The sequence below is a fragment of the Arachis hypogaea genome, chromosome 11, assembly GCF_003086295.3.
Source record: "Arachis hypogaea cultivar Tifrunner chromosome 11, arahy.Tifrunner.gnm2.J5K5, whole genome shotgun sequence".
In the NCBI taxonomy this organism is placed as follows: domain Eukaryota; kingdom Viridiplantae; phylum Streptophyta; class Magnoliopsida; order Fabales; family Fabaceae; genus Arachis; species Arachis hypogaea.
In genome coordinates, this window is record NC_092046.1 from 3,542,866 (window position 1) to 3,614,954 (window position 72,089).

General features: G+C 32.5%; 3 protein-coding genes and 2 long non-coding RNA genes across 6 annotated transcripts; 3 read left to right on the forward strand and 2 right to left on the reverse strand.

Annotated features, from left to right (window-relative positions):
* The first annotated feature begins 1,920 nt into the window (after window positions 1-1,920).
* On the forward strand, window positions 1,921-4,606 carry LOC112723743 (uncharacterized). 2 transcript variants are annotated; one of them, XR_003163147.2, is made up of 3 exons: window positions 1,931-2,259; window positions 2,363-2,506; window positions 4,214-4,606. It is a non-coding gene; the product is annotated as an uncharacterized lncRNA (long non-coding RNA). The 2 variants fall into 2 exon arrangements; XR_011867180.1 differs by lacking the exon at window positions 4,214-4,606 and having other exon boundaries at window positions 1,921-2,259; window positions 2,363-2,689.
* A 20,239-nt stretch (window positions 4,607-24,845) lies between these two features.
* LOC112724011 (sugar carrier protein C-like) lies at window positions 24,846-26,025 on the forward strand. The gene is made up of 2 exons (XM_025775324.2): window positions 24,846-24,868; window positions 25,329-26,025. The coding sequence occupies exons 1-2, from the start codon at window positions 24,846-24,848 to the stop codon at window positions 26,023-26,025; spliced, it is 720 nt and encodes a 239-aa protein (XP_025631109.2).
* Window positions 26,026-29,590: 3,565 nt separating this feature from the next.
* On the forward strand, window positions 29,591-30,762 carry LOC112723744 (uncharacterized). Its single transcript, XR_003163148.2, has 3 exons — window positions 29,591-29,881; window positions 30,302-30,371; window positions 30,736-30,762. It is a non-coding gene; the product is annotated as an uncharacterized lncRNA (long non-coding RNA).
* Window positions 30,763-37,024: 6,262 nt separating this feature from the next.
* On the reverse strand, window positions 37,025-37,922 carry LOC112719925 (uncharacterized). Its single transcript, XM_025770665.3, has one exon. The coding sequence runs from the start codon at window positions 37,713-37,715 to the stop codon at window positions 37,227-37,229; it is 489 nt and encodes a 162-aa protein (XP_025626450.1). The 5' UTR covers window positions 37,716-37,922; the 3' UTR covers window positions 37,025-37,226.
* Window positions 37,923-38,282: 360 nt separating this feature from the next.
* On the reverse strand, window positions 38,283-45,146 carry LOC112724013 (uncharacterized). Its single transcript, XM_025775325.1, has 4 exons — window positions 45,120-45,146; window positions 44,903-45,038; window positions 44,143-44,809; window positions 38,283-38,295 (listed from the first exon to the last, which is right to left on the reverse strand). The coding sequence occupies exons 1-4, from the start codon at window positions 45,144-45,146 to the stop codon at window positions 38,283-38,285; spliced, it is 843 nt and encodes a 280-aa protein (XP_025631110.1).
* Between the last annotated feature and the right edge of the window lie 26,943 nt (window positions 45,147-72,089).

Sequence of the window (72,089 nt, forward strand, 5' to 3'; positions counted from 1 at the left end):
AAATTAGTAAATTTGTTATTTGGCCGAAGTTCTTGATTGAGTTTAAGACTACAATACCCATTTATTAGTTGGCAATGTTAATATTATTACTAAGCAATAAATCATTTAGTTTTTATGAATTTGAGACAATTACTTGTTCATTATAATCATTATAATCAGTCTTGTGTTTATCCTTATCAATCTTTGTTCATTTTTGTGCTAACAATCTTGTTAAAATTATATATAAATTATGTCTGTCTTAATAATATAACGAGTATTTACTTTTGGTTCAAAGATCTATCAAAACCTTCACTTGCCCTTCCGTACGTTTGTCTATTCTTGTATATATAAGAAAAAAGTTTGGTAAATAAAAAATTTTCAGCCATACTTAACCAAAACTTTTTATAATTTACTTCATTTATATAACTTAATAATATTTTTATTTTTTATCTCACTCTCTTATCAATCTACTTATCATATTCTTATCAGTCCCATTTATTAATGATATTAATTATAATATTATATTTCTAACTATTAGACATTCTTGTAATCACTATTTAATATTTCCTTTTATAATTTGAATGTTATAATGTCATATGATTCTCTCTCCCATGCTTAATAAATAGACACAGAAGGAATGACATCTTTGGAGAGAGGTTCAAATCTTAAATTTAAGAATACAATAATGACTAATAACAATTAAGAACAATAATAATATTCATTAAATGATTTTAATTGTAATTGATTTTTATTTCCTTTAATTCATTTATTATTATTGCAAACGTTGAAAAATGTCAAAGCTTGGTTTAATAGGTTTTTCATTATTAATCTAGATCATGAAGGTTGTTTATTCTCTCCAGCTAAAATTCACAACTTTATTTCAATTACAAGTACAATTAGAATAAGCCAAGAAAATTTATCAGAAGGAGTTGAAGAAGTTATTGCATAAGTAACTATCAAATTAACACAGATGTTATAATTGAATCTGAAAAAATATCAAATTCTTAAATTAATTTATTCAATTGATAAATTTACTCATAACATCCATAAATTCATACGCATAATATTGATAATTTTATATTAATAACATCCATAATTTTGTACTCATAATATTCATAATTTCATACGTATGATGTCTATAATTAATAAATTTTTATAATTAATATTACCAAATTTTAAACTATGCATCTTATTGTATTTTTCAAATTATTTTATATGTGTACTAATAGGTCATGATTTTAATTATTTTAATATTTTTTATTTAATATTCATATGTATGCTTATTTATTCATTTTAATATGACGAGTTAATAATTATTTTTAAAAATTTATTTTTTAATTTTTGTTTATATCTTATTTTTTATGTTTTATTTTCTAATAGTTTATATGTAAAATATGAGTTGTACAGTAGAAGTTGTTAAAATTTTTAAATTTAACCTCCATAATTTCTACAAAAAAATTGCATTTTAATGGGTAATAATGTGATTGAGGAATTTAGGGATTTAATTTGGAAGAAACTGAAATTGATTTTGGAAAGAACATTAATAACTCAAAGCACGTAGAAAAACAGTAGATGATAAGGAGAATAAGTGATAAGAAGGTGTATATCACTTACTTATCAAGAGAATGAGAATTTTTATATGACATTTTTATATTGTAATTAATCTTTGACTACCTAGCATCACTTATATACTAATAATTTATGTTTATGTTTTTTATGTTTATGTCTTTGTGTTTCTGTTTCTGTCACTGTAACCACCCTACCCCATGAGGCCTGTGATTTCTGATTCCTTACAGCGTTCGCTGGCGGGGTTAGATATATAAAAATATAAAGCGTAGATAATGAATTAGTTGAGAAATTAGCCTAAAAGCGTTACCAACCATTAACTCGGTTTTTCCTTCCTCTTTTTCAAAAGCACGGTTTTCTTTTCCTTTTCCCAGTTCAACTGAACCAAACTTTTCCTACTCAAATCTAACCCTGATCACTTCTCCTCTCAGCGCCGTTTGGAACCATGGTCACACCTCCTCAAGCATGCATTGATGCTGTGTTGAGGTGAAGAGAAGCCACGAAGCCTTATGCACCGCCTCACCCACTTCCTTTTCTTCTATCTCTTGTTAATAGTGCTTCTCATTTTTTTTGAACCAAAAACATGCATAAACGAAGGAAAAGAATAGAGAAGGGAAGCAAAACGAAACTGAAGAGGAAGGAAGAAGCCATCCGCAGCAAGAAGGAAGGCACCCCACCTCTCATCACTCTGAATCTTCGAAGCTTCTTTGTTAGGTGAGAACTAACAACTCTCCTTCTTTCTCTTTTTCAGATTCAAATTTTGTTCTTCCCTTTTATTCCACCTCTGCCATTCTAATTCCAATTCTTGATAGAATAGTAGTGACCGTAGACAAGAACTCTTCCCTTGCTTGAGGTAAGGTCGGCCATTCATTCTTGAAAGAGAGGCCAAAGCTCCAATTCCATACGGTTAGGGTTCTGATTCCGGAAAGAAGTAAAAATAGAATTTCTAACTTCAAAAGAGGTAAGGATTAGAATTATGGGTAATGGGTAATTGTTAGATGCAATTTCTAGTTGAAGGTGATGAGTTAGTAAGGTTGATGTTGCTGAAATTCTATTGATTGGTTGGTTTATTATTGTTAGAAGAAGTGTATAATTTTAATGCTTTAAAGTGTGCTTGTATGATATAAATCATGGTAATTTCTGATAGGTACATGGAACTGAAATTTTGGAGTAGGGTTATGATATAATTAAAGTAGATATGGTGATGAATGAGAGGAATAGGGGATTAGTATAAGTTGGAAACCCAGAGGACTAAATTTGGTTAGTGAAATTGAGAAGTCTTGCTGCAGAAATTCCTAATCTGTTTGGACAGCAACTTAAAACGAAAACTATGAATAATCTGGACATGATTTTCAAACTAATCTATTTTTTTAACAAATTTTTATAAGTCAAGATTATTGCAGAAAAATTTCAGGGAATTTGGCCAAGTGATTTAGAAGATATAATTTTTTGAAGTTTAGTGGTTGCTGCAGATTTTTCTGGTTTCCTGATTCTGCAGTACCAACTTCCAGACGCTATAACTTCAGATTTAAACCAAATTTTGAGTTGCTCCCAAAAGGAATTTAAATATTTATTAGTATATTTTAAGTGAGAATAAGTTTCAGGTCAATATATATTTTGTATACTTAGATAAGTCATTTGGAAGATGGGTTGTTTGCTGAAAATTCTAAACTGATTCATAAAAATAGGGCACCTCTTCCAATTGATAATTAATTACTCAAATGAAGTGATATGAACCTGAAACTTGTGGATTTTTAAACTTGGGAATGTTTACTATAATTTCACCAAAATTTAGAGGCAACGGATTAGAATTGAAATTATTGTAAAATTTATAAAAATACTGCTGCTGTCTGTTTTTCTAGAATTTTGTAAATGCAATAGCAGAATTCTAAATCTTGTAAAAAATTCAATTCTAATCCAAGTTCAGCAAAACCTAACTTAAATTGAAGATTATGATCTCTAGAGTTACCTTACCAAGAAAAATAGGTCGTGCATAAGTATTTACAACACAAGAAGTTTTAGATTAAACAAGCTTAGGAAATGAAAAGAGATGTAAGTTACCCCTAAGAAGGGTTAAAGTTAAAGACAATGATATTGAGAGATAAAGAGAAGAAAGAAGAATGAGGAACAAGGAATGAAATAAAAATTGAGAATTATATTGAATGGGCCTTGTGGCGAACTGCTAATGCGAAAGTACCCGCCTAACGGATAGCCTGAGATTGCTAATGCGGAAATGTTCGCCTAATTGATAGTACAGTTCCTTACTGTGATACACATTGAACTGTTATTATAATGAGGCCTAATTGACATGGATAACTGTGATGCCAAGCTGTCTAATTGACACAGTAAAGGAACCATATTCGGGGTTCACTCCGAGTAACGTCGGGTTGCGGGTAGACAACTGACGCATGAGCTCATGGCTTGCACTAGGAACAGGCATGCATCATCTTGTTTGTGCATATGTACTTCTTGTGAATTATTTACTGCTATTTCTTTTTTGTTTATGCTATCTACTTATTATATGTATGTTTGTGCCTTGAATCTCTGTGTATGTTATTTTTTTTTCTGTTTCGCGACAACTTAGAGACAAGGACCCTAGGTTCCCTTTTTACTTTGCTGAGAACTCTAGGTTCTCACCCTTCCTCCCTTTCTTTTCCCCCCTCCCCAGACGGGTCCGGCAGAGGAGCTCTTTGAGTTTCGTTCTATCCTGAGCTATGAGGATCCAGCGCGCGACGGAGTCTTCATATGGAGCACGCTTGGGACCACTTTCTTGGACGATGTTCGGAGATCACTCTAGAGTTAGTCGCAGTGGATATTCCGCTCCTTTTTGGTGAACTTAGTATTACTTTCTCCTCGCTTTTGTAGTACTTTTAGAGGGGTAGGACATCTTAGTAGTTCGGTTCCAGTTTAGAAAATCTGTGTGAGGATTGAGACTATTTTTCTTTAATTTTGTCTCTGTAAATATAACTTGGTGCAGTACTCGTTATTTTAATACTTGGCATGTATCTTCAAACTTAACTTATGTTTATATATATATATATATATATATACTCTGTTATCATGTGCTTTTCGATAATATGACTTTAAGTATTATCCTTACAAGTAACTATATGACATTTTACGAGAAATAGTTTATTCACGATTAAATCGATAAAGGCTGTTATTAATTTTTGTTTCGAAATTCTGAGTCTAGAGTTAAGTAGGTCCTCACGATAAGTAACTCCTGAACAGTTGACATTAGTCATGACGTGTCAAAAGTTGGGATGTTACAGTCTCAAGATATACATAAACCAAATACTGTAATCGAATTATCCAAACATCTTTTTATGAGCACAATGTCTAATAAGATAATACCTATCCTATTTATTTGAGTTAAATAAATTAATTGAACCGAAATCAATGTATATATATATATATATATATATATATATATATATATATCCTATTTATTTGAGTTAAATAAATTAATTGAACCGAAATCAATGTCTATATATATATATATATATAAAATAAACCAGTTTTTAGACAAATAGGATGATGAACTAATATATACTTTTAAGTCAATATTTTGGATTAGTTCTATTGGATTTTTTTTAAATTGGACATTTTTTTTAATTAGATTATTTTGGTTCAAATAATTAAAATATGATAATACACTTTAACTTATTTTAAGATTAGAAAAATTAGTATTTATGTGCATGCTATATAAGTTTATATTTAATTGTTCCAATAAGTTATGCTCATTTTTATATCTAATATTCACATAATAATTTAAAATTATATTGTCTATTTTATTATTTTATTTTATATATGATTTGATTTTATAAATATCACATACGTATTTAATTGTATGTATTAGAAATATGTTAAATCATGCTATTATTATTGATAAAAGTAGAAAGTATAAACATTATTTGTATTTGTTTACATAATTTACATTTTAAATAGATTTAAATATTTTTTTCAAAGTATAGAGAAGAAGAAAAAAATATATAGGAGTGGCATGACAAGCTCTAAAATTGACTTTTTTTGTTGACAAAAGTCGACCGAAAATTTTACATTAATTATAAATTATTCCGTGAGAGACTTTAACAACATAACATATGATGCTCGTCATGGATTTTTGTGTTGAGCAAAAGTTGAGGAAAAGACACTATAGAAAAAATCCAAGGACGAGGTAGTGGCGGATGAAAGGTGAGGAACAAAGAAGCTTCCCAAGACGGATAGGAGAAGAGGCAAAGTGGGAAGGGGATGGAAACGCGAAGGAGATGTGGAGGGAGATGGCAGAAGTTATTAGAAGAACAGTGAAAGAAAATTTTTGTGAATCTAGAGGGATAGGACCAAGGGACAAGGAGTCCTGGTGGTGGAATGCGGGTATATAAGAAAAGATAAAGGTAAAAAGGGAGTGCTTTAAAGAGTGATCTTTGTGTCGCAATGCAGATAATTAGAAAAAATATAAAGCGGCTAAGAAAGGGACAAAAGTGTCTGTAAGTGAAGCAAGAACAACAGTATATGAGGGTCTCTACCAGTCTTTAAGTATGAAAGAAGGAGAAAAAGGTATATATCGAATCGCAAAGAGGCGTGAAAGAAAAATGAGATATTTGGATCAGGTTAAGTGCATAAAGCATAAAGACGGAGAGATTTTGGCTCAAGATGAAAAGATCAATGAAAGGTGGAAGAACTACTTCTACAAGTTATTTAATGAATGACAGAAGACTCTTCCGAATCTTGATCAGTTATGTATGAGGAAAGAAGATCAAAATTTTAACTACTATCGAATGATTCGATACTTCGAGGTAAAAGAAGTTCTAAAGTGGATGAAAAATGGCAAGGCAGTAAGACCCGATAAATATCCCGATTGAAGTTTAGAAATGCCTTAGAGAGAAAGGTATCAGTTGATTAACCAAGTTTTTTAATGAGATTTTAAGGTTAAAGAAGACGTCAGATGAGTGGAGAAAGAGCACATTAGTACCTATCTACAAGAATAAGGGGGATATACAGAGTTGCATAAACTATAGAGGGATCAAACTCATAAGCCACACCCTGAAGTTTTGGAAAAGAGTGATAGAATGAATATTGAGACAAGAGACACAAGTAACATAGAACTAATTTGATTTTATGCCAAGCAGATCCACCATTGAAGCTACATACTTGTTAATAAGGATGATAGATAGGTATCGTAGTAATAAAGAATCTACATATGGTGTTTATTGATTTGGAAAAAGCATACGATAGTGTGCCAAGAGAGGTCTTATGGAAGGTTTTGGAAAGGAAGAGAGTAAGTATAATATCGCATATATTCTTGCAATTAAAGAAATGTATGATGGGGTTACAACTAGTGTGAAGACTTAAGATTGTCTGACAGAGAAATTTTCTATTAGTATAGGATTACACTAGGGATCATCCTTAAGTCCATACCTTTTCACATTAGTCTTGAAAATACTCATAGAGCATATCCAAGAGTCTGTGCCATGGTGCATATTTTTTGTCGATGATATTTTCCTTTTGGGAGAGTCAAGGGAAGACCTAAATAGAAGTTAGATTTATAGAGAGAAGCTCTAGAAGTGTATGGTCTGCGCATAAGCCGTAGCAAGACGGAATATATAGAATGTAAGTTCAGCCGCAGAAGAAAACATCCTACGAAAAGTTAAAAGTTTTAAGTATATTGGATGAATCATACAGGATAATGGAGAGATTGAATAGGATGTAAATCATAGGATTAAGCAGATTAGTCAAAATGGCAGAGTGCGTCTGGTTTTATATGTGACAAAAAAGTGTCTTTAAAACTTAAAGGTGAATTCTTCGCACTACTATCAAACCGGCTATGTTTTATGGTATAGAGTGTTGAGCGGCCAAAAGAGAACATGAACATAAGTTAAGTGTGATAGAGATGAAGATGTTGGGATTGATGAGTGGTCATACGCGATTAGATAGAATAAAGAACGAAGATATAAGAGAGAGTTCGTTGGAGTAGCACTTATTGCGAAAAAAGATGGTAGAATCGCGTCTCAGGTGGTTTGGACATGTGAGAAGAAGACTGACAGAGCACCCAGTCAGAAAGGTGGATGAGATCGAAGATGGACAAATGTTGAAAGGCAGAAGAAGACCTAAGAAGACCATTCATAAAGTAGTCAAACGAGATCTACATATAAACGATCTCTTTATAGACATGATACATGATAGAGGTCGATGACATCATTTGATCTATGTAATCGACCCCATTTAGTGGGATAAGACTTTGTTGTTATTGTTGTATAGAGAAAAAAATAAGAACCGAAAACACTAAATAACAGATGAATAAAAATTAAAAAGAAGAAGAATAGGATAAAAGAAACTAAAAGAGAGAAAAATAGTAAATTTATCTAACTAAAAGAATAAAAATAGGAATTGAAATTGTTAATTTTTATCTAATTTATTTTTTATAATAAATTTTAAATATTTAAAAATAATTTATTTTTATTTTTTTAAAAGTAAATATTAATTTTTAACTTATTTTAATAAGTTAAGTATTATTTTTAGGTACTATATTAATCTGTTATATTATTTTTTAAAATTTTTATTTTTTAATTTTATTGTTTCTTCCTTTTTTTTTTCCTAATTCTTGTACTCTTAAAATAATTTAAGGCGTATTATCATATTTTAACAATTTGAATTAAAATAATCTAACTAAAAAAATATCCAATTCTGAAAAGAAACTCAGTTGAACTGCCCCGTATAACTAGTCCAAAATATTGGCTTAAAGTATAAATTAACTCATTATTTTATAAGTTTAATTTTAATGTACTAACAGTATAAAATATTTTTTAAAGTTATATAATTACAATCGTTTTTTAGATGACTATTTATGTATTTAATATAAAAAATAATTATTTTTATTAATATAGCGTTGTGCGCTTAAATGCACGAATAAAACAATTTTACATTAACTATACATCAAAATTAAATTCTTATTTTATTTTTCTAAAAATCGGTTTATTATATATATATGTGTGTGTGGGCGCGCATTAATTTTGGTTCAATTAATATATTTAACTCAAATAAATAGAATACATGCTATTTTATTAAGCATCGTCGTGACAAAAAGACATTTTTACTATCTGAATGTGAGTCGTCCTCAATAAAAAAAAGTCCTGGTTCAACTCTTAGAGTTAGTAAAATATGCTTTTAATAGAAGATATTATGAGAAAGAAAATTTATGTATATCAATTAATTTTTATATCCTCATTATTATATATAGTATATAGTATATATATGAACTAATAATTGTGTTTGAAAACTTACACATAATTAATATTTCTAGTGCTAGTCGTACTTAAGTTCAACTATTTTTTTTATTTACACAAAAGAAACTAACTTTTATTCAAAATATTTTCGTTCTATTTGGAAAAAATAGTTATTAAATAGAACCTAAATAAATTTATACATAAAAAACCCTCAATATATCTTAGAAGTGTATACTCATAATGACAAATAATGCTAGGGAATTGAAAAAAAAAAATACAGATGAATGAACCAAAATGAAAAGGATGTGTCTATGACTGAAAATGAAGCCGTGAACTTAGCGAATTGATATTCTTTGTTCTAACTTCTAACCACATGCCGCGTGAGGCTCAGTACCACTGACTCCCTCACACTACTTTTGTAATTTCTCTAACTATTAGTATTCTGATCAAGTATTTCTTCATTATGTGTACCATACCAAACACGCGTATTAAGGTTTTTAAAACATAGCTTTGGAGTTTATGGATCTTTCGCTTATAATAAGTATATATAATGATTAGGTCTTAATTATTATTAAAGACTTAAATCATAAAAGATCTTTGTCTCCTCCTTCACTTTGTTTGCATTGGGTTCCACCTCTAGTTCATTTTGTTAAATTGAATTGTGATGTTAGTTGTTTTGTTCCTTTTGGTTATGCTGGTTTTGGTTGTATCATTCGCAATCCTGATGAATGTTGGTTGAAAGGTTGCACTGAAAAAGTCAAAATGTGCAGTGTTCTTTTTGCAGAATTATATGCAATTTGGAGAGGTTTACTTCTTGTTTGAGAGAATAGATTTCGTGAGGTAGTTATTTGTGAAACAGACTGTTTAAAAGCTCTTTTCTTGGTAAACCAAAGAATACTTGGTAAAGATATTTCGGAATGGGATTTGGCAAAGCATATACAGCAGGTTATGAATTGGAATTGGAGAGTCTCTATTCTTTTAATTCAGAGGAATGCAAATAGTGTTGCAGATTGTATAGCTAAAGCAGCTGTTTCTGGCGCGGACATTCACTCAAATTGGAGCCAACTATGGAGTGAGCTTCAACATCTAATAGATTTAAATATGAACCTAGCTAATTAATTTAATTTTGTCTCTTTTTTTTTTCTTTTTTTTTCTATTTTTTTCTATACCAAATAAAATCATAAAAGATCTTATACCGTTATTTTATTTTATCTTATTACACTAATCATTGAATTTTAAGATCCAATAATACATAGTAACATTTAAAATTTTAAATAAATAACTTAATCACTTTATAGACTTTCAGACCTAAATATTCAACCCGTTTCGTAAAGTAAAAACTAACAATCAATAGTCATAAAATACATGTGTAATTACCCGTACCATGTATGTGCGATGCACGTGCTATGTACGTGATAAGATCGAATAAAATATCAAACTGATAATTAAATAAAAATAGAAAAATAGTATCACAAAATTTATAAAAAACAATAATAAACTTCTAATAAAATTTTCATTAAAAATTAAATTATAAACAAATTAAAAAATTGAAATCACAAGAGCATGTGCTCAACTACTTCTTCGTAAATATCAAAGGTGGATGGGGATGGAGGCTTAGCTTTGGTGGCGCAATAGTCTCTGCACTCATCATCACAATCGGATCATTGGTCCTTCCAGACACACCCAACTCCATGATCGAGCGTAGAGAGCACGAAAAGGCTACGCAACAACTGAGGAAGGTTCCCGACGTGGAAGACATTGATGAAGAGTTGTAGTTGCAGAGAAATTACATTCACAACTGACAATTAGAAAATTTTGCACATTGTAGAAATTCTTGACTAGTAATTTTGACACATTGTATGAATCCTTGAATAGTGCCATTATAATTAAAGTGGGGTGATTCAATTAACTGATCATATAGTTAGAAAATTTCGACACTTCAGAGTCAAATACATTATAATTAAAACGCGTGATACATTCAATTAGTTTATCATAATTGAAAAATTTTGACATTTATTAAGATATTTGACTAGTGTAATTTTTAACGAAAACGGTAATACATCTAATTGACTATAAAATAATTATTCACGTGATTGTGATTATATAGGTACATGCCACCAAATATAGGTACACAGTTTAGTAATCTCTCCGCTATATCAATAGATAAATTTAGAAATATGAATTTCTTTTTTTGACTTCTGATGGATCTCAATAATTCTTTGAATCACAAATTATACACAATATTAATTTAATTTATTTAAAGTAGTAATTTAATTTAGATATTATAATGAAATGTTATATTATTATTATTATTATTATTATTATTATTATTAACAAAACAAGTGTAATTACCCGTGCCATGTACGTGATAAGATCGAATAAAATAACAAACTGATAATTAAATAAAAATAGAAAAATAGTATTACAAAATTTATAAAAAACAATAATAAACCTCTAATAAAATTTTCATTAAAAATTAAATTATAAACAAATTAAAAAATTGGAATCACAGGAGCTTTGAACAATAGGTTCCAATTGTCCATCACAGTTGGGATCCTAGTGGCGAATGTGCTCAACTACTTCTTCGCAAATATCAAAGGTGGATGGGAATGGAGGCTTAGCTTTGGTGGCGCAATGGTCTCTGCACTCATCATCACAATCGGATCATTGGTCCTTCCAGACACACCCAACTCCATGATCGAGTGTGGAGAGCACGAAAAGGCTACGCAACAACTGAGGAAGGTTCCCGACATGGAAGACATTGATGAAGAGTTGTAGTTGCAGAGAAATTACATCCACAACTGACAATTAGAAAATTTTGCACATTGTAGAAATTCTTGACTAGTAATTTTGACAAATTTGTATGAATCCTTGAATAGTGCCATTATAATTAAAGTGGGGTGATTCAATTAACTAATCATATAGTTGGAAAATTTCGACACTTCAGAGTACCTGCCAAATACATTATAATTAAAACGCGTGATACATTCAATTAGTTTATCATAATTGGAAAATTTTGACATTTATTAAGATATTTGACTAGTGTAATTTTTAACTAAAACGGTAATACATCTAATTGACTATAAAATAATTATTCACGTGTTTGTGATTATATAGGTACATGCCACCAAATATAGGTACACAGTTTAGTAATTTCTCCGCTATATCAATAGATAAATTTAGAAATATGAATTTCTTTTTTTGACTTCTGATGGATCTCATCAATTCTTCGAATCACAAATATACACAATATTAATTTAATTTATTTAAAGTAGTAATTTAATTTAGATATTATAATGAAATGTTATATTATTATTATTATTATTATTATTTTTTATTATTATTATTATTATTACGATGGGTAACCGGAGATTGTTGGGCTAGACTCGCTGGGTTGGCCCAATCGTCTGAGGAAGGAAGCCTTCGAGCGGGTCTGCGCCTTGGGGGCCTCCGTCCGACTTGTGAGTATGAACGAATGGGGGTGGTACCTGCAAAGACACTCCGATGCCTAAGTCAGCAAGGGTGTGAGCAGGCCTAGAGAGTATTGGGACTTAGTGATACCTGAGGGATGTCAGTGTACTTATAGTGGTGAACCAATAACCACCGTTGAAATAGTGCCACTTTTTTAGGGTGTTAACCATCCCTTTATCTCAAGGAGATTAAGATATGGTTCTTGGAAGTGGTTAGAGAGATTCTAGGGGCAGTTACTCATTCAAACGAATGTTGATCTGCCAGCTAACTCTCGTCCCCGACTTCTTTAGGGTAAGTCGTGGTAAGAACCGACTTCGCAGGAGGAAGGTCTATGCTAGGTGAGGCTCAACCCTTCGGATTGGGCCTTTTATCTGTACCTGGGCCTTATCGTTGGGCCAGAGTATGAACAGTGCCCCTACTCGAGCCCAATTTCTTTGAAGATTTGGGTTCGAGTATTCTACTCGGGAATGTAGCCGACTTGGGAGGGAACCGACGTGTTTGTTTGGAACCGACGTGACTTTCGTGACTTTTGATTTTTCACAGTTACGTCTAATCAAACGTCGCGTCTGTTAGAGGTTCGCGTAGGTATTAATTACCTTGATAACGGTGCACCCATTAATGACTGCCCCGTTTTTACCATTATACCCCTAACGTGTTTATAAATACTTTCCCTCTCTTTCATTGTTTTGTTTCTGCGATTTTTCAAATTTCACCTGTTCGTGCAGCATTCTTGTGTTTGAAGGCTTTCATTTCCTCCAACCTTTTTCAGATAAAGGTTAGATTTTTCTTCTTCTCCTTTTGCAACATGCTTTCGGTTTGCATGCTTTTATTTTTCGGATGGATAGGTTGATTCGTAGGTTTCTGTTTGATTCCGTACTTTCCCCTTAGAGACCATATTTTTTTATTTTCTTTTCTTTTTCCTTTGTAGGTTTTACCAACCCCTTTTTTAAAAGAAAGAAAATGTCTTCTGTTGAAAGTCTTGCTCAGTGGGTTGATGTTACGGTCCTGGGGGAGGAACCTTTGGTTGACACCGAATTTATCACCAACCTTCACACTCATCACCGAATTTGTACTTTCAAGGAGGATGAGCCGAAGTATGAGTTTGTGGTCCCGGGTCCGGAAGACCGGGTTTGCTTCGGGAGGGCCACTGAGGCGGCCCCTCATTTCTTCTTTATGTATGAGAGCATGGTTACCCGTTTGGGTGTCTTTCTTCCATTTTCTGATTTTGAGATGTTGGTGTTGCGTCACTGCCGAATTGCTCCTACTCAACTTCACCCAAATTCCTGGGGTTTTTTGAAAATCTACCAGTTTATCAGCCATGCTTTAGACTTTCCGACTTCTTTAAGAATTTTCTTTCATCTCTTCCATATGACCAAGCCCTTCAGTGGGTAAAATAATAAGCAACAATGGGTGTCTTTCCGGGCTATACAAGGTCGGAGAGTTTTCACCCTTTTTGACAAATCCTTTCATGACTTCAAAAATTATTTTTTCAAAGTTCAAGGCATAGAGGGTCACCACCCCTTTTTCTTGGATGAGAATTCTTCCCCTCGCTTTCCCTTGTACTGGTTAGAGGCTTCCCCCTGTGAGAAATATGGTTTGGAGGATCTGGATGAGGTGGAGGCAGCCATTGTGGGGTTCCTTCGAGAAGTATGGGGGAGGGCCCCATATCTGGATACCAAAAAATTTCTCCAGGGGTCGTCGTCTTTTGTCCAGACACAACTAGGTAGCCTTTATCTACTTTGTTTTCGACTTGTTTCTACTGACTTGAAGTTTACCGACTTATTTTACTAATTGTTTTCTTTTACAGAGATGGCAAGGAAGAATTCAAATGAGTCTTACCAGAGAGTCCAGGAGGCCAGGGCGAGGTCTCGCGCCAAAACCGGTGGTGCCAGGGTAACTAGCTCTCCTCTTCCTCTTCCTCCCCCTTCTTCCTGAAATTTGGGGACTCCTTCTCAACCCATTGTTATTCCTGCTTCGGCTTCTTCTCAACCGTCCCCTCCTCCCCGACCTTCTCCTGAGCCAGAGAAGAAGAAGCGCAAGGCTTTAACGTCTGGCTCTTCTTTTGAAGGTGAGGCTAAGGTGGATGCTCCTGCATTTATCCGAAAGGTCATCTATCCCCATACCCATATAGGTATGGATGATGTTTCTATTTGGAACCACCTCACTATTCTGGCTGAGGAGAGCATCAGGGCGGCGGGGATTTGTGCCAAGTTCTTTGATATTTTTGAGAAGACTTCTCTTAGCTCTCTGGGTTCAACCTCTAAGGTTGAGGAGTTGGAGGGAAGGCTTTTCATATATCAGGAACATGAGAAGGAGTTGAAGAAGGAGGTCGCCAAATTGAAGGAGGAGAGTGATGGCCTCCGAGAGAAGGAGAGCAAGTTACAAGCCCTATGTAACATGGAGGAGGGCTTGAGAAAGAAGGCGCATGAGAGTTATCAGAGCTTATTTGAGGACCTTGTGGCTGTAAGGAGGGATTTGTTGAACTCTCGGACTGCCTATGCCGAGTTGGAGGACTCTATCGCTGAGGGGGCGAAGGAGGCCTGGAGGATTTTTAAGGAGCAGGTCGGAGTCCTTGATCCCGACCTGGATCTCTCTCCTTTGGATCCTGACAAGGTCGTTATTGATGGTGCCATAGTTTATCCCCCTGCTCCCGAGGTCGTCACCGAGTCAGATTTGAAGACTCGGGGGCAGAGAATCATTGAGTCCCCTCCTCGTCAAAAGGATGTTCCGAGTTCCTCCCGACCTCTCGGCACCTCTTCTCCGACTCCTATGGACACTTCTCTCCCTGGTCCTGATGGCGCTCCGACTTCTCTTCCCGACTCTGGTGGTGATGCTCTTTTAAAATTTGTTGGCTATATAAGGGCCCGGCCTGTGGGTCCCCCCTTTTTTAAACTCTTTATATTTGTGGTGGTGGTATGTTGACATTTGCCTTGGCCTTTTATGGCTGTAAACAAAAATATTTATAATTGCCCTTTTTTGGATAAGGGTTTTATTTAACAAAAATACCCTTTTTGGTATAAGGGTTTCAGCTACCTTTTTGTGTGCATGCTTTCTGACTTTGATTTTTCGAAGTCCCTTTAATCTTTTCTGAAAACCTTTTGCTTGTCTGTCCTTCTAAGCCTTTAAGGACTTTAGGACATTCTTTAAGCTTTTTCCTAGGTTTTTCGATCTCTTTCTTGTTATTCCTTGTGCTCAACTTTGTTTTATTGAGTTCTATGACTTAGGTTATTTTTTGCAATGCATTTTTTCTACTCGGTTTTTCATTTCGACTTATGAGTCGGAATGTCTCCGAGTTTCTCACGATCAACTTTTATAACCTCTTTACACCAACTTGTACCTCGTCGTTTTATCCTAACGACCATCTAGGTCGGTTCATGGGATTTTCACGTTTTGTCGAGCTTAAGTCGGCGCGTTTCGTAGGAAGAAAAATAAATGAGAAGGAATTTATAAGAGATATTGTAAAAGATCTTTATTAATTTGGGGAGGTACTTTACTGCTACTAAGGGTTTTTAATAATCTTTTCCCCCTTAGCCTCTACTATGATGCCTCATTAAAAACCATTCTTCAGAAAAAACCCTTTAATGTTTGGGAAAAAATTGTGAAGTTGGGAAAAGAGTACATCAGGGAGTAGAGTTCGCTTTTAACTATAATACCTTTTCATATTACAGGCATGCCACGATCTTGGTAACTCGGCGCCGCTTAAGTCGGTCACCTTATAATAACCTTTTCCTAAGACCTCGCTAACTTTGTAGGGTTCTTTCCAATTGGCAGCGAGTTTTCCTTCCCCCGATTTGTTGACTCCTATGTCGTTTCTGATTAAGACCAGATCGCTTAGTGTGAAACTTCTTTGAATGACCTTCTTGTTGTATCTGGTAGCCATCCTTTGCTTCAGCGCTGCTTCTCTTATCTGGGCTTGTTCTCGGACTTCGGGGAGCAACTCTAGCTCCTCTTTGTGCCCCTGTATGTTTCCGATTTCATCATGGAGAATCACTCTTGGGCTTTGCTCGCTGATTTCTACTGGTATCATAGCTTCTACCCCATAGACAAGTCGGAAAGGTGTTTCTCCAGTAGCAGATTGTGGCGTCGTCCGATAAGTCCACAACACTTGTGGGAGCTCTTCTGTCCAGGCTCCCTTTGCTTCTTGTAGTCTTTTCTTTAGCCCTGCCAGTATGACTTTGTTGGCTGCCTCGGCTTGTCCATTGGCTTGTGGATGTTCCACCGAGGTGAACTGGTGTTTGATTTTCATATTGGCCACCAGGCTTCTGAAGGTAGAGTCGGTGAATTGGGTTCCATTATCTGTAGTGATGGAATAAGGTATTCCATACCTTGTGATGATATTTTTGTAGAGGAACCTCCGACTTCTTTGAGCTGTGATGGTAGTTAGTGGTTCTGCTTCTATCCTCTTTGTGAAGTAGTCTATCCCCACAATTAAATATTTGACTTATCCTGGCGCCTGGGAAAAATGACCTAGCAAATCCATTCCCCATTTTGCGAAGGGCCATGGAGAAGTTATACTGATGAGTTCTTCGGGGGGAGCTACGTGGAAATTTGCATGCATCTGGCATGGCTGGCACTTTTTCACAAACTCGGTGGCATCTTTTTGCAAGGTCGGCCAGTAGAATCCAGCTCGGATGACCTTCCTGGCTAGCGACCTTGCTCCGAGATGATTTCCACAGATCCCATTATAAACTTCCTCTAGTACCTCGGTGGTTCTCGAAGTCGGTATGCACTTCAACAATGGTGTTGATATTCTCCTTTTATAGAGGATATTTTTCACCAGAGTGTAATGTTGTGCTTCCCTCCGGATTTTCTTAGCCTCTTTTTCCTCTTTGGGGAGGATGTCGAATTTCAGGTATTCGACCAAGGGGTTCATCCATCCAAGGTTTAGCCCGGATACCTCGAGGATCACTTGCCTTTCTTCTGTTTTTACCACGGAAGGTTCTTGGAGAGTTTCCTGGATCAAGCTTCTATTATTCCCCCCTGGCTTGGTACTTGCTAACTTGGAGAGGGCGTCTGCTCTGCTATTGAGATCCCGAGTTATGTGTTTGACCTCGGCTTCCGCAAAGCGCCCGAGGTACTCCAAAGTTTTTTCCAAGTATCTCTTCATATTTGGATCTTTTGCCTGATACTCTCCGTTTATCTGGGAAGTCACCACTTGGGAGTCGCTATATATCATCACTTTTGTTGCACCGACTTCTTCTGCCAGCTTTAATCCAGCAATCAGGGCTTCGTATTCTGCCTGATTATTTGAAGCTGGGAATTCAAATTTGAGGGAAACCTCTATTTGGGTTCCCCTTTCATCGACCAATATTATGCATGTGCCGCTCCCTGTCTTGTTTGAGGATCCATCTACATAGAGTTCCCATGTAGTTGGCTTTCCCTCTTGGTCTCCCGCGTACTCAGCTATGAAGTCGGTGAGGCATTGAACTTTGATTGCTGTCCGAGTTTCGTACTTCAAATCGAACTCGAAGAGCTCTATTGCCCATTGAACCATTCTCCCCACAACATCCATTTTTTGGAAGATTTGCTTCATGGGTTGGTTCGTGCGGACTCTTATTGTATGCGCTTGAAAGTAAGGTCGTAGCCTTCGTGAGGCTATTACTAAGGAGTAGGCAAACTTCTCTAGTTTGTGGTACCTTAGCTCGGGGCCTTGTAGAACTTTGCTGATGAAGTACACTGGATGTTGTCCGACCTCGTCTTCTCTTATCAGAGCTGACGCGACAGCTTTGTCTGCTATAGACAAATATAGGACGAGGTCTTCTCCAACAACGGGTCGGGTCAGTATCGGAGGCTGACTCAAGAATCTTTTGAATTCTTGGAACGCCTCTTCGCATTCAGGTGTCCATTCGAACCGACATCCCTTTCTTAATAAAGAAAACAGTGGAAGGGATTTGAGTGCTGATCCTGCCAAGAACCTGGAGAGGGCTGCAAGTCAGCCATTCAACTGTTGAACCTCTCTTAAGCAAGTCGAACTCTTCATTTCCAGGATAGCTTTACACTTATCGGGATTTGCTTCAATCCCTCTCTGTGTTAGCATAAAACCCAGGAATTTTTCAGCTTCTACCGCGAAGGCACACTTTGCGGGATTTAGTCTCATCCCGTGTAACCTTATGGTGTCAAAGACTTACGAGAGGTCTGTCAAGAGGTCGATTTCTTCCTTGGTTTTTACCAGCATGTCGTCGACGTAGACTTCCATTAAGCTTCCAAGGTGAGAAGCGAACACCTTATTCATCAGCCTCTGATATGTGGCCCCTGCATTTTTCAACTCAAATGGCATGACCACATAGCAGAAATTAGCTCTGGGCGTGATGAATGATGTCTTCTCCTAGTCTGACTCATGCATCGGGATTTGGTTATACCCCGAGTAAGCATCCATGAACGACAAGTATTGATATCCCGAGCTAGAGTCTACTAGTGTATCAATACTTGGTAGTGGATAAGGGTCCTTTGGACATGCCTTATTTAAGTCAGTGTAGTCGACACACATTCTCCATTTGCCATTTTGCTTTTTGACTAGCACTACATTGGCTAGCCATGTTGGATATTTGACTTCTCTGATGAAGCCGGCTTCTAAGAGTGCCTGTAGTTATTCTTCTACTATTAGGGCTCGTTCCGGGCCGAGCTTGCGTCTTCTTTGTTGTACAGGTCGGGACCCTGGGTATACCGAGAGCTTGTGGGACATGAGCTCGGGATCTATCCCGGGCATGTCGGAGGCTTTCCAGGCAAAGAGGTCGGAATTGTCTCTTAGGAGTTTAGTCAACCCTTGTTTTAGGGTTTCCCCTAGGTTGGCTCCTATGTTGGTATTTTTTCCTTCCTCTTGGCCGACCTGTATTTCTTCGGTTTTTCCTCCCGACTGTGGTCGCAGCTCTTCTCTGGCCCTTGCACCGCCGAGCTCTATTGTGTGAACTTCTCTGCCTTTTCCTCTCAGGTTCAGGCTTTCATTGTAGCATTTCCTTGCCAATTTCTGATCTCCCCTCACCGTTGCTATTCCCGCTGAGGTCGGGAATTTCATGCAAAGGTGGGGGGTGGACACCACTGTTCTGAGTCGATTAAGGGTAGCTCTGCCAATTAAAGCATTATATGCTGACCCTACGTCGATGAATATGAAGTCTATACTCAGAGTTTTGGATTTTTCCCCTTTTCCAAAAGTGGTGTGAAGGGGTAGAAATCCCAGTGGTCTTATTGGCGTATCGCCTAATCCGTACAAGGTGTCGGGGTAGGCTCTTATTTCTTTCTCATCTAACCCTAGTTTATCAAAAGCGGGCTTGAAAAGGATGTCCGCTGAGCTTCCTTGATCTACTAGGGTTCTGTGGAGATGGGCATTTGCTAGGATCATGGTTATTACCACTGGATCGTCGTGTCCAGGGATTACTCCTTGCCCATCCTCCTTTGTGAATGATATGGTTGGAAGGTCGGGTGACTCGTTCCCGACTTGGTAGACTCGCTTGAGATGCCTTTTGCGAGAGGACTTGGTGAGTCCCCCTCCCGCAAACTCTCCTGAGATCATATGGATATGTCTCTCCGGAGTCTGCGATGGCGGGTCTCTTCTATCCTCATCGTCTCGCTTTCTCTTTCCATGGCTGTCCGACCTTTCTATGAGATATCTGTCAAGCCGGCCTTCTCTATCCAGCTTTTCTATCACATTTTTAAGGTCGTAACAGTCATTTGTTGAGTGACCATATATTTTATGGTACTCACAGTAGTCGCTGCGACTCCCCCCTTTTTATTTTTAATAGGTCTGGGAGGTGGCAGCCTTTCAGTATTGCAAATCTCTCTGTATACATCCACTATAGAAACCTTTAGAGGAGTATAAGAGTGATATTTCCTTGGTCTATCGAGACCGAGTTCTTCCTTCTTCTTGGGTTCCCTCTCCCTCTCTTTTGTTGAGGGAAGATGCCCAGGTCGCCAACTCGAATCTCTCAGCTTAGCATTTTTCTCCATGTTGATGTACTTTTCAGCTCTTTCCTGTACATCACTTAAGGAGGTGGGGTGTCTTTTTGATATGGACTGTGAGAAGGGACCTTCTCTAAGCCCATTGACTAACCCCATAATGACTGCCTCGGTGGGCAGGTCTTGGAATTCTTGACATGCTTTGTTGAACCTTTCCATGTAGGCTCGTAAGGATTCTCCGACCTCCTGCTTTATTCCCAGGAGGCTTGGCGCATGTTTTACTTTGTCCTTCTAGATAGAGAACCTCATCAAGAACTTTCTTGAGAGGTCTTCAAAACTGGTGACTGACCTCGGGGGGAGGCTGTCGAACCACTTCATCGCTGCTTTCGACAGGGTAGTCGGGAAAGCTTTGCATCGCGTAGCGTCGGAGGCATCAGCCAGATACATCCAGCTTTTGAAATTGCTTAGGTGATGCTTCGGATCTGTGGTTCCATCATAGAGGTCCATATCGGGGCTTTTGAAGTTCCTCGGAACTTTTGCCCTCATTATATCCTCGCTGAAGGGGTCCTCTCCTCCTAGGGGCGACTCTTCCCGATTGTCGCGGGAGTTCCGACCTTTGAGGGAGGATTCTAACTTCAAGAGTTTTCTTTCTAACTCTTTTCGTCGTTCCATCTCCTCTTTTAGGTTCTTTTCGGTCTCCCTTTGTCGCTCCCGTTCCTGTTCCAATTGTTCCAGGCGGCTTTGGTGGATGTGGACTAATCCCATAAGTTCAGTTGCATAGGACTGTCCGTCCTTCTCCGATTCGCGTCCTTTTGAGGAATTCACCTTCGGAATTTTGACTCCGGAGGTACCCTCTCTATGCTGGTCGTTGGCTCCCTGATGGAAGGCTAGGTCTGCATCATTGTTTCCGGTATCCAGATTCTCTTGTTTGGAATCTGTCTCCACATGACCCTCTTCAGGGGATCTGTCCACCATCACTGGTTGATCTCTCGGGTCCCCGGCAACGGTGCCAATGTTACGATGGGTAACCGGAGATTGTTGGGCTGGACTCGCTGGGTTGGCCCAATCGTCTGAGGAAGGAAGCTTTCGAGCGGGTCTGCGCCTTGGGGGCCTCCGTCCGACTTGTGAGTATGAACGAATGGGGGTGGTACCTGCAAAGACACTCCGATGCCTAAGTCAGCAAGGGTGTGAGCAGGCCTAGAGAGTATTGGGACTTAGTGATACCTGAGGGATGTCAGTGTACTTATAGTGGTGAACCAATAACCACCGTTGAAATAGTGCTACTTTTTTAGGGTGTTAACCGTCCCTTTATCTCAGGGAGATTAAGATATGGCTCTTGGAAGTGGTTAGAGAGATTCTAGGGGCAGTTACTCATTCAAACGAATGTTGATCTGCCAGCTAACTCTCGTCCCCGACTTCTTTAGGGTAAGTCGTGGTAAGAACTGACTTCGCAGGAGGAAGGTCGGTGCTAGGTGAGGCTCAACCCTTCGGATTGGGCCTTTTATCTGTACCTGGGCCTTATCGTTGGGCCAGGGTATGAACATTATTATTATTATTATTATTATTATTATTATTATTATTATTATTATTATTATTATTATTATTATTATTATTATTAGTGTATAAATTAACAAAATAAGTGTAATTACCCGTGCCATGCACGTGATAAGATCGAATAAAATATCAAACTGACAATTAAATAAAAATAGAAAAATAGTATTACAAAATTTATAAAAAACAATAATAAACCTCTAATAAAATTTTCATTAAAAATTAAATTATAAACAAATTAAAAAATTGGAATCACAGGAGCTTTGAACAATAGGTTCCAATTGTCCATCACAGTTGGGATCCTAGTGGCGAATGTACTCAACTACTTCTTTGCAAATATCAAAGGTGGATGGGGATGGAGGCTTAGTTTTGGTGGCGCAATGGTCTCTGCACTCATCATCACAATCGGATCATTGGTCCTTCCAGACACACCCAACTCCATGATCGAGTGTGGAGAGCACGAAAAGACTACGCAACAACTGAGGAAGGTTCCCGACGTGGAAGACATTGATGAAGAGTTGTAGTTGCAGAGAAATTACATCCACAACTGACAATTAGAAAATTTTGCACATTGTAGAAATTCTTGACTAGTAATTTTGACACATTGTATGAACCCTTGAATAGTGCCATTATAATTAAAGTGGGGTGATTCAATTAACTGATCTTATAGTTGGAAAATTTCGACACTTCAGAATACCTGCCAAATACATTATAATTAAAACGCGTGATACATTCAATTAGTTTATCATAATTGGAAAATTGACATTTATTAAGATATTTGACTAGTGTAATTTTTAACTAAAACGGTAATACATCTAATTGACTATAAAATAATTATTCACGTGATTGTGATTATATAGGTACATGCCACCAAATATAGGTACACAGTTTAGTAATCTCTCCGCTATATCAATAGATAAATTTAGAAATATGAATTTCTTTTTTTGACTTCTGATGGATCTCATCAATTCTTCGAATCACAAATTATACACAATATTAATTTAATTTATTTAAAGTAGTAATTTAATTTAGATATTATAATGAAATGTTATATTATTATTATTATTATTATTATTATTATTATTATTATTATTAACAAAACAAGTGTAATTACTCGTGCCATGCACGTGATAAGATCGAATAAAATATCAAACTGATAATTAAATATAAATAGAAAAATAGTATTACAAAATTTATAAAAAACAATAATAAACCTCTAATAAAATTTTTATTAAAAATTAAATTATAAACAAATTAAAAATTTGGAATCACAGGAGCTTTGAACAATAGGTTCCAATTGTCCATCACAGTTGGGATCCTAGTGGCGAATGTGCTCAACTACTTCTTCGCAAATATCAAAGGTGGATGGGGATGGAGGCTTAGCTTTGGTGGCGCAATGGTCTCTGCACTCATCATCACAATCAGATCATTGGTCCTTCCAGACACATCCAACTCCATGATCGAGCGTGGAGAGCACGAAAAGACTACGCAACAACTGAGGAAGGTTCCCGACGTGGAAGACATTGATGAAGAGTTGTAGTTGCAGAGAAATTACATCCATAACTGACAATTAGAAAATTTTGCACATTGTAGAAATCTTTGACTAGTAATTTTGACACATTGTATGAATCCTTGAATAGTGCCATTATAATTAAAGTGGGGTGATTCAATTAATTGATCATATAGTTGAAAAATTTCGACACTTCAGAGTACCTGCCAAATACATTATAATTAAAATGCGTGATACATTCAATTAGTTTATCATAATTGGAAAATTTTGACATTTATTAAGATATTTGACTAGTGTAATTTTTAACTAAAACGGTAATACATCTAATTGACTATAAAATAATTATTCACGTGATTGTGATTATATAGGTACATGCCACCAAATATAGGTACACAGTTTAGTAATCTCTCCACTATATCAATAGATAAATTTAGAAATATGAATTTCTTTTTTTGACTTCTGATGGATCTCATCAATTCTTCGAATCACAAATTATACACAATATTAATTTAATTTATTTAAAGTAGTAATTTAATTTAGATATTATAATGAAATGTTATATTATTATTATTATTATTATTATTATTAGTGTATAAATTAACAAAACAAGTGTAGTTACTCGTGCCATGCACGTGCGATGCACGTGCCATGCACGTGATAAGATCGAATAAAATATCAAACTGATAATTAAATAAAAATAGAAAAATAGTATTACAAAATTTATAAAAAACAATAATAAATCTCTAATAAAATTTTCATTAAAAATTAAATTATAAACATTAAAAAATTGGAATCACAGGAGCTTTGAACAATAGGTTCCAATTGTCCATCACAGTTGAGATCCTAGTGGCGAATTTGCTCAACTACTTCTTCGCAAATATCAAAGGTGAATGGGGATGGAGGCTTAGCTTTGGTGGCGCAATGGTCTCTGCACTCATCATCACAATCGGATCATTGGTCCTTCTAGACACACCCAACTCCATGATCGAGCGTGGAGAGCACGAAAAGGCTACGCAACAACTGAGGAAGGTTCCCGACGTGGAAGACATTGATGAAGAGTTCAACGATCTTATTGCCGCAAGTGAGGAATCGAAGAAGGAAAAATTGAAAAGTAAGAAGAGATCATAGCAATGTGAAATTTCATATAGGACTAGAATTATGTATTCTTAAGGATTATTACCTGTTTTGTGGTGACAATGTAAACTTTTGAGCTTGCAAATCTTAGTGCATCAGCAGTACCAGGATAGAATCTATAGGTATAAAACACAATCACCAATAAGCAAGAGTTTAAAAGTCAAAAACATAATCACGCAAACCCTTTTTCTAAAACCCGAAAATCAAATCTTAGTTGTTTTTGTCTGGTGTATCGAATAGTACGAATATACATGCATCATACCTTAAGATCTTAACATAATTCTGGACAGTACTGACAGATAACTTCTATTAAATCTATACTGTTAGATCATCTTGGTGAATTGAATGCTAAGTTTAACTCGGCACATTTAAGACATTCTCTTAATTGAACTACCTGTTTGCTCCCATCCAACCAGAGAAATCATTCTGCAACCAATCATCCCTGACCTTTCCAAAAAGATCTATCAGTTCATCTTTATTCTCATCCCATTCTTCCATCACAATAGGCTTCAATTTGATCCATGTCTCCAATATACCCTCAACTGTGAGCCCTTCTGCAACCTTTCAAGAAGAACTAATACATAAATCAAGTGATATTACACTTGTCAATTCATAATAAAAAGGTTAAATTACACTGACATTTCTTCATTTAAGTTATAAAACGCCTGGTGTAAGCATGATATTACTTAATTTCAGAACAAGTTAGTATAATTTAAGATGACAAAAATCAAGGTGATCTTAGGCTTCAAATCAAACAATTTAAAAAAAATAATTTTAAACAAAAAAAATTTAAACCAAATTATATCAATTTTACAAGTGTAATTACCCGTGCGATGCACGTGCCATGCATGTGATAAGATCGAATAAAATATCAAACTGATAATTAAATAAAAACAGAAAAATAGTATTGCAAAATTTACAAAAAACAATAATAAATAAAGAAAGCCTCTAATAAAATTTTTATTAAAAATTAAATTATAAACAAATTAAAAAATTGGAATAAGAGGAGCTTTGAACATTGGGTTCCAATTATCCATCACAGTTGGGATCCTAGTGGCGAATGTGCTCAACTACTTCTTCGCAAATATCAAAGGTGGATGGGGATGGAGGCTTAGCTTTGGTGGTGCAATGGTCTCTGCACTCATCATCACAATCGGATCATTGGTCCTTCCAGACACACCCAACTCCATGATCGAGCGTGGAGAGCACGAAAAGGCTAGGCAACAACTGAGGAAGGTTCCGGGCGTGGAAGACATTGATGAAGAGTTCAACGATCTTATTGCCGCAAGTGAAGAATCGAAGAAGGTGAAACACCCTTGGAGGAACCTGCTGCAGCGCAAGTACAGGCCTCACCTCACCATGGCAATCATGATTCCATTCTTCCAGCAATTCACGGGCATTATTGTCATCATGTTTTGTGCGCCTGTGTTGTTCGGCTCCATTGGCTTCAAGGACAACTATGCTCTCATGTCAGCTGTCATCACCGGCGTCATAAATGTGGCTGCCACTGTTGTGTCTATATATGGGGTTGACAAGTGGGGTAGGAGAGCCCTTTTTCTGGAAGGCAGAGCCCAAATGATTATATGTCAGGCCGTAGTAGCCGCTGCTATTGGAGCCAAGTTCGGAATTGATGGAAACCCCGGTGATTTGCCAGTGTGGTATGCTATTGTGGTGATGATGTTTATTTCCATCTATGTCTGATATATTATAATCTATTCAACGAATGAGATCAAACCCCACGTTTTAAACGTTTTTGCCTAAGTATTTATCTCTGGAAAAAATACCAAAACAAAAAATTATTGTTACATTGGATGATTTTAATACGAAAAAAAACGTTAAAGAAGATTCTAAATCAAAAATTACGTTGGGACGGTTTCGATTTTGACCCTCAACGTTAGGGACAAAACAATACTTATCCCTATAGTTATCATATTATTATTATTATTATTATTATTATTATTATTATTATTATTTCGATTGATAATTGATAAGTAGTTTAATAATGCATTAAATATTGATTTTATATAACTATAATAAAGATATTTCCTAAATTAGTATAATTATGCATTAATACTTAAATGCTAATTATAGTATAAGTATAATAAAGATATTTTTATAAAATAAATTTAGAAGAGAAAATGTACATTCATTTTGGCGGGAAAATGGATTCATGAGGAAACGACACCTCACTTTTATTAGTTGGGAGAAAACCCAATTTTAGTATATTAAGTAGATTCTAACAGAAAATATATAATATCGAATAGATAAATCTTTAATTAAAATAGAATTTTGAAAATTTAGATTCCAATGTTATTATCTAAATTTATAGTTGTTTCTTTCTATAAACAAATACTATAGATATTAAAAATTCTCTTTTGACCATAAGATCATTATTCCTTATAAGTATACAAATTCATTGCCCATGTCATCTCTTTTGATGAAACACAGTTATTGTGGAAAGAGGCGGAGCCTCATAGTAAGAAGGGACAATCGCTCCTAAATTTTAAATTTGTTTCGTATAAAACTATAAATTATATACAAATTAAATTTTAGTTTTTTTATCTCTAAAATTTGTATTTTAATTTTATTTGTTATAAAATTAATTTTTGTCTTCTCCAATAATTCAGGTAGTTCTCTCTAGCTCATTGTGCACAATATATATATATATATATATATATATATATATATATATATATATATATATATATATAGTTTAAAGACACAGGTTAACACTACAAATTAAAAAAATAAAAAATTTAAAAAATTTAAATTTTTAATATATTTATTTTATATTTACTAAAAAAATATTTAAAATATTTCACTAATAATAATCTTATCTTATACCATTATAGCACATATTAACTAAATCGATATATGTGTATATCAAAATTAGCCATCAATAAGATACATAATTAAATACAAAATACACATTAAAAATGAATTAAACTACACATGTATTTATGTTTACAACTCTGTTAGGGAGACAATGAAAAATCTTAACAATATGAACAATGAGTTGGTTATTTAGTCCAATAGATAGAAATAAAAAATAAAAATCACTCCACAAATTACCCTAAATCCAAAAACCCTCCTTTAGTTATTTCACAAAAACAACCATCCAAACCCTAATTACAAACAGTTTTCACCCCAAATCCCTTTTCTTCCCCAGCCGGCAGCCACTCCTAACGTTCTTCACTAACCATCCTACCTCAGCGGCGTCAGAGACACCCACACCATCCGTTAGCTTCGACCCCAATCCAGCCCCTTCTCTTGCTGGCAACCAACAGCTCGGACGGACGCCACCTTCCCGTCGCGGGTCTTTGTGCCATCCGCCGGTAGCCCGCGTCGAGGCAGGCCTTCATCGTTCCCGTCGAGCGTTTTTGGTGCCCGGCTCTCCTCTCTCTCCTGCGCCGGTACCCACCCTGGAGGTCGCATCCTGCCACCGTCGTCCTAGCATCCTGAACATCCGACATCTGTGATTAAAAATAACCATCCAATAACTCACTAAAACGACCATTTGCATCCATAATGATTGAAACAAACAGCATGTTTTAATTGTAAAGTAATTAAATAACCATCCTCGTAAGAAATAAGAATAACCATCCATCATCATAGTGAAATAAACATCTGGATTATTTTCAGTTAAACTTCTAAACAATTCAGAATAAAACTTCTCGATAATCAGATGTAATGTTTTTTTTTACCAAAGATAGGATACTCGAACCCGCAACCTCTTAATTGAGTATGGGGAGACTATACCATTTGAGCTATAACTCATTGGTAATCAGATGTAATGTTAGTAGTGGCATTTGTTCGATACTCAATAACTTCTCGAAGCGGGTCCCTTCTCGGACGTTCGCGGAAAGCTGGGCGGCGTCGACTGTGTTCTGGACAGCGACGGCTGGTGTTTCTGGAGGCATCGGAGCAGAGAGAGTGGAAGAAAATGCGCGAGAGGAAGGCTCTGCAGAACGAAAATCACACGCAAAGAAGGGAGGTTACCGTATCGTAAATGCACCATTTGTAAATTCTTATTTTTTTTAAATTCAAAATTCGAAATTATTAGAAATTAATTAAATTAATTATCATCTTATTTTAATTTTTTTAACTCTATTGTTCACTAAAATCATTATCTTCCTATACTCTTTTTTATGTTTAATGGTGAGTTCTACCCAACCCCCTCTAAATGAACATGTAAATTACCCCTTGTGACGTGGCATGTTTTAATTGGATTCTTAGTTTTAGTTTGAGTTAATTTAACTCAATAAGAATTAATATCTTAACTAAAGTAAGGTAATTTTGTAATTAAATATTTTCATAAGAGGGATGAATATATAATTTTTATAAATATTAAAAAGTAAAGTTATATTTTTATCATTGTGCAGAAACTCAATTCACTTCAGTCCCATTTCTCTCTGAAATTGAAAGAAAAATCAACTCAACTATGTACAATGGAAAGCTGTTTCCATTTCCAATGAAGATAATTTTGCTGGAGACAAAACGGAGGAAACTGTGAGCGCATACGAACTTGTAGAGCACCCAAACTACTCCTTTTGTTTTGGTGATATTGTGTTTGCGGCTCAAATGATAGTAGCTGTCTCACGGCTTGCTTAGACTCAAAATCAATCATCCTCATTCAGAGTTTAGAGCTTGAGCTTCAATGGCGACGAAGAAGCAGAACGATGATAACACCAAGAAGGCGGGCTTTACTCACTAGTGCCCCCCAGTCCCCAACCTTCGTTCTCACCGTTGAAGAAGCCGTACGCTCGCCGTCATTCTCACTCTCAAGCAGCCGACTCGCTCTCGCCCTTCCCTTAACTCCCCTTTTCTAGCAAAACAGTTTTGGAACTGCCCTCCTGAAGTTTTTTTTAGATAACTTATTTTTCATGAATTTGATTTGCCTGAATTATGATACAGTTCTGAATTTATTTGTTATTGATTTGATATTGTTCTGAGCAGAATTATAATTATTTTCTGAGGGATAGTTTGTATATAAATCTTGTGCAATCTTATTATATGAACAAGTAAAATAAGGATTTCTCTTCCATGGTGTTTTGGTTTATTATTTATTTATTTGTCTCTGAGTATTTGTGTGTTTTTTTTTTTTTGGCGGAAGAAAAAAGAATAAAAGGGGGGGGTCGGGGTATCATTTGTTTTCCTTTAGCTTTGTGGTTTCTTTTCGGTAATCTTTTATCCTATGTTGTATTTTCCCCTCCCTATCAAATAATAGCTCATATAAAAGATTCACTAAATTAGAAAGAAGATCTTTCCATGCATAAATTTCAACAATTGATTACGAAGTGTAATATTACAGGTGTTGGTTGTCTGTATAATCTTGCTTTTCGATGCTCAGTAGTTTTACATCTTTCTTTGCCAGCTAAGAAGTTTTGCTCACATTGGATAAGGAAAAGCACAAAGTGGAGGGTCGAAAATATTATTATGTGTTCAACAGTCTTCTATATTGCTTGCTTGTTCTGCATATACTGGTGGGTGCTGATATTTCGGATGCTTGTTAGACAAATTCAAGCAAAAGGAAAAATTAGTGATGATGTTCGATCTGGTAAGTTGAAAGATCATGGCTTGCTAATGTAAACTCTTGATTCAAAGAGCATTGTTCTCAATATGTTTTGCATGCTTAGTGTCTTCATGGAAGTAGACATGCTTTAGAAGTTCTGGCACGAGTTATTAATTTGTGTCATCTGAATCTGGTATCTGTATTGATATGGTAGCTAGGTGTTGGTTGATTTCTTCCCCTTAAATTGCTTCCTTCAATGTAATTGTATATGATTGTAGGACATCTTTGTGCCTAAACACATTGCTGTCTGCAGTTTACTTTTATTCAATAAATCTTGATGGATTTACGTCAACTATATTGCTTTATTTTCAGTAGTAGCTTCAGCCTGTAAAAGTTTCAAAAGCTTAATATGAATTTTTTTCAACTGATTATTTGATATCAAACTGCTTCATTTCCATTATGCAGATTCAGAAGATGAAGATAGCCATGAAGATTGAGATGGAAAGCAAGACCATAATGTAATCTTAAGGCAAAGGTGAATTTTGAATGGTGGCAACTGACAAGTTGTTTCGCACTTTGGAGTTATACAAATATAGTCACATTTTTATGTGGAATCATGTTTAATATATTAGTTAATTCTATAACATTTAAAAGCTTTAGAAGGGTATTCCACAAGTAAAATGGCTTGAGCCATTGACACTCATCAAGTCATTGCCTCTCTCGTGATGTATGTTTTGAACATTGTGTTTCTCTTTGAGGCAAGATGGAATTCAAAATGTCCATTGTGTTAGGTTTCAATATAAATAGATATAGAAATTATAGGCATCTGCATTAGTTTTATTTAATCTTCTGTGTTTTCCTTAAACTGAGGTAGATGTTGTCTGGTTTCTTTCTTGCAGATGAATTGTCTTAGCTTCGAAATTCTTAAATCAATCTACAATGGAGCAGTTGCTAATGATTATGAACTAAGATTTCAAGTATTAGAGGAATAGAATGAAAAGAAGAAAAAAAATCCACTTTACTTTACACATTTCCACCGTTTACTTAAATTCAAGTTTCAGGCAACCAAGATCCTCTAAAACAAGAAACACTCAACATTAAAGGAAAATGTATAAGCTAATTACTTCTATGCACACAAAGACAACTCAATCATTGCTCCAAACCTATCTTTAAACAAATTCTTAAAATCCGGAAGAACCGTGAAAATTCCTCGGTTCCCTTTCTTTAATTATTCTGAACTCTCTATGCCATGTTTATTAATATTAACCATAATTCACTTGCGGAGGGAGTAGGACATTTATTTATCAGATCTCATTAATCATTATGAATTTGAACTCACTATGCTGTTCTGTGTCTAAACAAGGATTTGCAAAAAATATTTTTTTTTTCAGTCCAATCAGAATCATATCTTACAACATAAAAAATCAGCATGTTAAAATCAAATTGCACAAGGAAGTAAGAGTTGGAACAATCTATTAATGGTGATTCTACATTTTGTGATAAAAAGACAAAACATTCAGTAGTTCCAACCTACAAACACTTGATGAGATACAAACCAGAAAACCATATGCTTATTTAACACCTTACATGACTTACAATTTCAGAATATAATAAACAAAGCAATAAAACCAAGCACCAAAGGAACTAAGGTAGATATGCACGTAAATACATAAAACTTTCCATAAGAGAAAGTGCATAATTCAGTCTACAACTCAACTCTGTAAGAAGAGACTCTTTAAACAACAAATCATAAGGCAACTATACAAAAAAACTATTTGATAACATAAAACAGCCAAAATTGCTAGAAAGAAATGCATAACAGCCAATCAGGTCACATATCTTCTCCAGTTACTACACTTTTGAATCCTGGCAAAGCTGGAAACCTTCGTTTGCACCCAATTGTGCTTGAGGCCCTCCAGCAGAACTAGGTCGACTAGTCAGTTGAGGGAAGTCATTCATGTCAAAACGAAAATTATCACTCGAGTTTACATCATTCAACATATCCATAACATGGCTTTGTGAAAGTGGACCACCAGCATTGGGATAAGAGTTTCCTAGCATTGAAATCACCTACGGAGATCCTGAATCATCGTAAGAAAAATATTTGTGCATTCAACATGCATGAAAACAAATATAAATAATTTCATCAAGCATATTACATACAAATCTAAAACAACCATCAGTTCTTTAACAGTTTTCAACATGTGAAAGCGAACAATGTGGTTGCATAAAAGAAGGCCAACTAATTGGATAAGCTGAACCAATGCAAACAGAAAATAAAGTCATCTTCTCTATGGCTGCACTTGCACAAAGCAAATGCAATTAGGGGTCATTGCATGAGAACATCTTTGTGGATAAGTATTGTTCAACACCATTATAATGGACATCCATAAAAATACGTACCTTGTAGAAGCACAACACTCATCAATCGATTCTGTCCCTGTACTCCTAAGCCACCATATCCACTGTTTGTACTCATCAATCGATTCTTGCCCACCTTGAGGTTGTGCATCGGCAGAATCCAGATCATGTAGCATTACATCCTTTAGGGGGAAACAAAATTTCAAATCACAAGAAACTATTACCATCAAGCCAGTGTATCAAAAACAATCTTACTGGGTCTGAGCATCTAGATGTGTTCCTTTACAAAACTTATCCAAATAATTTTTTTTGTGTTAAAATAACCAATGAGTCAACAACAGCACAATCATCACAATGTAATTGTTCATCATCCTCATTCTTACCATTGCTCGGTTTTGGCGTCTGGATTCTAAGAAAAGCACTCTTACTCTTAACCTGTTTCTTTGGAATGCCATTATATTCATGAACCCTATCTGCTCTATCATAATCGTACCTATCCAGTTCCAAAGCCGTTGTCTCAAGAGAAGAGTCTCGCGCCTCTTCCGAGCAAAGTTTTGATTCGATACCGGAATTCGGAGAAACAACCACACGGCAACGGCGGTTTGCTCCGCCAAAGCACTCCTTCCTGAACCTGGAAGCACTGCGGTTAGGGTTAGAATTTGAAGGAGACTGCGATAGCATTGAACTACGGTGACGCGAATCGTGTTCGAAAAGAACAAGAACCTGAGGAACAAAGAGTGGATTGGCGGGTAAAAAAATGGGAGGGTTGAAATTGAATGCGGTAGGGTTCACAAGAACGTGGTTGGGAACCTGACGGAGATGGTGGTGGTTATACGGCGGAGGAAGAGGAATGTACGTATTTGGGCGACGGTAATGATGAAAGTAGGGATCCATGGCGGCGGAGAGAGGAGATAGAAGGACAAACGGAGATGGGAGAAGGAGATACAGAAGATTAGGGTTCATTGTGTGGAAGCTTGATTTGGGGAAGAATTAAAGATTGAATTTTTAATAAATTACATAATTATCCACTTTGGGCTATAATTTAATTACCAATAGTTTAACCATAGTTAACATAGCAACCAATTAAAAGATGACATGTCACAGAGGGTAATATACATATTATTATAGAAAGAGTAAAGTAAAATTTACCTTAAATATATGATAACTGATTTGTTAACTTATTTTTTATGTTTACATAATATTTTAGTTATATATTTAATTTTGGTACATTATTAATGTAAAATAATTTTATATGAAATATTTAATTATATAACATCACGTCAATAAAAATAATTATCTTTTATATTAACTACATAAATATATGATCATCTAAATAAATATAATTAAATAATTATATAAAATATTTTATATTATACATTAAAATTAAATTCTATAAGTATATGTATTAGTTTATATTTTTTTAGCGTGTATTTTATATATTCTAAGTCTCCACGGTTTAATTTAAAAATGAAAAGTTATATTATATATTAACCATTTGATATATTTCGAAAAACGGGAACAAACTGCGGTAATCAGTTAATTTAGGTTTCAGGTTCACCAAAACAAATGTGCATCGATATGTGAATATGATGAAGCCAAGGTAGGTTATACGGTCCAAAGTAATTAGAAAATTAATATATGGATGAGTTGGATTCTGACAAAGGGATGTGCAAACTAATCTAAAGAATTGTGTAATATTAATATTTGAGAGATGGGAGATGAGAATCCATGTGAAGAACTGAGTAATTAAATAGAGAATAAATTAAGGAGGAAGATATGTATATGCCAGCTTGTTTTCTTTTGTTTCTTTTTGAATGTAGCGTGGAGATGTCGCTATTTGCCTACTAATTTATATTTCGGTTTAAAGGACAACAAGGTATGCTACCCACATTTTTATTTTTTATTTTTTAAAAAAATTGTTATAAATCTGGCTCATTAATTTATTTTGTTCCTTAACAAACCAAGGCTCACTTTTGTTAGAGATCGTTTATATTATTTTATTTTATCAGTTTAAATATTTTGATGAGTAATTTTATAATATAATTATAGTTTTATATTTAAAAAGTCTATAATTCAATCTTTGGTGAATAAAAAGATGACATAAAATAAATAAAAAAAAATTGTGCAAAAATTAAATAAACCAAAAGAGATTTTTGTTCGAAAGAAAGTGTTAGAGATATAATAATTTATGTTACTTCTTTTTATCAATTTAAATTTTTAAGATGAGTAATTTTATAATAATTTTTCTTCCTTTATTCTTTCTATTTCTTCTACTATATATTTATATATCTTTTTCTTGACATAATTTTCCTTTTAAAAAACGTTTAACCAAACTTGTTTAATTTTGCTTCTTGATTTAACTGTCATAATTAAGCGTCACTTTTAGATATTTTTATAAGGATAATTGGATCAAAATTCAGCATTTCGATTTATTATTGTGGTGATTTCGGGGAAAAATCAAGTGAGATAATATAAGATGAGAATACATTATATCCAACTCAAAATTTTAAGGTGTCAAATATATGAGTCTCTCATTTTATAAATTTCTCATTCTTCTTTACTTTTTTTTATGTGAAACTAACTTCAACATTCCTCACACTTACGACACTAACAGTTTTGAATAGTAGATGTTAAATTACTTTTTTCGTAATAAGCATATGTTGTTCTATACTCCGATCCTAGGAGCTTTGACATAAAATATGATTATAATAACTCACATTAAGAAGTAGGAGACTAGGAGATAATTAATAACCAACTAGTTCCACTACACTAGCAATTAATTATAGAACGATTATTTGACTCATAAAATAATTAAAGGGTAATCAAAAGTATGGAGAAAGCGTAGGCTGACAATCATCATCCCTAATTGGAACTTGATCTATACTTAAGCTTAAGATCATAATTTTTAATTTTATTTTTTACGGTATTTTTTATCCAATATGTCAAGAATTAATCCGTTATAAATTTAAATTTTATTAAAAAGTTATTATTTATCAATAAATTTGCTGCAGACACAAGATAAAAATCAAACTTTTAACATTTATTTAAGTAGATAAATAAATTAACCATTCAACCAACTTAAGTTAATTTGTTTAAGATCATAATTTAATAAAGTTGTTACTCAAAATTTTCTTTTTTATGACCTAAAAAGAAATAACCCCATTTATATAAGCTTAAGTTTTTTTACCAGGTTTTCTTCAAATGAATTAAAAATATAATTATACCATCTTTCTAATTATTGGTACTTAGATTGGTTAATTATTAATTACAAATGTTCATCTACTTAATTAATGCCATAATGTGGCACATAATAACAATCCAGGCCAACAAACAAATTCGTTAGTACGGATAATCATAATAATAATGTCAACTTCTATTAGGTCTTCTTAAGTTTTTCTTTTTTCTTTTTTGAAACAGATAGATTCTTTGAGTAGACATATGTGCCTAACATGCATGTTCCAATTAAATACTCGTATCCAAAATAGTACTAGTAAAATATACAGCTTAATACATAGAAAAATGGGCCCTATATATATTCAAAACTATTTAATCATTTCGATCATTCTAAATTGGAGCCACAACTAATAAAGTTTATACCTAATTAAGAAATTACATCTAATTAATCATGAGTATTCTAAAGACTAAGCTTGCAAAAATATACATAGAAAATATAAAGATAGAAATATAACCATAGAAAATAAAAAATTCACTCGAAAATTCGGATAATATTCAATTTAGTCTTGAATTTGTATGTGAGTCTTATTTTAGTCTTTAAAATTTCAATTGCTTTTATTTAATCTCTAAATTTTGTGAACACGACTCATGTTAATCTTTGAAACAATTTTCAGTGTACAAATGTTAACAGAACATTGTCGTTGATAGCCGAATACCATGCTAGACTCTGTAAAATAATGTCGTTTTGATTTTAGCATTTAAATAATTTAAAAAATCAAAAGTGGTATTTATCGAAACTTTACCTAACAAAACAAGTGACGCGACATTACTTTTCGGCTATTTGAATGTCAAAAACCAAAACTGCATCATTTTAATTACAGGTTTTAGCGTGGCATATGACTATTTATATCAGCACTTCATTAACGTTTTTGTACTAAAAATCGTCTCAGAGACTAATGTGAGGCATGTTTACAAAATTTGGAAACTAAATAAAAGTAATTGAAATCTCAAAAACTAAATTAAAACACGTATGCAAATTCAGGACCAAATTAAATATTAACTTTTTGATAATTACTTGAGATTTTCTATGTTTGCTAAAATTAACCAAATATAACTTAGTAACCCTAACCTATGTTATTAGGGAAATCATTAACTTTTTTATGCATTAAATGAAGTGTTATTTTATAAAAATTCCTAATTTAAAAAAAACTAATAATAAAAACTTAAGATAATTTTCAATAATGCATCCATTAGAAAATGAAGAAAGTAAAATTTGTCCTTAAATTTCCAATTGTAAATGGCCATTGAAGACAAATCAGATAGCCTTAACTTGCGATTCAAATTGTGGGGCACGAGATAACGTGAAACGCTCTTTTTTCTTTAGATATTTGCATGGAAACTTGAGGATGAAAATGGATCCTCAGTGTACAAACTTCAATAATTTTTTCACTCTTAATCAATTTCTATTTTTGTTTTCTATCCATTATTTTTTCTTGTGTTTCAGCACATAAATTATTAGATTTGATAAAAAAAAATCAATTAAAATAATTCAATTCACCCATATTGATGATGATGACTGCATCTAGAAAAACCAAAATAATAATAACAATAATAAATGTAGGGAAAAACAAATTTACCAAAGCAAGATGAAGATTTTATCCACAAAGATCAATACCCGCATATATTATAAAACATGGGGAAAAAAGGAAAAAAAAAAAGGAAGGAGGATCTTTTGCTATGTTTCAATAAATGAACCAAGTTTTTTGGTTCACTCTCCTCCTTGCCAGCATGTTTAATTTGACATCACCGGCAAAACAAGGAAAAAAGATAAAAAGATAAAAAAAAAAAAATTTAACTAGTCTTCAGAGATACTCTCTAAATGAGGTCGCCATACACCAACACGGCCTTTCCGGCGATCCTTTCCTAAAGATTTTTTATTTTTAGAAGCTATCTGAGTGAGTGCATGGAAGTGTGATGACGAGTCGTCATCATCACACTTCTTACTCTTTTTTGACAAAACTTTTTTGTTAATGTCACTATCACATATGCTTCCGCTCTTCGCAGTGGCAAAACGCTTCTTTTCCGGCAACGATGATGCCGGAATCAAGAAGTATATGCTTCCCCTCTTGAGCTCTGTCTCTGGAGCAAGGATCAAAATCCGGCGAACGACACCTTGAGAGCTAGGTTTGCTTAGAACATGATTAGGGTTTTCCCTGAGAATCTCTCCGGCAGTTATTGGACGTGTAATCTCTTCCACATAACCATTCAAATGCACTATTCTTATCAAATCAAGAGCACCACAAGGAATAACACAAGCCAAACAACACCTTAAGCTATTACCCATAATTATAATGTATTTTTGGTTTAGAATAATATGATCAAGAGAAATAATAGCACCCAAAAAGGGAAAAAAAATAGAGAAAATTAAAACTGATCTAGGATTTGAACCTGGATCAGAAAAAAAGAAAAAGAAAAAGAAAAAAAAAGAGAGAACAAAAGAAGAAAACCTTTTTTTTGTTGTGTTTGAGTTACTAGAGCTTTGAGAACAAGGGAAGGGGTTGGAGGATGAGTGGTGTATATATAGTAACAACCGTACTCATAATGCAATGGGTGGATTTAACAAAATTTATAAATTATAAATAAATTAATAATTGTGATGATGACGTTTGAAGTTAATAATAATGGAACTGAGTGGATTCAATTTACCAAATTGCCCTCCATATATATATATAATGTGTGTGTGTGTATTATTGTTTTTGCAATTTTTTGGGGTTTGGATGAACACATGCGGTGAGGTGGGGCTTCCTTACCTTCTTGCTGTGTAGTTAACTAGTTTGTAGGGTTTTGTCCGCCATGTGTAGATAAATAATAAGAACTATTGACTGGTATAGTAGTAAACTTTGATAATTAATTAACAGAAATATCTGATAACAAAAATAGATTAGTCAAAAACAGTTAAAATTTATTTTTTTTAGTTTAATAATTAATAAATATTAAATAAGATAAATTTTGATAAATTTTTTTGTTTTTCTAATATTATCAATTAATTATTGTTATCTGTGACATAATAACAGAATATTCAAAAAAATTTAAAAAAAATTTAAATAAAAATGTAAATATAATTTTTTTTTATTTATTTAAAAAAATCCGTCAAAATAATATGTATTTATTGATAAATAAATTCATAATTTATACTTATTCATTGTGTCCAACAATCTCTAGTTCTATTATTAATTCAGACAATATTTCAATACTAAAATATTGCCCTTCTGTTTTCAGTTCAATTTTTGCTAAGTATTAATTGACAAAGGTGAAATAGTAGTTAGTTTATTATAATAAAAATGTTATTTGTACACTAAAATTAGTCACTAAAATTAACTACTAATATATTTGTGTATAAATTATAAATATATATGTAATTTAATTTATTTTCAATATGTATTTATATTTTAATATGTATTTTATAATAATAACTGACTTTGGTAATTAATTTTAACGTACAAAATAGCATAATTTTATTATAGTTATGATATAAATATGTGCGAAGTTTTAACTTTTTTATTTAAACTTTGTACTTTAGTTATGTACTATATATAATATTTAAAACGTCAAAATAAAAATGTAAACGGTGGGAAACTGGGAATGCATAAGTAAGATTCATCTACCTGCGCTATAGACTATAGCAGTTTGTCTTATATATATATGTTAAATAAAAATATATTTATTTACTCATTACTGATCCAGAATTTGCTACATTAATTGCTGTTAGTAACAGCAAATCATTGTTAAATAATCGTTAAAAAATCATTGTTGAATATATATAACAGAAGAAACAAAACATCATTTCCCATAAACTGAGACCTGGATTGATCAACGATTAAGAGCTTCAAAGATCATGAAGCTGGCACGGGAAGTAGTGTGAACTGCGAAGGTTATAATCAAACAAAATAATGTAACTAAGACTTTGATATAATCAAATAGATATCTTAAATTAATTTATTTTAATTTCTATATTAATATAACTTTTTTTAATTAAAATAAGTTTAATTAATTCATTTAGGATACTTTTTTAATTATATTAAAATTTTAATTATGTTATTTTACTGTTAAAAATGTCATACTGGCGTTTTAATATTTTATATTAGTATTGTATTAATATCAGTTAATAAATTATAAGAATAATAAAAATTTATAATTTGTAAATTTAAGAATTAATTTAATCACTTTTAAAACTAAAATCTATTTTAATACACAGTAAAAAAAGTCAGAACTTGCCTTATTTAGCATTCATTAATTATCGTAACAATTAATGAATATTAAATAAGGCAAATTATGGCTGTTTTTGGTTGATTTTCTTTGGTTACCAAACATTTTTCATTAATAAATGGTGCAACAATGTCTGAGTTAGAGTTAAGAGGAGAATTACCAAAATTTTTGCTTGCATTGCCATAGAGATATAAGGAAGAAAAGAGGAATTACCACGAGAAAGAACTAGTAGGTTATATTCATTAAACATACTAGAATATATAGGGAAAAATATATTCATTAAAACTAACAAATGTATTTAAGGTATTAAGTATTATCAAAACTTAATATAAAACTATTAGATAAAAAAACAAAAAATTAGTATAGAAAATGACAAAAAAAAAGTAACAATAGAAGTAATTTTTAAGATGTGCAACAAAACTATTAAGCATAAAAATTTTAGTATACGACACAAAAATATTAGTGACCAACACAGAAAATTTTATATATTAGCTTAAGAATTTTATTTTCTATGAACTTTTACGTCTGTGAATCACTATTAAGTTTTATTAATTTTGAATTCTTTTGGAGGAGATTTGAATATTTTTTTATTATTATTTACTGTAGTTATTTAGTAAGAAGTGCCGAAATTTAAATTTTTTTATTTTTATTTTTTTGTTATACGCAAAAATTTATGTACTATATCGATAAATTTTTGTGTTTTTTAACAAGAAACTATGTGTTTCTTCTTTATTATTTATTTTTTTTTTTGTCATCTTTGTTTTTTTTTTATTTTATTTAAAAAAAGAATATCAAAAGAAAAGAGAAAGAGAAGGAAAAAAAATTAACAAAAAAAAAAACATAACAACGATGGCAACGCAGTAATACAAAAAAAAAGGAAGAGCAGAAAAAAGAAAATAAAAAATACACGAAAAAAAAGAAACATATAGTTCATGTAAATGTTATATGAGTAGTATTTATTAGGCTTAAGTCAATTTAATTAAATGTAGTTATTAAAAATATTTATACGTAAACAAGAATGTTTTAAAAATATCAATTCTAGTAATATAAACCTTTTTCTTTTGAAGTCATGCATTTGAAATCTTTGGTTTGAGGTGCATATATAGGCAAGAAAAATTGCATCTTTGCAATCTAAAGTCTTTTTTTACAAGCATTACAAGATTTTGTAGGTGGAAAACATACAAATTCTTATTACTTTAAAATTCTTCAAGACTTATTCTAGTGAGTCAAATTGATACTTTCATCTTTTAATAAAAATTTTTAATATGTGTATTATTATATAAATAAATTCTTAGTTTTTATTATAAAATAATTAAATTTCAAAAATATGAATATAAGATAATTTAGTTCTAATTATGAATTATATTACCAATTAGTCTAAAATTTTGTTAGAATAATAAAATTAAAATTGTCGATGATTTAAAATTTAATTTATTTTTTTTTTGGTGACTAAATAGAAAAGAAAGAAAAAAAAAGATACAAAACCAAATTAATTGGCTAGGGTCATATCTAAATCTATTAGATGTTGAAGCTCACTCCATGGTTGGCTCCAATTCGAGTGAATGTCCGCGACAGAAGCAGCTGCTTTAGCCATACAATCTGCAACACTATTTGCAGTCCTCTGAATTAAAAGAATAGAGACTCTCCAATTCCAATTCATAACCTCCTGTATATGCTTTGCCAAATCCCATTCCGGAATATCCTTACCAAGCATTCTTTGGTTTACCAAGAAAAGAGCTTCTAAACAGTCTGTTTCACAAATAACCTCACGAAATCCACTCTCCCAAGCAAGAAGTAAACCTCTCCAAATTGCATACAATTCAGCAAAAAGAACACTGCACACTTCGACTTTCCCAGTGCAACCTTTCAACCAACATCCATCAGGATTGCGAATGATACAACCAAAACCAGCATAGCCAGAAGGAGCAAACCAACTAGCATCACAATTCAATTAACAGAATAAACTGGAGGTGGAACCCAATGCAAACAAAGTGAAGGAGGAGACAGAGATTGATGCATAGCAAAAATAGTGTGAAACTCCCTTACTGAACTACGAATCAAACTCACCACTTTACTAGCACTCCATGAATCATCTATATTAAATAAGTCCTGATTCCTGCTTCTCCAAATCCACCAGATGGTCGAAAAGAAAAGAAAAACATTTTCACTCCTTGCACCTCTGTAGAGCCAATCATGTAAATTCGAGTTATTTGAATACAGGCCTAAAAGGTTCCAGACCTCCTTGGCACTAGGGCACTCCCGAAGACAATGAAGAATTGATTCAGAACCATTCTGACACCGATGACAGGTGCTAGATAAAGCTAAACCACGACCCAAACGAAACTCTGCCGTAGGAATAGCATTATGAAGACTGAGCCAAATCAAGAACTTGTACTTCTCAGGAATATGCAGTCGCCATACCCACAACCAATTATCATGCTCATTCCAGTCAAACTTTCTTTTGGCTAGCCAACTGTACCCACTCCTAGCTGAGTAAAGTCTAGAAGATGCCACACCCCACGACCAACCCGAACTCTCTCCAGCATTCAAATCCACTAGTTGATTGGTGACGTTTACTATAAGCATTCAAACGCTGTTTGACATCTTCTGGAATGGTAGAGAAAATATCATGGAGATTCCATTGACCATCTTTCCAAACGTCTCTAATAGTTAAATCAGAGTTAGATATATGTACAAAAGGGACATCTTGAGCAATTGGGCCCTCAATACTCCAATTGTCAAACCAAAAAGATTGATCAAGTGACCCAACGCACCAAGAGAAGGCATCCTTAAGAGCACCAAAAGCCTTTGAGATACTCTTCCAAACATGAGAAGCATTGCAAGGGACAGGGCCATCTAAAACTCCCTCGTTCCTTAGATACTTCGCCCTCAATAGAGCAACCCAAGGCTTGTCCTGACAATGAAAAAGTTGCCACACCAATTTACCAAGTAAAGATATATTAACACACGCAGGATCTCTAACACCCAGGCCACCAAATTTTTTTGGAGTGATCACGGTCCTCCAATTAACAAGAGAAAGACCTTTACCATCAACTTGACCCTTCCAAAGGAACTGTCTCATCATAGAAGATAATTTATCGCAAACCCAATTTGGAAAAAAAGATACCTGCATATGATAGACAGGAATGGATGCTGCAACAGAATTGATCAAGCAAAGTCTCCCTGCTTTATTTAGAAGCCTTCCTTTCCAATTAGCTAATCTTCCCCTCACCTTTTCAATCACCGAATGAAAAGAAGCCCTACTGGTACGGGAATGATTAAGGTTAACTCCAAGATATCTTCCTAAGTCCAAAGCAAAACGTATTGAAGAAACACTAGTAAAAATATCTCTTCTACGAGCAGTCACATTTTTAGAACAAAAAGCTTTAGACTTTTCAAGATTCACTTTCATGCCAGATGCCTTGCAAAAAATGTTAAGAGAATGCATGACCATTTGGACCTGACTCTTTGTAGCCTGACAGAAGAGTAAGAGATCATCTGCAAACATCAAATGAGAAAATTTTGGGCCACCCCTAGTGACAGAAACTGGTTTCCACACACCCTCAACCACCTTATGAGATATATAGCAAGCAAGTCTTTCCATACAAAGCACAAATAAGTAAGGAGACATTGGATCGCCCTGTCTAAGCCCCCTTCTAGGAGCAAAACTATCCAATCTATTCCCATTCCACATAATAGAAAGAGATGATGCACAGACACAAGTCATAATCAAATTAACAGTGATGATAGGAAAACCAAAAGCAATGAGAGTACTCTCCAAAAACCTCCAATCCACCCTATCATAAGCTTTTTCAAGATCAATTTTAAAAGCAAGAGTACCTTTCTTGGATTTTGTGTGCTTCATGAAATTCAGAATTTCTTGGGCCACAATAATATTATCAGGAGCACCACGACCTGGAATAAAACCTCCTTGTAAAGGACTAACAATATCTGGAAGAAAAGGCCGAAGTCGGTTAGTCAATACTTTGGTGATAATTTTATAAACAACATTACACAAGCTAATAGGCCTGAAATCCTTCATAAAGGTAGGGTTATCAATTTTAGGAATAAGCACAGTCAGAGTTTCCATGATGCTAGGATTTAAGAACTCTCCCAAAAAAGCGCTCCGGACAATATTCCAAATCTCAGTGCCTACTATCTCCCAATATTCTTTAAAAAAATAAGCTTGAAAGCCATCTGGACCAGGAGCCTTAAAAGGGCTCATACTGAATACTGCTGACTTGACTTCCGCAAAAGAGACAGGGTCAATTAACCTAGCACAAGCCTCAGTGCTTAGAGTGGGCATCGGAACATCCCCTAAACAATCAACCTCAACCTCTTCCGTTGTACCAAAGAGATTCTTGTAAAAAGAGAGGGCTTCTTCCTGGAGAATATCTGGATCAGTAGACCAAGACCCATCTTTAACATATAATCCATGTACTCTATTATGGTTTCTACGCACCAAAGTCTGAAGATGAAAGAATTTAGTGTTTCTATCCCCATACTTGACCCACTGCTCTCTAGATTTTTGGTACCAAAAAAGTTCCTCTTGCAACAAAAGCCTATTGTAATCTTCCCTCAGTTCAGCTTCTTTAATTCTCAGAGATAACACATCGGTAACCTCTAAACGCCGTTGAATCTGATCAATCTGATATTCCAGCTTATTTTTTCGCACAAAAATATTTCCAAAAATCTTTGAGTTGAAGTCCAAAGAAGCCTGTTGAACCATCTTAAGCCTTTCGGTAACGCCTCCAAACTCTTGATTCCAAGCCTTACTAATAACATATTTATAAGAAGGATGTGTTGCCCACGCAGCTTGGAACCTAAAAGGACGTGAACCTTTCACTCTGGGGCTACCATGACAACGAACTAAAATAGGACAATGATCAGAATGAAGCCTGCTAAGAATTTCAGAATAACCCTCAGGAAACATTGTCATCCACGCCTCATTAACTATAGCTCTATCCAACCTTTTAGCCAAGTCCCTACCAGCCTGAACTGCTCTATACCAAGTATATCTCCTACCAGTCACTTTAAGATCAAAGAGCTCACAGTCATCTAGAGTAGTAGCTAATAGACTAGCTCTGTGAGAAGAAAAATAAGCACCTGTACTCTCATCTGGTGCCACAATCTCATTAAAATCACCAACTGCCATCCATGGTCTATTATGGCCTGAATTAATAGAACGCAAATGATCCCAAAGCATACATCTTTTTTCGAATTGAGGACTCCCATATACTGCAATACAAAGCCAAACTAAGTTACCCACACTCACTTTCACTGTGATACATTGGTCAATTTGATCAATAACCACACAAGAAGCATTAGCAATAGAAGATAGAAACCAAATGCCACCCCTGTGTCCTATTGCTTCCTCAATACCAACACAATGAAAACCCAACTTATCCCAAAAATTCTTCAAATTATTAAACATGGTATGAGTCTCAAAGAGAAAGAAAAAAGATGGTTTATATATTCTCACCAAATTTTTGCAATGCACACGGGCCATCTTGTTAGACGCACCCCTCACATTCCAGGCTATGATATTGAAACTATCCATAAAATAGCAAAAAGGGAGCTCCAATAACAAACCCGAGACTCAACATGATGTCCATGTCTTCGACGATCCTGCCTTTAATGGACTCTCAAGTTGCAGCCCAATTTTCTCCGTCGAAACTTGCACCATACCCGCCGTCGATGCTCCATCCTTATCTACTGGTGAATTCTGCAAAGAGTTTGGGCGAGGACGCTTTCGCACAGTGCCATTTGTTGTCTCACCTTGCTGCTGATGATGAACATTGTGCCGGGTCCCCGAAGAAGCCACACTAACCGGTTTTCCAATATTGATGCCCCTGCTTAATTTTGCTTTGGATCCAGTAGCATGTGTTGTACGTTGGTGATTAGGCCTTGTCCAAGTATTGGTAGCCTTGTTAGGAGACTTCTTTACTTTTGGTTGGACCTGATGGGTGCTAAGAGAAGGCTTTTGACCCATTTTATGCTTTCCTTTCCTAATCACTTGAGTCCAACCTTCCAAATCCTCATGTTGTGCATGGTCTACATGAACAGCATGCAAATCACTCTCCACCAAATCCGGGACAGTAACTTTTACAGTCTCATCTCCAAGATTCTTGCCAAAATGAAAACTTGCCTTTTCTACATGTACTGGATTTTTTGAATTTGAGCTTTCTGGCTGCTTTGCTACATCGCTGATCACCTTGGCATTAGTTCCTCCTCCTGCATTGCTGTCAGTCTTGCACACCTTCATATCATGACCAAACTTGAGACATGAGCCACAAATAAGGTGAAGACTTTCATATTCAACCTCATATTCAACACCTTCAACAAGAATCTTCTTAGTCACTGGCAATCCTAAATCTATCTGAACACATGCTCGAGCATATCGTCCTCTTTCAGCTAATTTTGTTGCCAAATCAACCTTAACGGGAATGCCAACTGCAGCCGCAACACGGAGCATTGCATCTTCTTGGTAGCACCAGATTGGTAATCCAGAAATTCTAATCCACACTAAAGTTGCTCCAAAACAGTTTTCACTTGATCTAAACTCTTGATCCCAAGGCTTCACAGCCACATAATTTCCCTCGATCATCCATGGACCTCCTAAGAGAACTTTTTCTCGCTCCTCAGCTACATCAAACTTCACAAGAAAGTAGTCAAATCCCACGTCCAATAAACCAAAACCTCCCTTAATCCTCCATACCGTTCGGAGTTTATGAGACAATGCAGTGTAGCTATAATGTTTACCTAGCACCTTAATTACTATAGCATCCTTATAAGGTTCTGCCAAGCAATTCTTAGCTTCTTGGGTAAACGTGACACTCGGTGGCAAGAGATCTCCTTGCTTCCCAGAAACTACCGCAATGTTATCTCCCGATAAAGTTTCAACAAGTGAAAAAGCTTTAGCAATCTTGGAACCCACAACTTTGTCCCTGAAAGAAACCTTCAAAGGCTTAGAAACCCCTCCCGAAATATGATCCTCCTTTTCCCCTGATGCAATCCCTCCCCCACTCTCCCCCTTATCTCTTCCGCCGACATTATCGGCTGCCTCACCGTGTTTCACCCTCAAAGTCTCTTCCCCGCTCACTCCGGCGCTCATCTTCGATTTTCAAAATTGTACAGAGTACGGAGTACAAAATTTAATTTATTTAAGTACACTTTAAATGTTACTCTAAAATAAATTATTGACGGCACAAAATATTACTCCACCAGCCTGGCCAATGATTCAGCTTTTAATTATTTTAATTATTGATGCCGTCCCCAGCTACCTATAATTCATGAATCAATTTTTGCCTTTTTACTAAAATGTGAACCAACCTAAACTTTTCTTTCTTTCTTTCTTTCTTTTTGGAAAAAAAGAGTTCAACGGAATTTTGACAGGAAGTCAAATTAAATTTGTATCAAAATCTTATTTCGAATAGTAGATATAACTTTTTAAAAAAAATGAATTCAACCCAAAAATTACTTAGTATTTATATTGAAAATATACAAAATATTCAATAATATTAAACTATAGCAAGAATTGTAATAAAAAGGAGATAAATAAAGCAAACGAAAGCTTTAAATAAATAAAAGAATAAAATTAAAATTAAAAAAAGCAAATATTTGAAAAGAACAAGAAAAATGCGAAAAAAAGTTAAAATAAAATAAATTAACAAAAAATAAAATAACAAAAGAAATAAAAGAAAAGAAAACAACAGAAATAAATTAAAAGTGGACTCCAAACACTCACATGTACTTGCTTGACGTCAGTGTAATTTGGATTTTTATTTACAGAATTTTGTATAATGATAAAGTGTTTAGATTGAAGTCCTCTAACTCTTCTAAATTTCTCTTGTTTATAGACCATAAATAATGAATTGCAGAGTGCTCCTTTCTTGGCACGATCTAACCTTCTCTTTTTATCTCTACTCATGAACTTGCCTTGCCGGCAAAGGATCTTGTTTTCCAAAATTGACACCCCACGCGTACGTCTTTGTTTTTATCTTGGTCGACAAACCTCACATTCTATATAGTACTCCCAGATAAAATCACGTACAATTATCAAATTTCGACTTGGGTCTCTCTCGACTTGACTCTTCTCGAAGTTCTATTTTTTTTTATGGTCGAATCCTTATTCCATCGAAATTTTAACCACACATGATCAACTGATTTTGTCCCAAATTTTTTCGACTCAATTTATATTCGATATCATAGTCAAATTTCACAACCAGTCGAAATTATACCAACAGTTACAAAAGCTAAATATAAACAATGAAATACAAAGCAAACCAAAAGAACTGTACTTTATTCCTCTACATGCTCTAGTCCTAAGCTATGTTACCTTCTTCTTGTTATCAATTTTTTTATGGTATCTCTTATCTTAATATGTCAAAAATTAATTTGCATTCTAATTTGAGTTGGTATTTATTCAAAAAGAAATTAAAATTTTTAACATTTACTTAAATAGACGAATAAACTAAATATTCAACCACCAACTGAAATCAGTTATATATCTTAAAGTAAATATTTTGTTCATTATTATATAAAAATGATAAAAAGGAGAGAATGTGACCAAAATCTAAAATTTGGAAAAAATTAAAATTTTGCGTTCGACTAATTAATTTTTTAATTAATATCATTAATTAAAAAAATAGTTTTATATAAAAAATAAACTGCTATTAATTAATTAAAAATTAATTTCATATACTTATTCTAAAATTTTCGCGAAGATGAAGATAGCGAAGCATGCTTCCAAGAATAAGAGACTTTGAACAGAGTTACTATTACTACTATTATTATTGAAGGAAATGGGGACGAGGTCGTTATTTTCTTTGATGAAAGATATTTGAGGCCCCCTCTTTTATGAAAGAAATTAAATTAGGCAATGATAATATGTCCAACTCATTATTCATAAAATTAATAAGGACCATATACTTTTATATATATTTTGTGTAAAATTAAATAAGAAAACAAATATCAGCCAGGGAATGGATGAGATCATATTATTATTTAGGGGTGCTTTAATTTCGGCATTCCAAAATTCGGTTGGATCTCAAACATATTTTATTTTATTTGATATATATGGGTGTCGCTTTCCACCCTATGTTAGGATAGACCAGCTCACCTGAAGTTATACATTCATTTAAAAGTTATAGTGGTTGGATTAATACGTCTTCTTTTCAGAAGATACGGTCCACGTGTCATTTCGTAACGGTTAGGTCAGTATTATAGAAGTCACATTAGCGTTTTTTGTTGAGTCTAATTGGGTGACTTTAACGGAAGGATAAATTTGTCCGCGTTTTAGAAGGGTCAAAGGTATGACTGTATTTTTCAATTTTTAGAAACAAAAATATCCGCAAAAAAAAAAAGTCAAGAACCTATTTATTCTTTATATTTTTTTTTAGTAAAATTTGTTTTCTTTATTATATATATTATTATTTGATGTATATATTATACATCTATTTAATAAACTCTTTATTTCTTAGATCAGATTTAATACTTTGTTAGGTATAATTTTCAAAATTATATATGTTTACTAGAGGTCAAATTTATCTAATTTAAACTCCTCTTATATTAATCAATTTGGATTAGTTGAATTTAGATTAATTGAATAATCAGTTCACTTGCCCATTTAAATAAGTGTTGGGAATTTGAATTTTACTTTATACGTACAGTGACCCATTGATTAGTAATCAAACTTTAAATAAAGTTTAGATTCACAACAGATTAATCTTTGACCTGTAGAATAAAAAGATACCGTAAATAACTAAAAACAAAAAATCTTATATTAACTAATTTGCGTCGAATTCAAATCTTAAATAGTCACTTCATAATAAATTAGGATCGAATTCAAATCTAACTAAACCCCCAACCAATAATCCAGTTGTAACCCTAGAATGAATGGATCACAAAATTTTGGACGAAATTAAAGCCGCGTGAAAAATAAGACAGGCATTCATGTATACAAATTCGGTGATGAGATCAAAGGTACATTATATATTGTTTCTTATATATGTATGTACGTAATTGTACTGATGAACATTCTACGTATATCTAACTTCAATTATGTTTTCAATTATGTGCGAATTATATTGTTATATTTTATTTTAAATAATGTAGCTGGCGATTGTTTTGTCTTTATTAATTATATTCTTAGAGTTCAACAGAATTCAAACATGAGATTATATAATTGCAATAATTAACTTCGTTATCAAATGTTATTAGCTTTAATTTTTGTCAGTTCAAACAATAGCCTCCGTGAAGAAGAAATTAACTGATGTCTAATATATTACATTATGTGATGTAATTATATGTTACATCACCAAAATCTGCTGAATATTCTTATCAAATTGAATAACAATTTTTTGATAAACAAGTTATAAGTAGGTAATTTAAGTGTATTGAACACTAAAATCTTGAATTTTATTTATATTTTGTTATTAGGTTTATTAAATTTTAGTTTGAAGATTTAATTAAAATAAAAAATATTGATTTCATTAAAGTACAAACCAATAAATAATTTTGACTTTTTTTATTATTTAAAATAGTAGTGAGATCATCATATATATAAAAATTAAATACAAAATAGTTAATATATGATTATATATCTAGCTCACAAAATCTAATAGACAAAAAAAATTCTACTTAAATAACATATTAGAATAAAAGAACATTAATATTAATTTTTGTTTTGATATAGATCATATATAAGTTGGTGATTTCTTTGTAAAACCAGAACTCGGGAAAATATGAAATGAAAATTAATCTATAAAACATTACAATCATACAACTAGATAACTAATAAAATTCATTTCTTCAGTCAATCCATGAAAATTAAAATCCATTAAAATTTAATATCTCACATTTAAAATACAAAATTAGTCTCCCTAAAAACAACACATTTATATTTAAAAGAAAACTCAATCTAAACCAAAAAAAAAAAAAGCTAAACCTTAAGTTCTAAATCTTAAATCCTAAACTTTTAAATCTTAAATGTTAAACCACAAATCATAATTTTTAAATCTTAAATTATATATTTTTTATTCTAACATTTTACTTTTAATGGTGTGTGGTTGAATAATAATAAATTGAAGACCAACACAAATATATATTTTACCGTTCCTTTGGATGATTAAATTGAAAGTCTAATCTCTAACCACATACATTACCATTGAGTTTTGACAAACCCGTTGGATCTGTGTGTGTACTATATTTCCGTTATGTTGAGATTATGATAAATTATTAGCATTAATTAATCTTCAAACCGTCATGATTAACCAACGTACAAGTACCTCTTCTCTTTGGTTTTCTTTACCTAGATATTTTATTTGATTAAATAGTTGATGAGAAGAATATATCCATCATCCATTGCAATTTTTGGCAGCTAAGTGTTGGGGACCACATCAGAGAGACGAAGCTTCGTGGAACTAAGGTTTCCGGCACCGACCACAACACCTAAAAATAAACCTCAAGCAAAGTATTTTCCTTTTTTTTTTTATAAATTAAAACCATTTGTAATGGTTAGAAGTGATAGAGACATAATAATTTATATTTTTTTATTAGTTTAATTTTTTGGTACAAAAAAATTTATAATATAGTACGTAGTGTCAAAATTTAATTTTTATAATAAAAAATTATGAACTTCAATCCTTATTACTTAAATATAGTGCACGAGCCATGCTGATGCTATTTAGCATTTTATACAAGATTCCAAGTCTACCATTGAATTTGAATATACCAGAAAGAAAGTGATCTTTGAGTTAGTAGTAGTTGGTACTCTACTCTAAAAGCCAAAGTTGACAATTTTTTATTGTGACATGAGGTTAATTTGTACAATTAATAGTTTTGTTTTTTAAGTAAATAAGAGAAGCTCTATATATAGAGAGAGAGAAATTATAATAGAGATGATGTTATATTAATAGTTTATTTTATTATAAGGGAGCTACTCTGATAAAGACGTCTAAAACGTCTTTTTTTAAAAATATTTTTTAATAATTAAAATTTAATACATACAATCGATTAAATTATATTATTTTTATCAAAATTAGGCCAAATAAATTAATTTGATCAAAAAATGGTGAATCAAATTTTGAATCGATCTAAATTAATATTATTTTTTATAAAAAATGACTACAATACTCCTATTATAAAAAAAAGACTAAAATACTCTTATTATATATATTTGAGAATCCTAAATTATACCCTTTTTTCTGTCGAGTTTTTAAAATTAATATATATATATATAAAATAGGGGTATTTTAATTTTTTTTATAATAAAAATATTATAGTAATTTTTTACAAAAAAATATTAATTTATACCGGTTCAAAATTTAATTTATTAATTTTTTGGTTAAACTGATTTATCCGATTTAATTTTAATAAAAATAACACAATTTAATTAATTATATATATTAAATTTTAATTTTTAAAAAATATCTTTAAAAAAGACATTTTTAATATCTTTATCTAAATAACTCCCCTATTATAAATGTGAAACAACAACAAATAAGAAAGAAAATAAGATAGTTTCTTTACCCAAAGAGAAACAAGAGTTTTGGTCTGGGAGAGAGTTATAATTAAGTGATGAGCGGCAAAATAGTGAGAATTTTATTGTTAGAGTAATTATTTAAATTTGTTTTTGAAATTTTTAAAAATAAATATTTTAATTTTTAAAATGGTTTAATATATAATATAATTTTTAACGTTTATTTTCATCCATTAGTATTTTTTTATTAAATTTTTCTGTTATTCATTATTAAGTATTAATTACTGACGTAATAAGTTATAACCGTTAAGTATTTACGTGTAATAAGATAGACAAATTAATTTCTATAACTATTTTAAAAATGAGACAAACAAATCAGTTTTTTAAATAATTTCAAAAATAAAATAGACAAATTAATCTCTAATTCTCTATAGCTATTTTAAAAATAACATCGCATATTCTTCTGTTGTGTAACTCTCTATTAACCTTATATTATTCTAATTGCATCTTTGTGATGCTGATGCACACTAAAATAACTTCGGGAGTTGCAAACTGTTTAAGTCCACTAGAATTTTGATACGATAATCTGTGATGAAATTATACAAATAAATATCACATTACAATTGCAGTATACATTAGTTCATTGGAAACTAAAGTGACGGTCTTATCCAATTTTTTTTTTTTTTTTTTTTTTTGGAAGAAGATAAAAAGAAAATTGGTTAAATTACAGCAAGGCTTGATTTCCGGCACCTTCTCAATCTTAAAATGGTTGGTACGAGTACGACTGAATATCACTGAATGGACCCTTCATATGAGAGCATTACATACCCGCCCCGATGGTTATTTATTTATTACATGATCGATAAATAATGTTATTTTTTATCAGTATTTGATTAATAATAATAATAATTTACATATATATTTATAAATATTTTTTACATAAAAAATTATTTAATTTATATTTATATATTTATCAAAAGGAAAAACTACCATTTGTACCCATAAATTTTGCGAACGCTGACAAAAGTACCAATCAAACAAGAAAACTAACGTTGTACCCATGAAAGATGGGTTCCGTGTGTCAATAGTACCCAAACCGTAATTTTTCGTTGACTTTTAATAAAATTCCCAAATTACCCCTTCTATCTTCCCCAAATTCCAAATTTCACAACCCTCATCCTTCGTCTTCCTCTACTGCTACCAGCCACCAAAAAATTAAAAAGATTAAAACTGTGGATTATTAATTATCTGAGGTTATTGTTCAAATATTATGGATTTTGTAGATCTGGTGTAGAAAAAGATAAAGAAGTTTGAAATTAACAAAAAAAAATATATTTTGGTTCTTTGGTGTCACTGTGGGAACAAGAGGCGCAGAACCAAGAGCTTTTGGGAACGGAAGGAAGGATAGGTCGGAGATAGAAGATATGATAGCCTCGGTCGCATTTGTTGCAGAGGAGAAGCTTCGCTGAGAACTCACCGGAGGACCAGCACATGCTGATGATGTCGTCATCGAAGGTGGGCTTGGGAGTGTGGGTCCTTCTTCGCCCTGCATTCCCCTGGCCATGTCTTCGATCATACTCGGCATATTCAGAAGTTCATCCTCATCAATGTACCCCGCCACCATCATCCCTCCTTGTTCTCCAGTACTCAAAGTGAAACAAGATCCTTCAACAATAACGTTACTACCACCACAACCTTCTAGAGGGTTCTGCGCTGGCCTCCAAAGCCTAGCCTGAGCAACAGCGGCGGCTGCGATGTGAATATCAGTCCACCAAATGGCATGAAGATACTCTAACAGCGGCCCCTTTTTTCTACAGATCGACGGCGCTGAGCAGTGTTTGGAGTCACCGTTGGAAAGAGAAAGTGGCCACCGACCTCTTGTTGGCTCTGGTTGCTGAATTCTGCTACTTATTGCTTTGGAATAAGAAGAACAACAATATTCAAGTTAAAGAGGTTGAAGAGTTTGATAAGGGTGTGCTTTTTAGTGTTGTTGTTGCATCCGAAGAAGAAAGAAACAATAAGGGTAATGATGTTAAAGTTGATTTGGATTTAGATTTGGAGAACAAATTAGGATTGGAATAAAGAGAGATGGAGGTTGAGGATAAAGGTTGGAGGAAGACATCACGTACTTGGGTCTTGAGGAAATGGTGACTAGCGGTGGCAGAGGAGACGAAGGATGAGGGTTGTGAAATTTGAAATTTGGGGAAGAAGATAGAAGGGGTAATTTGGAAATTTTATTAAAAAATCAACGAAAAATCACGGTTTGGGTACTATTGTCACACGGAACTCATCTTTTATGGGTACAACGTTAGTTTTCTTGTTTGATGGGTACTTTTGTCAGCGTTCGCAAAATTTATGGGTACAAATGGTAGTTTTTCCTTTATCAAAATTATATATATATAAATTAATACAGTTTATATTTATATTTTTTATAATTTACACATATAAATTAATAAAATTTATTTATTAAAAATAATTTAATATTTGTGTTCGTCAAATAATAATAAAAAATATTAAAAATTGCTTACTTAAAAAAAAATATTTATTTATTTTTTTATATTGATTTGTAACGCAAATGTGGCCGTGTGCCTATGGTTTTCTCTTTGATTTTGATATTCCACAAATTGCATCATTTGGTAGCTATAGTTCTTTTTGTTTGTGGTGTAACATAAGCTACTTTACTAAGATCTTATTGGTATCTCTCACTATATGAGACTCCAAATAACTCCAAACAGAGTGATCTGGATTATTGGAGACGAGTTATTATCAATATATACGTTGAAATAGACTTATCATCATGATTTCGTTTGGTATTATGCATTCAATAATACTAGAGCAATCACTGGATCGATATTATTGAGATAATAATAAAAGTCTTCTAGGAATTTCCACCACAGACTATAACTTAATTTTCCAGGCTTTTTTATTTTTAGTTATGAATTTTTATAGTTTGATTTGAATATATTTATGCACTACAGCAAAACCAATAGATGGCGGCGAAAATTTAGCAGCGGATTTTGAAACCACCGCTAAATAGAAAGATGCCGGCAGTTTGAGTGTCAATTTTCAATTTTTCATGAAGTTTAGAAAATTAATTACAATATAAGTCAATTAAGCTAATTCTCTTTTATTTTTATTTTAAAAGTTAAAAAATTAGAATAATAAAAAAGTTTTTTACAAAGGATTTATTTTTTAACTAGTTGGCAAGAATTAACTTCACCTTTAATTTAATTGAAAAAGTATAGGTAGACAATAAAAATATTAAACAATATGAATACTAGATATATCGAATGTTCAATTTACTAAATGTGCAGATAGTTATTTTAATATTAAGATTTATGTGAATAATTTAAAATGTAGTGTATTTTATTTGAATTGGACTAATTTTAAAGCCTGATATTCATGGTGTTCAAAAAAAGCATTAGTTGTCTAGTATAACCCTAATTAAATTTCTAACAAAACGGTTTCATGAAATGCATTAATTGCATATTCGATACAATAAATGCATTAAATACATGTTATGGGGGTCTTTGACCCCCTCTATTCAACAAAAAGAAATACATGTTTTGATTGGTAATATATATTTTCTTTTAAATAATATTTTCATGTTATGTTTATACTTTATACAAAAAATTATTTATTAAACCAGTTATTTTAATAACATATATGTTAGAATAAAAAATATATACTGAATATAAATCAAATAATAAATATATTTATACATATAAATATATAATAATTAATTTAATGATTAATTTTTTTTTGTCATTTTGTGTATCTATGATATTTTGAATAATCGTATTTAAAAGATAGTTGATAGAAAAACAGAGGAGAAAATATTTCTTCTCTGAAGAAGTCCGCAATGTAATATAATGTAGGAATGCATCTCTAAGTATATATTGGACACATTTTTTTAGTTGAATATATACATGTAATTGGTAATTAATAATAGGGAGATTGATTACTACTTTGTCTTCCATACCATATATATATGATAACAGTAATATTAAGTAGATAAAAAAATAGTTAGATGTTATTTTATTGAGGAAGTATAAGGAGTCAATAGAGTATCTGTATAATGTGTACAATAGGAATTTAGGGATGTTCAATTCAGTAGAATATCAGATGTTTATTATCACTGGTACCTGGATGATTATTCTAGATAGTATGGATGTATTGTGTTTGAGAAATTAGTTGTATTTTACTCTAAATGTTCATTTTTTAACTCATATTGAGCTAAATAAATAGCTAATTGTACACATTGTACAAATACTCCATCGGCTCTCTAGCGAGATTTTATTTTATTTAGTATATATTTATTAATTATTACAATAATTAATGAATATTAAATAAAATAGATTTTAGCTAATTTTGATTAATTTTTTTTATTATTAAATATTTTCCTCTGACAATTGTGCACGTAGATTAAATATTTACCTAATCATTTTCCAACTCTCTCACATTGTCGTAATAACAACCAAATCTAAATATATTTTTTTCTTAGCATGCACTACTGCTTCATGTTTTGGAACAGCAAATGAGATCTTGAAAGAATAGAGAGATCAATTTAAAGCATTGGTATTAACTGGCAAAGACTTATAAGAATTATTTCCACGAGTGGGTAAGTATCATATCAAATCAAATCTAATATAAAAACCTAAGCTCTTGGTCCTAGATAAATTGGCAGATAGCCATCCATAATATGGGAATGGTGCATGCACGGGTTCAAGTGGCTAGAATAAATCAAGTTGATTGAATATATTGATTGGGGTTAGTATTAATTATAATATAATAAATTACTTAACTAGCTTGTACATGTTGAATGGTATCTTCTATATATGTCATGATGAAGAATGTGACCTAATGGATGTATAGAATATATTGAAAAAATATATATACAATATTTTTGTGTACATATTCTTTTTATATTAAAAGTAATAGATAAAAAATGTAAAAAAAAAAAATTGAATTTTTTATATAAAGAAAATATAAAAAAAATCAGTCAAATTTATTTCTCTTGTATATTCGACCATTCATAGGTTTAATTTATGAAGTGGTCAAAATTAAAGAGGCCTCGAAAAAAAATAAGTGCTTGTTGGGTCAACTGTGCCGTCCGGATCACCTTTGTCGGGAAGACTTTCGATACTTCACCTTGAATATTTTTTAAACCAGATCGATTATAACCATCGGCTCTGATACTACTTGTTGGGTCAACCGTGGGGAGCTCTCGACTACTGGAAAGACTTCGGGGAGGAATCAAATAAGATAACATAAGATGAGAAGACATCACATCCAACTCAAAACCTTAAGGTACGTAGTAAATTAATGAATCTCTCATCTTATAAACTTCTTACTCTTCAAAAACTAATTTTATGCGTTCCTCACATTTACAACACTAACAGTGCCTAATTTCTTTATGTTAGATGCTTAGGAGTAGGAAGGTCTTGAAGGGTGGAGTGTGGAGGCGCCAAAGCATCATGGCTTAGGGAGGTTACATAGGAATAATGGACGGATTTTTTCATTTCTTTTTAATTATTGGTTAAGTGTGAATTTTTATTGTATATTTTTTTTAAGTTGAACAAAAAAAAATATATGAAAATATATTAAATGGTATAAAATCATATTTAACAAAATAAATAAAGAAAAAAATTAAAAAAATTTCACTTTCATGCAATAAGTGCTGAGTCAACAAAGTGGAAAAAAAGCATTGGAAGTCTTTTTTTTATTTTGTGGTCATTTATTTTACTTTTTAACAGAAATAAAAATAGCCGCTCTTATATTTTTTGGTAATTAGATATTAGTCATCTTATACTTTGTTGCTAAAAGGTTTTAGTGACAATTATACTATTTTCGGTAAAAATATTTTTAATTATCGCAAAAAGTATATATAATTACCATTATAACATATAAAAATAACGGCAGATATATAATTGTTGCAAAAACATAAATTAAATAAGATATACAGTGATCGTTATGTTATTACCATTAAAATTTTGTCGGTAAAAATAACTTTTATTGCAGTTATGTATTATATTAAATAATTTAATTAAGTATATCAAATTATCTAATAATTTTTAATTATTATTTTATATAAAATATTTTTACGTGATTAATCACCTTAATTTACTCCAAAACACCATCCTAATTGGAGTATTTAATCACCTTAACATCCATGACTGACCTTGGAATATTTAATCAATTAGATATTAAAAAAAGTAGTATGAAAATAAATATTATAGGAAACACCACAAAGCGTTTGATTTTATTTAATGCTACAATGAAGTTTTTAGATAAAAGTTTTTTTTTTCCTTGTGTAATATATAGTTTTTGGTCGGTCTTTTGTGTGTCATCTAATGAGATCTATTCTATAATATATTTTTTTGGACTTGGATAATGTTTTTCTTTTATAGGTGAATATTTGTCGTATGTTTTGGACCTTAGTCAAGTTTTTCGTTAGGCCCAAAAGATAGTGCTAGATCACAGAATGAAGCAGAAACCTGCGACCCAATGGCTATTGACTGAATAAGGAGTTAGCAAAGCCACTATTAATTTTCCTTCACAAACCAACTTGGTTACTCGAGTGCACTAGAGATATTGTGAAAAAAAAAAAAAAAACCTTCACATATTGAGAATTCGAATTTTATTTATAATGATTAGTTTTTAGTCTGTCGGACTAGAGATACTGTGAAAAAAATCCTTCACATAATTAAGTTGAGTTGGTCTAATGGTTAGTTTACTAATCTTAAACAAATGTGAGAGTTTGAAAAATTCCCAAAAAAAAAAAAGGGGATCCCTTCACATGATTATGGAGCTAATTAGTAGCTTCTCTACTGATGAGACTTATCTTTAAGTTTGATGTTGATATAATGCTAAATTGGTAGATTATTCTGAAATAGCATCCTATTTTAGAAATTATTTTTTGTTAAAATTTCAGGTTATTTTTTATGGTATACTTCTGTTTCATGGAAGCTAGCTTAACAGTTCTATATCAAGGTTGAATATTTTACGTTAGTTGACTTTGAATTCTACTTAAATAGTTTATTGCTCTCTGGAAATAGGATAATGCAAAAATTTGGTCCTTTTCGTGGGAACTCTCCTCAGATAATTCTAGCTAATATTTATTGATTGATTTATTAATTTACTTATTTTATGTTTGTTGAATTTTGTCTCGATTTATAGTATACACAGATACGGATAATCAGATAATCAGAATATAACTGATTGACTCGATCCAAGTTAATTAATCTAGTATTTATTGGATACTTGGATAAAATTCAGTAAAACCTAACTTTAATCGGTTTAAGTATTAGATTCATGGTTACAAATCTAAATCCACCCGATTAGATTAGATTGTATAATATAATATATAATATACATTAAGATATGTCAAATTGTGAATATTAAATGATATTTATTTAAGTACGAATTTGATGATGTATTATAATTTGTAATGATTTATTTTCTCTTTTTTTTACTATTACAATTTATCGAATTTTTTCTCATTTTATTCTTTTTTTTTAATTTAATTTTTAAGTAAATACTCAATTATCCAAATAGCTTCGATCTGAATTCAATCCGTTCAAATTAGTTGTTTGAGGGCACTCATCTTTAAAAAAAAAAAAAAAAAAAAAAAAAAACTCTTACTTAATCCAAACTAAACCGATTAAATTTTATTGGTTCCATTCTTTTTCTGCTCCAATAAATTTAAACCAATCTGATATGTGTACTCCCCTAATTTATATGGTAATTAAAATGCTTCCCACCAAGAAAAGGGAAATAATAAAATACGTTAATAAATAATAAGTTGATTAATTAGATGTAGACGAGCCCCTATTGCTTCAGGCAGTGGAAATCATGAGACCCCGTTAGTCGGAAACGATATACAAATTATTGTAACTCCTTTAATAATAATAAATTATAAATATGTCTTACTTAAACTAATATTATTTTATACAAATATAAATTGTTTTACAATATTTAATTTTTCTAAAGAAATAATAATAATAATAATATTCGCTAAGAAGGACTCAGCTATACAGAGACTTTAATTTATAGATTTCGTAAGTCTTATTATTTAAATATTAAATAATTTTTTTTGGCGATTTAAATATTAAATCTGTTCCTGCGTGAGAGTTGACTCCGAAGTATAGCACGTTCTGATAACACACAGACTGACTTTCCTTGGAGTGGTGGGAGAGGAACGTCGTCTTCTACTGGAGGGGTGGCGTTGGATACCTGAAAAGGGACTCCAACGCTCAAGTAAGTGTAAGTATGAGAGAGTTCAGAAGAAAAACTAGAGTGAATAGCGTACCTACAACTTGAGTATGTAATTCGCATATATTGGGGTTTGTTGAGGGTGGTTATGCGGATTTGTTGGACTGGATGAGGTCTCCATCCGTTGTGTCCTCTATTTTCGAAGTTGAGGAGAGATTTAGGGAGGGTTCATGCGTTAGTTCAGTTCCGAGTTTGTTGTTGTTTGTTTTATTTTACTCTAACGGATCATAGCCCCCAAGGTTGACCTGTTTCTTGGTTTATGGACAGGTTAAGCTTATACTCGTGGGTTATAACTCGGAACTGGGTTTCGTGGGAATTTTCGTGCCGAGCTATAACTCGGAGCCCCCAAGCTTAACTTGTTCACTGTTTTTACTTCAAGTTGTTGTGATTTGAATTTTCGCGCGGAATGCTTAGTAGGAGAGAGAGTTTTATTTTGGAAGGATGAAACTGCATTTAATGCACTTTGGGTTACGGAAAAGGGTGTTTATGATCTGGCCGTTGATTGAATTTGATGATCCGCACGTTGGACGGCTGGGGTTTGTTCTGAGAGGTGTAACGTTTGTGATGGGGGTAGTGGATTGACTGTCTGGTTTTTTTGTTCTATCCATTTGCATGTGGTCTTTCGTTTTTTCTTCTCTCTTGTTCGCGGAAGATGAGTAAAGGTTAGTTGTATTCTCCCTTTATCTGCTTTGTCTTGTCATTCTTCTTTGTCTTCTCTTCGATATTGTTGTTTGAAAATGGAAAAGGGGAAGAAGGTAGAAATGGGGTCAGTTGTGAAGACAGAGGTGAAATTGGTTGAAGACGTGTGGGTTTGGGATCCAGTGAATCCTTATTCGTGGGTTGCTGAATCGGTGAAGGGCTATGCTTCTGTGTTTGATGATGAACTTAGTGTTGCTTAGTTAGGTTCTGTTTCTTCATGGATTAGGGAGGGTAGTGATTTGAAGCTTAAGTTCCTTCCTTGTTCCGCTAACGATCGTGTTTTCCATCGTGGAGAGGGGTTTGAGTTCTTTTTCATCTATAACTGTATTTTTGTTGACCTGGGTGTTAGGTTTTCCTTTTCCGAGTTTGAATGTGGTGTGTTGATGCAGTTGAAGTGTGCCCCATCACAGTTACATCCTAATTCGTGGGCGTTTGTTAGGGCTTTTCAGATTTTGATGAGTTGTTTGGAGGTTGAACCGTCGCTGGAGGTCTTCTTTGCGTTGTTTCAGTGTAAGGGGGTTAAGTAAATCGGGCCCCACGGTGGGCGCCAAATGTTCCTGCGTGAGAGTTGACTCCGAGGTATAGCACGTTCTGATAACACACAGACGGGCTTTCCTTGGAGTGGTGGGAGAGGAACGTCGTCTTCTACTGGAGGGGTGGCGTTGGGTACCTGAAAAGGGACTCCAACGCTCAAGTAAGTGTAAGTATGAGAGAGTTCAAAAGAAAAACTAGAGTGAATAGCGTACCTACAACTTGAGTATGTAATTCGCATATATTGGGGTTTGTTGAGGGTGATTATGCGGATTTGTTGGACTGGATGAGGTCTCCATCCGTTGTGTCCTCTATTTTCGGAGTTGAGGAGAGATTTAAGGAGGGTTCATGCGTTGTTAGTTCAGTTCCGAGTTTGTTGTTGTTTGTTTTATTTTACTCTAACGGATCAAAATCAATTGAATCTTGATTCAAAATTATAGAGCTCTAAAATGAATTAAATAAATCCAATATATCAAGTTGAAAAGTCTTACCCAACTTGAGAGCATACATACAAGTTACAAGTTGTTGTGAATCTTGATTATTTCATCAAAGCATGGAATGTTTCATTTAAATTAATAATTATTGTCTCTAATATAAGATCACAGCAAAAAGAACATTGGTAAGCTCTAATTCTTTTATCATCCATCACCGTCATTCTTTCATTTGTCAATAAGAACTAAAGTACAATACCATATATATTTTCTAATAAAGAATAAAAAAAGATTAAGCAATGTAGCTGACCAAAAGAAAATTGTTGTTCATAATAATTATTTTATTTGGTTTTCAGTTTTCAACGGTTGGTAGCAATGAGAAACATGAATTACATTCTGACTCTTTTTTTTTTTTTATGATATTTTTTAACTTAGTAGACTAATAAAAACTAATTTATTGTAGATTAAAACTCTATTTAAAATTTTGTCGTTGATGAATAAATTATTATATGCATAAGATGAAATTAAAACTCTCTATTAGACTAATTCAGACTAATCACATTCTGACATATATATTTGATATAGAATAATAGTTGACACAGAATATTATTGATGAGAGAAACTTTCAACTCAAATATAGAGTAAATTTTGTTTGATAATTGTTTACGATTTTAACCCTTAATTGAATTTGTAGGAGTTGAGTAAATCCAAGTTAATAGTCATTGACGGATGAATTTGTTATAGGAGTAGAGTCTTATACAAGAAAAGAGAAGTAGATAGGGATATGATCATTTATACGTCTTTTTTTATCAATTTAAATTTTAGTAAAAATAATATTATGATATGATATTAAAATTTTTATGACTTAACTGTCTAAAATTCGACTCTTGTTATGTTCCAAAAAAAAAATAGTATAGGACCAATAAAAAATATTTATAAAAAAGAAAATTTACACAAATTCAAATAAAAAAACTCTTGTTCAATTCGTATCTTTTAAGTGACAAATTAAATTTAAATAATTAATATACTATCATTTCAATATATAATATTTATGTAACAAATATATATATATATATATATATATATATATATATATATATATATATATATATGTCTATGCTCATTCTAAATTCATATTCTCATTCAGCCTAGAGAACGCTCAACAACCAAATTTTTAAAAGAGAAATGGTATTTATTCTTTAAGTTTTTAATCTTTAGTTAGTTTTTTAATTTAAATAATATTATTTAATTAATTTAAATATCTATTTTTATAGAAAGTTATTTATTTTTTATGGAAAGTTACTTATTTTTTATTTTTTTTTTAAAATTGAATAATGAACAACTTTTAAAAGATACTTAGTTACACTGTTTTTAAAAGTATATAAACAAACAAGTGCACTATTTTCTCTACTTCTAGATAAAAATCGGTCAAAATAACACCTCTTTTATCTATTAACTTACCTATCCTAATTAGAAACCACATATATTTAAATTAGTTACTGAATTTGCATAAAAAATATGTTTTACAATTTTCTTTTCTCTCTTTTTCATTTCATCACAATTTGAATAAGCTTTTCAACAATTCAAATAACTAATAAGAAAAAATGTCTACTACTACATTACTAGAAACTTTTGAGCAATTTTGTACACTAAAAAAAATTGATTTACTATGTTATCTAAAAGTTTGGTGTTTAATTATAAAAAAATTAAATAATTATTTAATTTAAAAGTATAAAAATTAATAAATTTTAAATATTTAAAATTTGGTTTAAAGAGTAAGTTCGATAAAAATTCAACATCAAGTAAAATGCATCAAAAAATTGTTTTGAAGAAAATTAAAAGATAAATTATCTTTAATTTTATGATATATTACATTGAAAAAATTGGTTTTTACGGTGATTTCTTCAAGTAATTACAATAGTTGTATCATTGTCATTATAAATATATAGTTTTAATTACTCTATTGGTCCATATAGTTTCGTAAAATTTTTAGGTTCTTATACTTTTTTTTCTTTTTAATTGGATCCCTACATCAATTTTTTTTTTCAATTGAGTCCCTACACTTTTTTTTTCTTTTATTTGAGTCAATACTGTACCAATTTTTTTTTTTAGTTGGATTCCTATACAATTAAGTCAATTACTACCAAAAGGGACTTAATTGAAAAAAAAATTTAGTGCAAGGACCCAATTAAAAGGAAAAAAAGTATAGAGACCTATTTAAAAATTTCGCAAAACTATATGAACCAATAGAGTAATTAAACCATATATATATATATATATATATATATATAAAGGAAAAAAAGTATAGAGACCTATTTAAAAATTTCGCAAAACTATATGAACCAATAGAGTAATTAAACCATATATATATTTTCAAAAAACATCATAATCTTAAGCGTTATTTTAGATATTACAAAGATTTTTACGAAACTATCATAATTTTTATCGTTAAAATGACGAGTTTTTACTAACAGTATTTTAATAATTTGAAATAGATATTTAACATCTATTTTTACCAAGTAAAAAAAAATGGCAGTTTTTTTATCGTTTAAAGTGACGATTAAAACTGTCATTTTTGCTTTATTAAAATAATGTTTTATACTGTTTAAAATGATTGATTTATTTTTCTTCGATTAAAATAATAATTTTTATTCGTTTAAAATAGAGATTTATGCTGTTTAAAATGATAGTTAAAATCATTTTTTTATCAGGTTAAAATGATAGCTTTTACTCGTTTAGAAGAGTGGTTAAAATTTCTTATATCATTTGCATATCGAATTGCCAAATACAAGGCTCTAAAAGCACTAGTACTAAAATTTAGTAAAAAAATAAGTCATTTATATAATATAAGCATCAATATAAAATACACATAAAAAATACCTAAAATAATATATTTAATTTAAATAAATATATGATGATTAATTTGATAAAAAAATTTATATAAATATTTTTGAAAAAAAATGATTTACGTAACAATTTATATAGAGATACTCTTTTGATTTATTATTCAAAATTTTATTCACCCCAATAATAATTTATTTGATTGATTTTAAAATGTTTAATATCTCATTTCCTTATACTATTATTCATTAATTATATATACATATATAAAAAATTTTAGTGTCAAAATTAAAAAATTTTTTGTGTCATGGCTAAAAAATTTCGGCGCTATTTTTCTGTATAGAGGATGATGATGGCCAAGATGTGGATGAAACAAGGTATAGAGGAATGATAGGTTCACTTATGTACCTTACTTCCTCTAGACCAGATATTGTTCAAAGTGTGGGTGTATGCTCAAGGTTTCAATCTCACCCAAAAGAATTCCATCTTTCGGCCGTTAAGCGCATCATTAGATACATTAAGGGAACTAGTGATTATGGCTTGTGGTATCCTAAATCTGATAACTTTTGTGTAGTAGGGTTTTGTGATGCAGATTATGCGGAAGATAGGGTGGATAGACGGAGTACATCCGGCATGTGTTGCTTCCTTGGAAGCTCACTCAACATGTGGTCAAGCAAAAAGTAAGCCACAGTGGCTCTATCCACAGCTGAAGCCGAATATATTTCTGCATCTGCATGTTGTTCACAATTAATTTGGTTAAAAACGCAGTTGGAAGATTACAAATTAAAGATCAATAGTATACCCTTATTTTGTGATAATATGAGTGCTATTAACATCTCAAAAAATCCTGTTTTGCACTCAAGAACTAAGCACATTGAGATAAAATATCATTTCATTAGAGAACATGTGCAAAAGGGTACTATTGATATTCAATTTGTAAAATCTGAGGACCAACTTGCTGATATTTTTATAAAACCCCTCTGTGAAGACAGATTCTGCTATTTGAAAAAAAGTTTAGGCATGATTGATTTAAGTTCTATTGATAACTTGTGAAATTTTGATTCTGCTCAGTTTTGTCTCGTAGGAATGGACGAGATAAAAATAAGAGTGTGTTGGAAGGGATGTGATCAAGGGGGAGACAGCGCCAAAAATTAATTCTCATGGGCCCACCAAATTTCCTTGACCCCACTCTGACCGTTTTGTTAGTTTCTCTCTCTGAAGATCACAATGTCCTTTTGTTGTCTCATCATATCTTATTGGAAGTGGTTATTATCAAATCAAATCCTTCTCTTCACCTAATCCCTTGATTCTAGAAAACCACCTTTCAATTTATTTCAAATAAAAGAGAAACTCCTTGGGTATTAACCGCCACTCAATGGACATTTAATTCCCTTAATTCTCTCTCTACTCTACATTTATTGTTTCTCTAACCTCCCTCCTCCCTCACTCCATTCGGTTTCTACTCAACCCCTTCATATCCTACTTCTCCATTTTCACTACCATGAAAAAGAAAACTGCTCCCAGAAAAAGCGAACGAATTCTCTTCTCTCAAAAACCGTCCACTCCACAATCTCATACCCACATCCATATTCACTCTACATCATCATCTTCTCCCTCATCTCCCTCAAAGCAAACCGACACCATGCGTAGGAAGGTCATAGCTACAAAAACTTCTTCAAGGAAGAAGAAAGAGAGAGTTCCCGTGGAGGAAGAGGATGAGTCTCACACATCACCCATTCCGTCACCACCACCATCTCCGCAGAAGAAAGCCACACCCGGGAAGAGTGGCCAGAAATCAAAAGGATTTGCTCTGCACAACACCAAGGAACCTGCAAACCTGGAATCTTTGGACTTCAAGAACAAATTCAACAAGACACACTCTCACTATGACCCTGCCCGATTCAACTCCTGCGCTTCATATGAATTCCATAAAGAAGTCCTGGAAAAGCGTCATCTCTGTGCAACCTACCTTGTCAACTTGGACTCTTTCACCAGCAAGGGGATAAATGTGTCTCCTCTCTTTGAACTGCTTCAATGGACCCCTCTGCTTCACATCCAGAAGCCGGTTTACCCAGGTTTAGTTCGAGAGTTCTACGCTAACATGAGACTTATTGATGGCACTATCCATTCATATGTGAAAAGAGTTCACCTCACTCTTGACACTGTCACCATTGGGACGGCCTTAGGCTACAAAGAGGAAGGGCCGAAAGCATACATGGCCGAAAAGTGGGACTCACAGGTCGGCGTCACTTATAAAGTTGTTCTTCAACACATTTGTGAGAATCTCTCTGGTTTGGATGGCACTACCCCTACCCACAAAGCCCTCGGATCAACTAACTCCTTGCTTCACAGAATTATCACACATATTCTGACTCCTCAAAGCGGCTCCCATAATAGAGTAACAATCTCTGATTCTCTAATCATCTTTGCACTTGTTACATCTACTCCAATATCTTTTGGTTATCTTATGATCCGACATATGTGGGAATCGGTAAAGAGCACCAAAAAGGCAAATCTGTCCTATGGTATGTTCTTAACCAGCATCTTTGAATACTTTAAAGTTGACCTTTTGAATGAGGCTGTAGAGAACAAAGTGTCAATGATCAAGGGAGGTGGAGCAGTTAAGGGAACAAAGGGCAAGAAATCTAGGGTTTCGGAAAGTGATTATGAGAGTTGGTCCGAATCTTCCAAGGCGACAGAATCCATTAGGAAAATTCTCACTGAATTTGCAAATATGTCAGAACTCATGATACAATTCCATAAAGCAGGACGCAAATTAGCGTATGAAAATGAGAAGGCTTGGGGAAGATGCAAAGATAAAGTCAGTTTGATGCTAGAAAGTCTTGATGAGGATCCGGGAATGGCGAGTGACGAAGCAGCTGAAGCATCTGATCTTCAGTTCTCTGATGACTAATCTTCTGTTTAAGTATTTGATATTGGCACACTTTGCCTCAATTTGATACTCTATTTTGGTTTGGTATTGTTAGCACCATAACTCTGTGATACTTTGTGGACACTTTTAAAAATATTTTGGATATTCTATCTGCTATGTCATATTCTTCTTGCAGGTGCCCCTTGATGACAAAAGGGGAAGGAATTGGTTTCTGAAAATTGAAACTGAAAAACAGGGAACTGGAAACTGAAAATAGGGGATGAAATTCTTTTGAGAATTCATGATCACCCTTGTTGAAATGACACAGTGGATGCTTGATAATGCTTGTTGATAATGCATTTGTTGATAATGCATTTGTTTTATCATGATTTCTGTTGATTAATTACTGTTGATTACTTGATCTTTATTTTGATAAAATGCTTGGTTGATTGTTGATTATAATTGTGATGTATTTATTTTACCTTGATATAATAATTGCTGTTTTAATTTATTTTTGGCAGTTCCTTTAAATTGAGAAATATAAAGTTTGCTATTGTTTGAAATGATCATCATTGATTAGAAATTATTTTTCCTTTGCTATGATCAATCTGTTTTGATTTGATTGGAAAATATTCAGGAAATATCATGCTGTTTGTTTTATGTATGATTGAGCAGAAAATCAAATTATTGATAACAAATGAGTTTTGATTATCATTTAGTTCTGCTCATAAATCAAGCCATTCAACATTACATGATGAATATGTTGAATAACATTACTGCCTTAGGCTTGATGAAAATTGTTACAGGTATAAAACTTCCCTTGATAAAATAGCATACATTAAGGGGGAGCCATGTGACAAGTAGAAAGGGGGAGAAATTCAAATATTCAAAGGGAGTATTCTACACTCCTATATACAGGGTTCTCATAACTCTCTAAGCTGACAGAATTTCTTCTCCTTCAATGTTTATCATTTTGTAATTTTTTGTTTAATTTTGTCATGTCTTGAGTCTCATGGAAAAAGGCAAACAGTGAGGTTTGTATGAAAAAGCCATAGAGCGGAAAAAGGCAGAGAGTGTAAAATTAAAAGAAAAAGCTATAGATGTCCTTAGAGTTCCTTTGTACATCTGTGTTGTGTTTCATGATTCTATGGGAATCCCCTTGTAAGTTGAGTTAGCACTTTACAGTTGAAAGCTTGGCAGTGACCAAGTCAAGTTCAGTTTGGGTTTAGATTCTGGACTTGTCCCGGATAGGAAGGGTAGTTCCTAAAAAAAATTGGTGATTGTAATCAAGGATGATTATAGTGAAATTCTATCATTTTTGTGATGGAGACTGGATGTAGGCTGCCTTGCACTTAGCAGCTGAACCAGGATATATCTTGGTGTAATTCTCTTTCTTCTACTCCATTAATGTTTCTGCTGCCCAGGAGATAAAATTGAAAATATCTCGTGCTGACTGACGAGACAAAAAGAAAAGTCTCGTGGCTGGGGACGAGACAAAAGAAAAAGTCTCGTGACTAGTTACAAGATAAAAAGACAAAGGGTTTCAGAAGTAGTTTCAAAAGTCAGCAAGTATTGTCAAACAAAAAGGGGGCTAAGATTCAACCTCCCCTTCTCTTAGCCACTGATTACCATCATAAATTTATTAACAAATTAGAATAAAATCAATTACACTAAAAATATCTTTTTTTAAAGACGTTTACATGTGTTATATTATTATTAGATATCTTTATTAAATCGATTAATAATTTATTTTTTAATAAATAAGAACAAAATCGATTAATTATAGTAACAATAATAAATTCAATTGTCGGCATTATAATTATTAGACCCAATTTGATCTGATCGAATTACACAGTCTAAATCGAATATCTTTAAATTTTTTTATAAAAAGACAAATATATCCCTGACTTTTTGTTTTGTGAACATTTAAATTCCTAAAAATTTAAAATTACAATTAAATTCCTAAAAAAATTAGATTTATTGTTATTGTTATAAAAAAATCGATTTTATTCTAATTTATTAAAAAATTTAAAAATAATCGGTTCATTAATGGTTCATTAATATGTTAAATAATAATACGACACTTAAAACATCTTTTTTAAGTATCTTGTCTTTATGGGAGGATCCTCATTTTTTTAAGATATATGTTAGTTAAACTCTTAATATAAATACTCTTAATACATAACCAACTAACTAACCCTCCTACGTCACTTTCCTCACGCGGAAACTATATTAGTATAGGACCTAACTGTCTAAAATTCAACTCTTACTATATTAGTTAAACTATATTAAATTTTTTATGACCTAACTGTCTAAAATTCAACTCTTACTATGTTCCAAAAAAAAAAATTAGTATAGGACCAATAAAAAATATTTATAAAAAAGAAAATTTACACAAATTCAAATAAAAAAAACTCTTATTCGTGTTTTTTAAGTGACAAATTAAATTTAAATAATTAATATACTATCATTTCAATATATAATATTTATGTAACAAATATATATATGTTCATTCTAAATTTATATTCTCACTCAGCATAGAGAACGCTCAACAATCAAATTTTTAAAAGAGAAATGCTATTTATTCTTTAAATTTTTAATTTTTAGTCAATCTTTTAATTTAAATAATATTATTTAATTAATTTAAATATCTACTTTTTTATAGAAAGTTACTTATTTTTTAGTTTGTTTTTTTTTCTAAAAGCTGAATAATGAATAATTTTTAAAGAATATCTAATTACATTGTTTTTAAAGTATATAAACAAACAAGTGCACTATTTTCTCTGCTTCTAGATAAAAATCGGTCAAAATAACACCTCTTTTATCTATTAACTTACCTATCCTAATTAGAAACCACATATATTTAAATTAGTTACTGAATTTGCATATAAAATATTTTTTATAATTTTCTTTTCTCTCTTTTTCATTTCATCACAATTTGAATAAGCTTTTTCACAATTCAAATAACTAATAAGAAAAAATGTCTACTACTACATTACTAGAAACTTTTGAGCAATTTTGTACACTAAAAAAAATTGATTTACTATGTTATCTAAAAGTTTGGTGTAAATAATTATTTAATTTAAAAGTATAAAAATTAATAAATTTTAAATATTTAAAATTTGGTTTAAAGAGTAAGTTCGATAAAAATTCGACATCAAGTAAAATGCATCAAAAAATTGTTCTGAAGAAAATTAAAAGATAAATTATCTTTAATTTTATGATATATTACATTCAAAAAACGTCATAATCTTAAGCGTTATTTTAGATATTACAAAGATTTTTACGAAACTATCATAATTTCTATCGTTAAAATGACGAGTTTTTACTAACAGTATTTTAATAATTTGAAATAGATATTTAACATCTATTTTTACCAAATAAAAAAAATTACAGTTTTTTATTGTTTAAAGTGACGATTAAAATTGTCATTTTTACTTTACTAAAATAATGTTTTATGCTGTTTAAAATGATTGATTGATTTTTATTCGTTGAAAATAGAGATTTATGCTGTTTAAAATGAGAGTTAAAATCATTTTTTTTATCAGGTTAAAATGATAGTTTTTATTCGTTTAAAAGAGTGGTTAAAATTTCTTATCTCATTTGCATATCGAATTGCAAATGATAGTTTTTACTAAATTTTAGATTAAATTAAAATATAAGTATCAATATATGATATAAGTATCAATATAAATTACACATAAAAATATCTAAAATAATATATTTAATTTAAATAAATATACGATGATTAATTTGATAAAAAAAAATTATATAAACAATATTTTTGAAAAAAATGATTTACATAACAATTTATATAGAAATACTCTTTTAATTTAAGAATAAGTATTGTTTTGGTGCCTAACGTTAGGGTCAGAATCGAAACTGTTTCCAACGTAATTTTTTATTTAGAATTATCCTTAACGTTTTTTTTTTATTTAAATCGTCATTTTTAATAAAATTTTTAATTTTATTCCTAAAATACCCCTATTTTAATAAAACAAATTATAAAATTAAAAAAAAAAAGAGCATGTTTTGGGGGGGAGGGGAGAGGAAGGAAACGCGTTTTGGCGCGGGGGGTGCCGAAAGGAAACGCGAAGGGGAAAGGGGAAGGGGGGAGGGGATGGCGCCGGCAAAGCTTGGAACTGCGGTCGCCGTCGCCGGAAGAAAGAAGAAAGGAGAGAGGCTGCGACGGGAGAGAAGAGAAGAGGGGAAAGAGAGAGGGAGCGCCGGTGGAGGGAAGGACCGTTCATGCATGCTTCTGCCGCCGTGGAGTGCATCGCCGGGAAGAGGAGGCCGACGCGAGGAGGGCGGTGAGCGAAGGAG

Bases quoted from the DNA above. Each gene is read 5' to 3' on its own strand.
- LOC112719925 (XM_025770665.3), bottom strand. From the start codon at position 37,715: ATGGGTAATAGCTTAAGGTGTTGTTTGGCTTGTGTTATTCCTTGTGGT.
- LOC112724013 (XM_025775325.1), bottom strand. From the start codon at position 45,146: ATGGCCCGTGTGCATTGCAAAAATTTG. The intron at 45,039-45,119 runs GTGAGAATATAT...TTTTGGGATAAG, and splicing joins GTGTGCATTGCAAAAATTTG to TTGGGTTTTCATTGTGTTGG. The intron at 44,810-44,902 runs GTAACTTAGTTT...CTATTAATTCAG, and splicing joins CACAGTGAAAGTGAGTGTGG to GCCATAATAGACCATGGATG.
- LOC112724011 (XM_025775324.2), top strand. From the start codon at position 24,846: ATGTCTCCAATATACCCTCAACT. The intron at 24,869-25,328 runs GTGAGCCCTTCT...AATTGGAATAAG, and splicing joins TCTCCAATATACCCTCAACT to AGGAGCTTTGAACATTGGGT.